This window comes from Papio anubis, chromosome 16 (assembly GCF_008728515.1).
Source record: "Papio anubis isolate 15944 chromosome 16, Panubis1.0, whole genome shotgun sequence".
Taxonomy (NCBI): Eukaryota; Metazoa; Chordata; class Mammalia; order Primates; family Cercopithecidae; genus Papio; species Papio anubis.
In genome coordinates, this window is record NC_044991.1 from 13,385,702 (window position 1) to 13,456,268 (window position 70,567).

General features: G+C 51.9%; 1 protein-coding gene across 2 annotated transcripts; it reads right to left on the reverse strand.

The window, feature by feature from the left end:
- Window positions 1-5,035: 5,035 nt before the first annotated feature.
- Window positions 5,036-37,902, reverse strand: CYTH4 (cytohesin 4). Of its 2 annotated transcripts, XM_009217243.4 has the most exons (13): window positions 37,760-37,902; window positions 27,983-28,065; window positions 25,968-26,032; window positions 24,705-24,771; window positions 22,768-22,886; window positions 21,146-21,226; window positions 19,384-19,496; window positions 16,998-17,146; window positions 11,100-11,211; window positions 9,305-9,381; window positions 8,842-8,913; window positions 8,205-8,359; window positions 5,036-6,945 (listed from the first exon to the last, which is right to left on the reverse strand). In XM_009217243.4, exons 1-13 carry the CDS (start codon window positions 37,776-37,778, stop codon window positions 6,873-6,875), a joined length of 1,185 nt encoding a protein of 394 aa, XP_009215507.1. In that variant the 5' UTR covers window positions 37,779-37,902; the 3' UTR covers window positions 5,036-6,872. The 2 variants fall into 2 exon arrangements, with proteins under 2 accessions (XP_009215507.1, XP_031512180.1); XM_031656320.1 differs by lacking the exons at window positions 25,968-26,032; window positions 27,983-28,065; window positions 37,760-37,902 and adding an exon at window positions 24,865-25,035.
- Between the last annotated feature and the right edge of the window lie 32,665 nt (window positions 37,903-70,567).

A 70,567-nucleotide genomic window follows, 5' to 3' on the forward strand; every position in this document is an offset into this window, starting at 1 on the left:
CAGGTTCACCTAATCTAGCGTCAGTCCACACGGTGCCACTTTGGGGTAGGACTTGGGGAGACTCACCGTGGAGAAAAGTTCGCTGGGTGAGTTGGTAGCGGTAGAGGCTGAGCCCGATCTGCTCCGGAGGAAACAGCTGTCCTTTCCTTCTCCAGGATGAAGCAGCCACGGGGCACAGCTCTTCCAGTCCACAGGGCCACCCAGAGTGACCTCAGTTCCTTGCTGCGCTTGTACATATGTCTGATATCTAGGGTGATATCAGACATATGTCTTGGGGTGCCTGGAGCAGTCCTGGTTTGTGCCTGTTGTCCTGGCGTCCCCTGAAATCCAGATTCTAGCACTCACAGAAAGGGCCTATTATGGATGATGAGTTTGTAGCCGCCCTGACACAGGTTTCAAATCAGATGGCGCTGGTTCCATGCCGGCTCAGGTCCTTCTTGGCTGGGCCAGATCGAGCCTCAGGCCCTTCTCTGTAAAGTGAGGATAGTCACGCCTGCTTAGGGAGTGCTGGAAGGTTGGAAGACAGCACGTAGTGGGAGGTGCTGGCCTTAGTGAGTGCTCCATGGTTGGTGGCTTTAGCCATGACATATTGATGCTGGGCATGGTGGGGGTGGGCAGGGGTGTCCAGGGCAAACCTGGGTCTTTGTGAGTTACTTTTGAGGGTCACGTGCTGTTAAGAACCCACACACTTGGATTGGAACCCAGGCCTGCAGGTGGACCCCAGGACCCAGGTGCCTGCCAGTATACACCACTGAGCCAAGACTAAATGGCCAAGAAGCGGGAGGGGGTGGAATCGGGTAGACAGGGGAGGGAGGGAGGGGCAAGTGGGAGAGGTGGGAGGGGGGAGAGGAGGAGGAGATAAGAGGGTGCGGAAGAGGAGGTGGGAAGGGCTGTCTGCTGAGCCCAAGGCCCTTGTCTAACTCGCAGTTGAAGGTGTCCACGGGGAGGTCCTGCTGCCCCTCTGACACAGTGTGACCTGTTCACCTCTCCTCTTCCCAACTCCTTCCCCCGACCTGCCCTTTGCTGGGCTGTTTTGGGGAATGCTGTCACCTCCCACAAGTCTTAGTCCTGGAGGCCCGTCAAGCCTCTTTCCTTCTGTTCAGCAACCGCTCTGTTCCTCCCTCATCTTCTCCAGCCCCCTATGGCCCACCTAGCCTCCTTAACCCATCCCTTGAGTGGTCGATCTGAGGGGCTATCCCCAGACGGCCTCCAGCAGAGTCTCTCTCCTGCTTTGAACCCTTCCCTGGCTCCCGCATCGTTCTGGTAAAGTCACCCATGCAGGCTGGCCAGTGTGGCTCCGCTTCCGTTCCATTCCAAGTCCCGCTATTCCAGGCAGGCCTCCTCCAGGCCCACCAAAGAATTCACCGCTTCTCAAATGTGCCAGACTCCTGGGTGGGGGCTCCGTGCTTCGGTCTCCCCAGGCCCCACAGCCCCCCTTCCCTCATCCTTACTGTCACTCTTCACCGCAAGGTCATTTCTTCCTCCTCTCCTGGCCCTGCCTGCAGACCAGATTCGCCCACGTTTCTCCAGAGCCCAGCGCCCGGCCTGGCACTGCCACGGGAAGAGCTTGTTCTCCCCAGCGAGGCCCTGCGGAGTCTGGCTTTTCTCCTGGAGGGTGGTTGGTGGATCTCGGGCAGAGGAGGCTGTGCTGTCAGGAAGAAGCCGAAATGGATGGGACAATATTGCCAGACAGGGAGGGAGGTGGAGCTGACTCGTGGGGACGGTCCAGAGAGGGTCCGCCACTGGGCCAGGATCACGTGGCAGTTGGGGACAAGGTCAGGATTTTGACCCAGATGTGTCTCACTCTCCGGCTTCATTCTTCAGCCATTCTGGGTGCAGTCTGGAGAGTTGGGGGGCATGCAGGTGTGAGTGGCTGGGTCTCTGGTACCCCTCAGAGGCCAGGCTCTCAGGACACTTGGGGTAGGAGGTGGTCCTCCCGGAAGGAGGGGCTGGAGCCTGCCAGTGTCCTGGGTGGGAGCAGGCCTGTCTTTGATGCTCACCCTTGCAGACCCCTGCGGAGGGCCTGAGTCATTGCTGAGCCAGCAAACATATTTAGCTCCTTTCATGTCTGTAATAAATCAATTTCTCCAGATCTTTCACACCTGCCACTCGACTTGGGCTGCCTGACCCCCTCTCCTGTCCCCCGGCAGCTCTGCGTGCCAGGCCTCAAGATGGAGGGGCTCCTCCTCCCCAGGTACCTGGCAGGGGCCCACTCTGCCTTCTCCAAGCCCCGCTGCCCTGGTCTATTCGAACCCACAGCCTTCTGTGCCCAGTTAGTCCTCCCTCAGGCTGGGATATCTCCGTTCAGCAGCCACATTACTGGATGTCCCGCTCAGAGCTTCATGCAGCCAGAGCTGCGGCCCCAGAGCTGCAAGGATCCTGCCCTGTGCACGCAGCTCAGTCCCGGCCGGCACCCAGCCTCCCTCAACCTTGCATTCTTTTGACCCACTGGGGCTTGTGTTTGGGGCCCAAGGGAGTTCCAGAAATACCTTGCTTTGATCTGCATCCTTGTCCTGTCTCCTACTGGCCCCACTGGCTGGAAGGCTCAGGCCTCCACTTGGCTTATCTTTCCTAAGCACACCTCTTCCAAGAAGTCTTCCCAGATCTCCCCCACGGCCCCACTGCTCACATGAATCTTTCCCCCTCCAATGGCCCCAACTCCATGTTTTTGTAGCTGCACGAATGCATGCCCATAGTCTGCCTTATGATCATAATAATAGCAGCACGTAACATCCCAGGAACTGCCCAACGCTGTTGTTAGCGTTTTACATATATTTAATTATTTCTCTTTTATAGATGGGAAACCTGAGGCTCAGAGAGCTTAGGAAACCTGTTTAAGACACAGGGGAGAGGTGAGCCTTCACTGTGGCCCTCTGGGTGGCTCTTGCCGTTGCCACCCCCACCCCTGTGCCCTCTCACAGTAATGGCTTTCATGGCACCTGCTCATCTTCCTCCCCTGCCATCCCTCCCAGGGCAGGAGCTGTGTTGCACTGGTGCCTGAGACCCTCAAGAGCCCCTTTTGCATGTGGAAGTCCCCGTTCAAAGTTTTCATCATGGAACTCACCTGGCCCAACCCCTCAGGGAGGAAAATCCCATCTAGAGAGGGTAAGCAACTCGTTCGAGGCCCCACAGCCAGAAAGCAAGAGTACGAGAGTCTCCCAGTGCCAGGTCCGATGCCAGCCCCAGTGGGGTGACCGTGACCAGCACGGGTGGCAGGGAGACCCATGCTTGTTTGTGTCCATGGGTGTCTACTGGGCTGCTCGAGCCCTTGGGTCCTGGTAGATCAGGTGCCTCCCCCTTTAGGATGTCCAGGCCAGGCCTCTACTCTGGACAGAGATCCCATCCCTGCAAGGGATAGCCGGTCAGTCCTGGGACCCAGTCTGGCTGCAGCGTTGAAACCTCTTATCCACGTGTGGTGGGAGCCCCCTGCTGACCAGAGCAAGGAGCGGCAGAATGGCAGGAAGGTGAGCAGAGACGCCCTGGAGAGACTCAGGGGGCCAGCGAATCAGAGCCCAGCTCTTCACGCTCCTGGCTTGTGATGTGGCCTCTCCAGGTACTCCTGCATCTCCTGGAGACACCAACGTTCTCATAGCCCTCGAGGCCTCTGGACATTTGCACCTGCTGATGCTGAGACCCAGAGGGCCTTTTATCAGTTAACTTCAGGTGAACTAGCAGTTATTATGCATCTATTGTGTGCTGGGCACTGAGCAGGTGCATAGTCTGGCCCACAAAGAGCTCGCAGTTCTGTATGGGGCAGACATGAAGTGAGCTCACTGCATTATCAGGTGTGTGTCCTGTTCCCGGCCTGGCTACCAACACTCGAGCACCCTCCTCAGAGAAGCCCCCCCGGATTGCCCTCTGCCCAGCCCAGCCCAGCCCTCCACTGCCTGCTCTGCCCCCTCTGGAAGAGCGTGTGTTCAGGACTGCAGGGATGTGAGTCCTATGCAGGCAAGGATTCTGCCTTGTTGCACCAGTGTCTGGGACAGTGCCTGGCACACAGTAGGTGCTCCACAAACATTTGTGGGATGTACAAATAAATGAAGGTTATTGAATTCAAACTCCTCTATTACCCGCCAAGTGATCCTTGGAGCAGCAGTGCTTGCACTCCTCCAGCAACAGGGAACGCACTACTCACCTCCCATGGCAGCAGGCTCTTTTTCTCTTTCTTTTTCCTTCTCTTCTCTTCTCTTCTCTTCTTTTGAGTGTCACTCTGTTGCCCAGGCTGGAGTGCAGTGGCATGACCTCGGCTCACTGCAACTTCTGCCTCCCAGGTTCAAGCTATTTTCCTGCCTTGGCCTCCCAAGTAGCTGGGATTACAGGCGTGCACCACCACACCTGGCTAATTTTTTGTATTTTTAGAGTAGGTCTCCCCAGGTTGGCCAGCCTGGTCTCGAACTCCTGACTTCAGGTGATCCACCCACCTCAGCCTCCTAAAGTGCTGGGATTACATGCGTGAGCCACCAAGCCCGGCTCTTTTTTTTTTCTTTTGAGATGGAGTCTTGCTCTGTCACCCAGGCTGGAGTACAGTGGCACCATCTGGGCTCAATGACACCTCCGCCTCCTAGGTTCAAGCAATTCTCCTGCCTCAGCCTCCTGAGTAGCTGGGATTACAGGCACCCACCACCACACCCTGCTAATTTTTGTATTTTTAGTAGAGACGGGGTTTCACCACGTTGGCCAGGCTGGTCTCGAGCTCCTGATCTCAAGTGATCCTCCCACCTCGGCCTTCCCGAGGTGTTGGGATAACAGGCGTGAGCCACCACGCGTGGCCGGCAGCGGCTCTTTCTATCTTTAGACAGCATTGCCTGCTGGAAAGTTCTTTTGCCTTTCCATGGGCTTGTCAGAACCAGCTTGCCTACCCCTGCTTTGTGGAAGCCCCATTGGCTATCCAGCCCCTGGTGATGGCATCCTAGGGCCCTCTGAGTGACCAGCTTCCCTGCCTGGCCCTCCTTTCCTCCACTGGGACAGGGACGGAGGTGGAGGGCCCAGGTGGGGTCAAGGTGGCAGCCGCAGTCACAGAGAGGACAGAGCCCACTCACGAGTTGGATCATGAGTTTTATTCTCTCTTTGGAGTGACTCTCAGAACAGCCATTTACGCCCAGAAAATCCATGATGCCATCCCCTCCATGATGGAGGAAGCTGAGGACCAGAGAGGGGAAGGGAGTCGACTAAGGGAGTAGCCAGTGTATCCCTGGGGCAGGACAGAATCTCTGACCCCTGACCCCTAGCCCAGTGCTCCTTCCACCACCCCTGGCTGCTCCTTCATGGACCAATGAGGTGACAGCGGCAGGGTTTAGTTCCCAGGCTGACAAGAATCTGTGGATGTCCTCAAATGTCCCACAAGGTCTCCTCCTGCAGACGCCCAACCCAGACCTTGTCTGGTGCAATATCACTACCGGGTGCTTGCAGACCTCCAGAGACAGGAGTCTCACCACCTCGCAAGGCAGTTACTCCATCCTGACCCTGCGGAAGGTGTGCACATGTGGGGGTGGGTGGGGACGAGGAGAGGTGCCTCGCGAGCTGCGGTTCCTTCTGGGGGAGCCCCCTGCTTCCTCGCCTACTCAGGCTGGCAGTGGGGCAGAGGCGACATTTCCTGCTCCCCTGCCAAGGAATTTCCCTCTAGGGGCTCCCCTGCGCCTGTGTGAGGGGGTGAGAAGTGTTTCCTGTTAGTGGACTCCTCCTCCAGGCAGGCCTCCCTGGAGACAGAGCTGGCTGCTCGGGTACTAGAAGTCAGCTCTACTCTGACGATACTGCTGCAGAGGGTCTCGAGATGCTGGGACCTGCCGGTCTGCCCCTTATCACCATGGAACTGCTGGTCAGTGGTCTCAAAGGAAAGCCATGGCCAAAACTCTGCCTCTCCAAGCATGAGTTAGTTCTGTGTTACTTGCTGGCTCAGCCACTGCCTCCAGGCAGCCCTCCTGGTAACCACAGTGCACAAAACTCTCTCTTCTTGGCTTCTTGGATATAGCACCCATCCTGCTTGAGTCCCATCTGTCTGGGATGTTCTCCGTCATTTTCTTGAGAGTCCCACCTGCTCCTCTCCTCAAAATGAACATCCTTGATGGTAGAGTCTATACTGCTCTTCTCTCCCCAGCAACCTTGAATCCAGGGTCTGCCCCGGCTCCGTAAACAAGGGCTGCCATCTCCAGCTGAAAGCTGGGGCACAGGGCTAGCAGGGGCCAAGAGATTTCTAGTCCAAACACTGCAATTTTGCAAGAACTAGAGACTGGGCATGACTTGGCAGAGGGCACACAGCGAGTCAGAGGTGGAGCTGGGACTGAGCTCGTGGGGTCCGGGCTCCTAGGGCAGTGCTCCCGGAGTTCTGTCCTGCGGTCCTGTCCGTGGGTTTGAGCTGTGTGTGTGCTGAGCTCTGCTTAGGCAGAGAGGGTCAAGCCCAACCTGAGGGCAGGGGAGGGGCTGGCAGAGATACCCCTGAAAAGGAAGAGCCTTGCCAGGGAGAAGAAGCACTTAGGGACCCCACGGCTCCTCCTACGTTGAGGGCTGACAGCATCTGAGTGCAGAGAGCTCCTTCAGAGCCGAGGACACGGAAGTCCAGAGAGAAGAGAAGATCCAGCATTCTGGGGCTGGCTTTCCTCTGGCTGCTCTCATCACCCCTTCCTGTAGTGCATATAGGGCAGGGGCTTGCAGCTGGGTGCCCAGGCCAGGGGGCCTCATTGCTGGACTCAGCCCGCTGCAGCTCCCACCCACCCTCCTGAGCTCTGCCTTCCCCACTAGAGTCAGCTCAAGGTAACGGGGAAGAGCAGTGATGTCTGTGGCCCAAAAGAGTGTGCTGGGGTGGGAGGTGGGCCTCCAGGCACTGCAGGCGATGGGACTCTCAGGATGACCAGACCCCAGTGCCACCTCCAGGAATCTCACTGCTTGCTGGCAATCTTCTTCTTCCGAGTAGAGACCAGGTCATAGAAGGGGACACGGGTGATGCTGGCTCTAGAATGAGAGTGGGAGGAAAGATTTTAGGGCTGGACTGGCCGTCAAGGGGGTCTGGTCTCTCAGGGCTTGTATCAGGGGCATGAGACTCCCAGGGAGGCGTCAGCCTGCTCTGCCACAGGGGAAAGGCCAGATGGCCCCAGCAAGGGCTGTGCCAGCCTTACTAGCCTAGCTCAGGGTCCCATGGGCAGGGCGAAAGTGGGTGAGCCCTCTGATCAGGAGCTGAGAGCCTTGGGAATTCTATCCCCAAATGTCTCTGGGCCCCTCGCCAGGCTCCCATTGTAGACCTTCGGAAGGTAATGGGAAGAGCTTGGGGTGGAGCTGGCAGACCTGCCTGTTGGACCCTGCTCTGTCCCTGGTTCTGTGGCCTGGGCGGGTCCCTCCCATCTCTGGGCCTCAGTTTCCTCATCTGTAAGAGGGAGGTGAGAATGGGTCTGCCTGGCAGCCTCACAGGCTGTTCTACTACAAGGCCCAGGTGAAAAGACCCTGCAAGTCCCCGGGACACGGCCCCTGCCCAGCAACCACTTCTGCCTTCCTCTGGCCACCAGGCCTCACCCTCGCCAATGTCTTGGGCTGGCTCAGAGTCAAGCCTTGAGCAGGTTTGCCATCTTGCCCTTTACCAGGTGCATCTTCCTCGTGTCTCTCCTGTTGGTGGCACCACAGAACCAGTCCCTACACTTTGGCTTTCCTCACCCAGCCACCCCTCCCTATTTATCAGTCTATGGCTCCCCAGTGCCCCAGGAGAAACCGAAGCTCTTCACCACAGTGGCTGTGGCTTTGCCATGCTCAGCAGTTTCAGCTCCCACACTGCTTAGCCTCATTTGGACTCCGGGATGCTGTGCAGGTGGCCTGCCTGCTGATTGCCCACACGGGTCCTTTTACCTGGAAGTTTATCTGGAAAGCCCGTCCCTCTACCTCCACCAGGTCCTTCCCAGGCCACTTTGGATAGTGAAGCCAACAAGAGCACTCACCATGTACCAGGCAAGGGCGGGGCAAGAGTTTTATGTGCAACTCTGCTCTATTCTCCCACCAACCCCATGCAGTGGGTCTCTCCCTTCCCTGTGTCCTGGGGCCTGGCCTGGTGCCAGGCACACAGAAAGTGCCCATGGAATACGGGTGGAAGGAAGGGGTTTGCTGGCCAGAAACAGGAGGGAGAGACTGGAGTTAGCCCCCTTTACAGAAAAGGAAGCAAGACCCAGAAGAAGCAGGGCCTTCTAGAAGGTGATGGAAAGCCATCCCCAGACCTGGGCACCCCTTACCGGATAGCCTCGATCCACTGATCACGCTCCTCGGCACTGGTGGCTGAGATCCGGTACGACTCGTGCTTGCCCTCCACCACCCTGCCGTCGCCATCGGTCTTGCAGGCCTTGATTTTCTGGCCTCGGCAGCTGGGGTTGTAGAGCTCCAGGCAGAACTGTGGAGAGGTGGCCAGGCAGGGGTGGGAAGAGAGGGAGGCTGGGTGAGCTCTCCAGGAGGCTCAGATGCTGGTGTCCCTGATCAGTGTGACAGCCCTATGACAGGCGAAGGGGCAGGAGCTGCTCCTCCCACACTGAGCACTCTCTCTGTGCCAGGCTCCTGAATCTACCATCCTCCCTAACGTCTCTATGTGACACGTGGGCTCACTGAGGTTCTGAATGGCGTGGTGCTTACGCAGGGCCATCCAGCCAGTCGGGTTGTGTGGGACAACAGGGGACAACCACGTCCTTGGACCGACATTGATCTTTTCCCACTGTCCATGGGCCCAGGAGGGAGAGAAGGCAGCCCTGAGCCATAGGGAAGGTGTGAGGGACACAGCCTGGCTTCCTGGAGAGCCCAGCCTCAGGCCCTCTCCCCACATTCTGTTTAGGAAATTTCCCAGTGACTCCGGCCTCTGAGCCCCCCAGCCTGAACACCTACTGGCTTCTTGGGGTCATCCACCTTCTGCACGGAGAGGTTCTCAAGGGGTATGATTCCCCGTGGCTCCTTGTCCTACAGGGAAAGGGGAAGGAAGGTCAGGGTCAGGAAGTGGAACCCTGAGGCCCAAGGTAGGGCGTGAATGTGTGGGGTTCCCCAAACTCAAAGAGGAGCGTGCTCGTCTTCCGAGACTGTCCAGCCATGGGGGGATGGAAGTTAGAAGCAGCATGTGAAGAGCTCTGGCTGGAAGTTAGGAGGCCCAGCTTTAAGCCTGGGCTCTGCCTAGGACCTTGGCCCGTCCCTCCTCAGTGTACCCGTTTTCCCCATCTGTAAAATGGGCGTGGAGGGGAACTGAGTGATCTCAAAGGATCCAAAGCCGTGTTAGTCGACTGCTCAGTGGGCGTTGGGAAGGGAGTTGTGCGGGGAGAGGCGGGGGCAGGGGAAGGCCCAGGGGACCCCTGCTCACAGCGGTGAACTCGAAGTAGTAGAGGCAGTTGTCAGTCAGGATGAACCAGCGCCGTTTCCACGTCTTCACGCGGCCCCCTGCGCAAGGCCAATGTAGCAAGCTAGTCAGTCCTCGTCCTGGGTCACTGACACCTCCCCCAGGGAAGGGCAGGGCCTCGGATGCTTCCCCCTGGACCCCCAGCTGAGTGCCCTAACCCTCGTCCACCACACCTTCCCCCACATCTATCCCTTTCTCAGACAAGAACCTTAGTGGCTCCTGTCACCCCCAGGCTTCCCTGGAGCTGCTTGAGCTGGCGTTTGGGTGGCCTCCGTGATCAGGTCCTAGGAATGATCTTCCTGGCTACCATGTTCCATTGCTTCATTCCTTAGCTTGATCCCTGCCTGGCACTGTGCTAGTGCTAAGCATTTCATCCTTCATTTGCCAGGCACTGCTCTAGAGGTTTTAAAAAATATTACTTATTAATCCTCATAACCATGTATGAAGAGAGGACCGTTGTTAACGCCATTTTACAGACGAGGAAACAGTCATGGAGAGGTAAAATTGCCTGCCCACGGTTCAGCAGCAGAGCTGGGATTCGAACCCCAATGTCCTAGTACCAGAGCCCAACTCTTGGCCATTTTGCTGCACATTTAACTCTCCCAAAGATCATTCTTCCCATCTTACAGCTACAGAAACTGAGGCTGAAGAACCTGCCCATCAGCACTTGGGTGAAGGAGCTGGGATTTGGGCCCAGGGCTGTGTGACTCTGAGACCCCCTCTCCCATCTGAGTTGGGATTTATGACATAGAGCTTCTCAGGGGCAGACAGCACGTGGCTGGGGCAGGACAGGAGGCCAAGTGCTCTGGAGGAGGATGGACTGGGGTGTGGTGTGGAGAGTCAGAGGACTCGGGGGCTCCTGGGGGCACTGGGCAGGACTGGCACAGGGCTTGGTAGACAGAAGGTTCTGGAGGCTCAACGTTGCTGGAGGTGAGCCAGGTTGAGACCTCTGCTTCAACGTGAGGCATCTGTCCTCACCTGCCCTGGAGGTGCTGTCCCCGGCTGGGCTGTCCCTGCTGGAGAGGCTTCAGGAAGTGTGTGTGGGAGGAAGGGGCAGATAGCCGGGCACTGGGGTTCCCCTGCTGGACTGTGCAGCCACTGTTACTGCAGCACCCACCCCAGCTGCCCTCTGCAGGGTGCAGGTTCTCCCTGCCCCCAGTCAGCTTGAAAGGAGCCTCCCTCTAAGCCACATCCTGTCATCCTTCCTCCCCTCCTTAGGGACACCTAACCCTCTGCCCCCTCAAATCTGCCCCTGGCTGGCTGTGTGGCCTCAGGCAGATCCCTGACTTTACTGTTCGGCTGTAGGGGGGACCAGCACCTTGCCTGAGCTCAGTAGGTTTTGAACAAATGGTACTTCTTGCTATGACTTCTCTCCCCATTCCTTTGGGGAGAGAGAAACAGAACTGCAGCTGAAGCGTTTGTCAGTGAGTCTGTCTGCCTCTTGCCCGGCTTACAGCTCAGCCCCCTCCACTGGCTCCCTTCATTCTCAGGACAGACAGATGGATGGGGCAGGCAGACGGCTGCACTGGGGGCCAGGAGACCTGGAGGCTGTCCAACTCCATCCCCCAGGATGCATGTGAGCCTCGTGTCAGTCGTGTGTCTGTGCGTGCATAAGTGTGCATGCAACGACGTGTGCTCACGCGTGTATCAGTGTGCGTGTGACGATGTGTGCCCACGCGTGCACGAGTGTGTGTGTGACAATGTGTGCCCGTGCGTGCGTGAATGTGCGTGCGATGACGTGTGTCTGTTGGCCTCTCACCCAGCTTGAGCAGCCAGCCCTCCCGGTCTGGGTTGAAGAAGGTGTGAGTGAGGTCATTGCCGTCGTCCTCAGGGATGGAGAAGGGCTCACTCTTGATGCTGTCGAAGAGGTTCTGCCCCAAGAGAATGGAGAGAAAGACCTGGCTGTGAGTCCGCCCGAGTCCAAGGTCTAGGCCTGGCCTGGCCTGTGTGGCCTTGAGCAGGTCACTCACCTGCAGGCATACTCTTTCCTCACCTGTTAGTTTATTGTGGCCCCTAGGCTTTTCTTGGTGAGCCCCTCTCTGGTTCCCTTCATTCAGCCCGGGCCTGGCCTTGCCTCCCCGCCACCCCCGTCATGCTTCCCTCTGTGCTACTGCAGGGCAGGTGAGCAGGGCTCAGCCCCTCAAACACATACATATACAAACATGCATGCTTACACACACACACACGTGCACACTCACACACATGCACATGCGGGCACATTCACACACATGCATGCACACTTATATAAATGTATGCTCACACATACATGCACACTCACACATGCACACACATACATGCTTACACACATGCACACTTGTATGCATGCACACACATGCGCACACATGCATGCATACTCACACACAAGTGCACACTCACATGCATGCATATTCACACGCAAGTGCACACACACGCATGCTCACACATATACATGCATACTTACACGTGCGTGCATGCTCTCACACATATATGCACACATATACATGCATGCTCACACATATACATGCATGGTTATGCACACACACACATACATACACACTCACACATACATGTACACACATGCACACTTACACACATACATGCACACTTATATACATGCATGCTCACACACATGCGTGCTTGCGCACACATACATGCACTCTTACACATACATGCACGCACACTCACAATATACATGCACACATATATACATGCATGCTCACGCACACATGCATGCTTACACACACAGACACAGACACACACAAACACACGTATTCTCTCTCTGTCTCTCTGTCTCTGGGGCACAGCAACCTTGGCAAAAGCCATGGGAGGAGGGTCCTCTCTTGCTTAGGTGTAGCAGCAGGGACGTCCCTGAGTTGAGGGGCCACTGAGGAGCCACCAGGGAGGAGGATATAGGCCACTTCATGTTGAGAGGCCCAGCTGAGGGAGAGCCCAGGGTGGGATGCTGGCTGTGACTCTCAGAAACCCCTCTCCTAGGCAGACCTATTCTGGATGGGCCAGGGTAGGGTCTGGGGAGCTCCCAGAAAGCAGAGTGCAGTTCTCCGTGGAAGCCTTTCAGGCAGTAAGAGCTGGTGACATGTGCGGGAGCAGCCTTGTAGAGTAATGAGCTCTTTGTCACTGGAAGTAAGTAAGCCAGGTCTGCAAGGTCCCTGTGGGCAAGGTGTGGCTGCTGGCGCCAGATCGCCCCGTGTGCTTTGAATCTCCTGCCATGAGATACTGCGTTCTATGAGCAACCTGCCTAGATTTCCAAGTGTTTGGAGAACCAGTCTAAACTGTCCATTTCTGCATATTAAAAGCAAGCGCAGTGTTGTCTCAGAGGATGAAATCATTTCCTTTCGCTGCGTTTGTGTGTGCTGCTGCTCAGATGTTTCTATTCAGATGCTTTCTCTGAGATTTTAAATGAAAATTCTCCCAAATACCGTCTGATTCTCTCAAAGTTTTAGAAATGGGGCTTGCTGGTTCTTTAAGGTCTTTTCTGACCTCAGAGCTCAGGGGTCCAGAGTCAGGGCTGGGGCTGGGAGTGGCTTCCCTGGGCTCAGTCTGGCTGTGGGGCTATGGGGGTGGGGAAGAGCGGGCACCAGTTTCTCTCTGGGGATCCCCTACATGCATCCCCGGGAATTCCCAGGTGGCACTGGCTGGTTGAACAAGGGCCTGAAACAGGAAGGCCCCATCAACAAAGCTGTCAGCACAGACAGATATTTGCAAGCCCAAGGAGCTATGCAGGGGGGTACACAGGGGGTCTTGACCGCCACAAAACCCACAGGGGGACCCAGCAGCTTCTGCGGTCACTGTATCAGCCTGTGCATTCTGCCCCCGCAAAGAAAATGGCTGAGTCCACCCACATTTCCTGTCCCCTGTAAACACCAACCTCTTCCGCAAGAAAACGCCCTGCACGCACTGCCGCCAAACCCCTGGGCCCAGCTGTTTTCTCCCAGCTGGGTGGATGTGCAGAAATGCAAGGGCCTCCTCCTTCCAGTGGCCCCGCTGACTCAGTGTCCCTCCACCCCCACCTCCCCAGTTTCCCTCTGGGGTGTCTCTGCTCCTCTCTGTTCTGTTCAGGTCACTCGGCAGTGTTGACACCCACAGGTCCCCAGCCCCAGGCTCCAGGAGGGGGTGAATGACTCACATCTGGCTGATTAGAGCATTTCATTCTGCTAGCCGCGGTTCAGGGAGTTCAGTTCAGGCCCAAGCCAGCCAATAAGCATTAATCCTGGGACTTTAGCTGAAACCGCTGAGGAGGAGGACTGTGAGGGCACAGGAAGGCCGGGCCATCTCTGCCACTCCTGGGCAGAGCTGGTTTAAGAGAGAAATTACACAGAGGAGGGGGTTATTGAGAGATGGGGCAACTGGATCAGGCCCTGATGTCACTGGGCACCTGGATCTAGCTGAGCCTGAAGCCAACATTTCTGAAGGCAGATCGATCTCTGATCTTTTCAGTGACATGAATTAAGATTCCCCTAGCTAGGAAGTAACTGGTAGCTGGAAAGCACAGCCAAGTCCTCCATCCCCAAGTCTTGCCTTATGGCCTCTGCAGAAGGATAGGCTCTGAAGTCAGTCATGGGTTCCAATCAGGACTCCAACTATGAGACCTCTGGCCAGCTACCTCTCATGGAGCTCAGTGTCCTCTACTGTAAACTGGGGATGGGATGACTTAATACGAACATAAAGTACTTAGCACTGTGCCCAGTCCACAGTCCATTCTGACCGAGGGGTCTGGGCAAGGACCCAGGAGGTGCAGGGCTACCTATGTCAGAAGATGCCCAAAACTGGGAGACTGTTACCCTGTCTGGGCCTCAGTTTCTCCAACTTTGACATCAGAGAGTGGAGTTCTTTGTCCCCTCATCCCCTGTGCCTCCTCCACCATAGCTCCCCCTCCCACAGCCCTCAGGGTGGGTGGTTCCTCTCCTAGCTTTTCTCAAGGCCTGCCAAGTGCCAGGCGCCTGACAGCTTCTCAGAAAACGATATGAAGCCAGCATCATCAGCCCACTTTGCAGATGAGGAAACTGAGGCTCACGTCCAAGGTCACACAGACATAAGGGCAGAGCTGGGATTTGACCTCCCATCCCTGTGAGTCTGAACACTGTGCCTTTGCCCTGAGCTTCTTGGGAACTCTGCCCCCTGCCCCATCTGGATGGCTAGAGCAAGGTTGGTTCAACCCTCCTGTCCCCCGACTACCACTGTGCACCTCTCCACAGCCTTTCCCAGCTGTGCATCCTTGTGGTCTGTGTACCCTTGGAGTGACCTCTCTTTGGGTCATATCTATGTAGACTTAATTTTGCAAATTGGGTCACTTAAAAGCATTATGTGTCCTCCTCACTTAATGGGCCCAAATTGGAGAATCCTTCTGCCAAGTGGTGACCTTGGACTGTCTGAAGGTACTTAAAACTGAATCCTTGCTTCATATATGGGGAAAATGAGGCCCAGGCAGAAGGCAAGAGGATCCCCAAATCCACGCAGCTGCCTGTGTGGGAAGCTTCAGGATTGATTAGCCACTCCGACTACACCAGGCACTTGGCTGAACACCTCACGCTTCTGCACTAATCCTATGAACTGGGGCTCACAGAGGTCAAGCCACTTTCCCAAGGTCACACAACCAGAAAGTGGGGTAGCCGGGGCTGGAGGTGGTTCTGACTCCGGTGCTCTGTTCTTTCCCCTAGTCTGTGTCTGCCTCTCTGGGCTGCCAAAGAGGATAATAAGGGCTTCCTAGGCCTCCTGGGCAGATTTTGTAGCTAAATTGAGATAATAGACCCCAAAGCCTGGTGAGAAGAAACTTACAAGTTCCATACAAATGTGGTGCATTGTTATTAACAAAAGGCTGGAATTGGGAAAAACAGCTAAGGAGGGAGATGCTGAAGAGGGCTCACTGGGAGCTGGAGGCAATAATGTGGCACCTGGGAGAGCGGCAGGACCAGTGCTGGGAGGTAATTAACTCATTCCCTGCCAGACAAGGTGTGCCCGCATAGCACCATGAGGACCCCAGATGAAATGAGTCACCAATGTTCAAATGCCTTTTAAAATGTTTCAGGCATTTTACCAAGTGCTGGGGCTTTTTTCATTATTAATTATTTTTCATAGTGACATAAGCCACAGGCCCTACTTTAGCTGGGGAGCCCTGCAGGGGGCAGGTATTATAGACCTGGCACAGGCTCTGCCCGTAACATTTAAAACAGTTACTCCCCGTGGCAGGTATTATTATTATTATCCCCACTCTCCTGGCAGAGGGGATAGTGGCTTCGACTCCAGTGAGTCATTGCCCAAGGTCACCTAGCAGGCAAATGGGGAAGACGGGTGTAGACCTGAGCTCCAACCAGCTTTCACGCTCTCATGCTGTGCAGTGGCTCCTCTCTGATGCCCTTTCTCCTCTTGGGACCAAGCAAGAGGTGGGTTAAGGGTGAGGCAGTTCTCAAACACCGAGGGGGCACCGGAATCATTCCAGATCCAGGATCCACCCCAGCCTTGGAGGCAGGAGGTATAGGTATACTCGGTGCCGAGCTGGGACGTGGTGTTCGTGCCCCCTCCGCCCCTCCCCTGCTGGACTCTGACCATGGAGGAGATTGAAGCTCATGGGACTCTGGAGCATCTCCAGTCCTTGAAGTGAACTTGTCCGTTCATGTTTCCTAAGCCAGGCTCTGAATCTCTCCTTCCTGTTCTTGTAAATTCCCCCTGGCTCCCTGTGGCCCGGAGGAAACAGGCAAACTCCTGAGGCTGTCATTGGAAGCCCTGGACACTCTGGCCCCACCCTGTCACCCACTACTGTGCATATATACCACACCTCGGCCACACTGGACACCTCTCCTTCCCCAACCAGGACACGGCTCCATTCTGGCCACTTCTTCTTTATGAAATCTCATTTCCCAGCTTCTTTGGGAAGCTCCCATGTAACCTTCAAGGCCCAGTTCAGAAGTCACCTCCTCTGTGGAGACTTCCAGGATGGCACCCTTCCCTGCCCCCAGAGCAATGACAGCTGCAGTGACAGCAGATCTGTGTCTCCAGAGCTCCATCCCCACAGCCAGCACGGCATGAATCATGCAGCCTTGTAATTCACATGTGTATGGTCCTCCCACCAGACCCTGAACTTGGTCAGAGCAGCATATGTGGTTGATTCATCCCTGTGGCCCCCGTGCTGGGCGCGGAGCCTGGCATGGTGTGGCAGGGGTGCAGGCTATTTGAGGAAGCAACTGGAGGTTTGGTGCCTGCTGGGCTCCCCAGCTCAAGTAGGGCCTTGTGGGAGACCTCAGTTTCCTCCTCTCTAAAGGACAGAGGGCTTAGAGCAGAGACTGAGGGTTTCCAGGCCTGACACGCTGAACGTCTAAGAATCTCTATTCTAATAAGTAGACCTGGGCTGTGTGAGGTACCCTTTTGGGAAGATGTGAACAATGGCTGCCCAGAGTCCCCCAAAGGCTTAAATCTGGGTGGACCTCCTGGGTGGTCTATCTCGGACATCCTTCTCAAAATGGAGGCCTCTCTTGGGCAGGTGGGTTTCAGCACCAACGTGCTTTGTGACGGTGCCTCTCAAGAGTGTAATAGCCTGGGTGGGCCACATCAGCAGAGTCCCCACTGGAGGCTGTCTGTCTCAGAGGAGCCCCTCCCAGGCCGTCCACTAAGGACAGGTCCCTCCTGGATTCCCTGGGCCGGGCTGGGTGGGCTGTGCCTCTCTCACCCGCAGTTGGTCCTCAGGCAGGTCACTACCATTGTTGATGCCGCGGTTCATGGACACAAAGCGCTCAAAAGGCGGCCTGTCCCGGACGTTGGGGTTGTGGAGGCTGGTGTTGAGCATGATGATGGAGAAGGACAGCACGTAGCAGGTGTCTGCGGAGGGGAGAGCGGTCACAGTTCTGGCCTTGGCCACTCTCCCTGCCTCTGCCCCAGCCCCTTCTAGGGCCCAGAATCTGCCATGGCAAGTCCCCGAAGGTCCACCTTGTCCCCCTGACTTAGGCTTTGAGGCCCAGCCTCCCCTCCCCTCCCACTCTTGCTGGTCCCCACCCCCTCTTAAACTATCCTCAGCCTCTCTTTCTGAGTCCCTTCCCACCTCCACGCTTCGGCTCCTGCTGGACCCCCTGCCAGGCCTGCCCTTCCTTCCCTCCTCTCCACTTCAATCCTCCTTCTCGTTCAGCTCGGGGCTTCCTCCCCGCAGAGCCCTTTCAGCCCCCTTCCCACTCTATTCTCTGCCTCTCGGAACCCAGAGAACACTCATTATTAGCAGCGCTGTTCAGGGCTGAGCCACTGCTGCTCTGTAATCTTGCTGGCCTTCCTCCTGAGCCTCAGCGCCTCTCCCATTATTCAGACTTTCAAGTGCTCAGGAGGGAGGGCTGGGCTGTTGGCTGGGGAGGGAGGTGATTGCTACTCTGGCGGGGTCTTTTGTCAAGTATTTGGGCCCTGGATCCAGAGCCAGGGAAGTTCAGCTGCGTCTCCAACTCTCTGGTTGACCTTGGGAAGTACTTGACCTCCCTGACCTTCAGCTTCCCCATCCTTGACATTCAGAGGTTAATCTTTGAAGTAACTGCCTGTTCTGGAACATCAATGATTCTATCTCTGATGGCAGTGGCACCGAGCATTGTTGGTGCTTGCCCTGTGCTAAGCTCTCACATCCCCATGCCCAACCTATGAGGCAAGTCCTGTTGTTACTTCCACTCTACAGATGAGGAAACCGAGGTACAGGAGGTTAAGCTATATGCCCAACAAAATTAAGAAGTAATTGGACCGTGATTCAAATCTGGTGCTTTAAGATGCCTTCTTTCCTACCTACAACTATTTATTGAGTACATACTCTGTGCTGTGGGCCTGGGAGTCATTGATGATGAGTCTGATAGGGTCCCTGCCCTTGCAGGATGTTTAGACTTGTGATAGATAATAAACAAGCAAACACTAAATTAAGATCTAACCACAAAGTAGAGCAAATGTGCTGGAGGGTTTGTCCATGGACACAGCCAGGAGGCGGCATGCTCGCAGACAAGTCATTTCATCTCTCTGAAGCTATATTCCATACGTCAGGGAGGGATGAGAAGACTACTGACCTCAAACGGTGGATGTATGAATTGAGTGACTTTGGCCGGGTGTGGTGGCTCATGCCTGTAATCCCAACACTTTGGGAGGCCGGGGTGGGCGGATCACCTGAGGTCAGGAGTTCCAGACCAACCTGTCCAACATGGTGAAACCCCGTCTCTACTAAAAATACAAAAAATTAGCCAGGCATGGTGGTGGGCACCTATAATCCCAGCTACTTGGGAGGCTGAGGCAGGAGAATTGCATGAACCTGGGAGGTGCAGGTTGCAGTGAGCTGAGATCATGCCATTGCACTCCAGCCTGGGTAAAAGAGAGAGACTCTGTCTCTCAAAATAAAATAAAATAAAATAAATAAAAAATAAAAAAATGATTGAGTGATTTTGCCTGTGTAAAGCACTCAGTGCATAGGGATTACTCAATACACAGGGTTGGTTATTGTTGTTATGATAACTAGATCCAGAGAAGAGGCCAGGACAAGTTGGCCTTGATGGTCCCTCACCCACCCTGCCCTCTGGATGTCTTCACATGGGCATTGGGTTAGCCCTGGGAGAGAGGGCTATGGAGGACTGACCTTTGTGGATCTCCTTCTATGCCCCTTTTTGCCCCTACACCCTGCCCAGGCTGTTTCATGCTTCTGGGCCTTTGTTCCTACTGCAACTCCTGCCAAAAAGGCCCTTTCTCCTCTTAACCTCCTGGAAAACTCCTATTCATCCTTCAAAACCCCATTCAGACCTCACTGTCTCTGAGAAGCCATCTTGGACATGCTGATTGCCCTACTCCTGCCCTCAGACAGGGGTGCTGCTGCCTTAGCCTTACATCCTGTGCTATCATCTCCTGCCTCCTCTCCTAAGAACTGTGTCTCAAGGCAGCTCTGTCAGACAAGCACCCAGCAGCAATGAAGTTGGTGCTCAGCGAGGGATCATGAAGGGGTCTGGGCTGCCAGGATCTGGGTACTTGGGGGAAGCTTGAGGGGGTCTGTGAAATCTATGCCTGGCAATGATGAAGAGGTCCTAGAGCCCTGGGTCCCACTCCCCTCCTGGCACCTGTGGACTGGAAGACGCCGGGGTTGCAGAGGCAGTATCGAGTGGCAAAGGCCTCCATCATCCGGTCTATCTTCTGGGCCTCGCCCGGCAGCCGGAAGCTCCACAGGAACTGCCTGGGGGAGAAACGGGGCCACAGGCAGTGGAGTGGGTGGGGGGCTCTCAGGGGCCCCAGACAAGCTGCCCTGTCTCTCTCAGGTTTAGTCTCTGTATCCTGTAAATGGGGGAATCTGCAACTGTCATCTGGGCTCACAGGGAAGTGGGATTGGCACCAGGGAGTCCCAAGCACGCGGGCGGTAGCCAAGAAATGCCTTTTCTTGCAGAATACGGAACTAAGCACACGCCCCGCTCTGCACATCTGAATCCCAGCACTGACGGCAGCCCAGTCTGCCTCAGCTGGAAAGGCGGCCTTTGCCTGGCCCGGGGTCTGTGGTTCCCCACACCTGGCCTTTGGGCTCTGAGATCTGGCTGTGGGACACAGTTGAGGAGGGGTGAGGCGGGGTTTCCCCTTGCTAGGGCTCCCTTTCTTGGAACCTCGACTTCCCTCTAGCTCTGGAAGTTTGTGGTTTCCACAGCTTCAAGCTAAGTTCTCTGAGGGTGGGAACTGGGCCTGTATCTCTCACTTTCCTGGTGGGCTTCACACAGTCCTGGGCCCCTAGCAACGGCTCAGTAAATAAGTGAATGAATGAATGAATATGTGAATGAATGAATGAATATGTGAATGAATGAATGAATGAAAGAATGAATATGGGAGACTCCCAAGTCACCCACGCCTCTCCCTTAAAGAGCTGGGAGTTAGAGAACACTGGATGGTGGTGGCTTCTTCCTTCTCTGTATTGTAAACTCCTACTCACCCTCCAAAGCCCAGATCAGATGCCCCTTCTCGGAATCTGAGTTTTCGAGCAGCATCAAGACTTACTAAGCACTTACTGTGGACCAATTCTAAACCCTTGCTCATTTAGTCTTCACAACCCTATGAAGTTGGTACTATTATTATCCCCATTCTACGGATGAGGAAACTGAGGCACAGGGAGGTTTACTTTTTATTTTTTGTGAGACAGAGCCTCACTCTGTTGCCCAGGCTGGAGTGCAGTGGCGTGATCTCGGCTCACTGCAACCTCCACCTCCCGGGTTCTGGTGATTCTCCTGCCTCAGCCTCCTGAGTAGCTGGGATTACAGGCACCTCAGCCTCCCGAGCAGCTGGGATTACAGGTGCCTGCCACCATGCCTGGCTAATTTTTGTATTTTGTGCGTGTGTATGGCTTACTCAACGTCACATGGGGGTGAGCAGCAGAGCTGGCATTTAAATTGTATAATCTGGCTCAAGAGTTTGTGCTTCAAACTGATAATTGTACTGCCTCTGTAGTTGTAAAAATGAGTACCAACAACGGTACCCTAATTAGAAGCTAATAAGTAATAATACATGGAATACCTACCAAGCAGTCTTATAAAATAAATAAAACATGCACTAATCCAAAAAGTAGGAGAATGACCGTCATAAAGTAATAATGATTAGAATGATTAAATACGGGCGTGATAGAATTCTAACGTAGCAAGAAGGCAGCATTTGCAAGGAACTAGGCCCTTTCCCAGGCGGTCCACCTCAGCTCTGTGAGGCAATACTATCATTCTTGTCATTCTTGTTCCTCGCCTCCTCTTCTTTGCTCCCAACCCTTTGTGCTGTTAGCTGTGTGGATCGCGACACCCCCAGCCACTGGGGCTGTGCCACTCTTGAGGGCCGGGACCCTGCTCCAGGACTACTCACCTGAGGGCCTGGACGAGGTTGAGGTTGGCGAACTCATGGCAGTCCACGAAGGCCTGGAGGACCTGCAGGTTGACGGGGTCCCTGGGGAGGGGGCGGAAGGGAGGGTGAGACACACTCGGATACTGGCTGGCCCCCACCTCCTGGAGGGGGTTGAAGTAGGGGAGGGAGAGGAGAGAGACATCTGTTCTTCTGGGGTCCAGCTGCCATCTGGTGTGTTCACATCTGTCCCACCCGTATCACACCCCGAGGGCACACCCTTGTCCTCCCACGCAGAAACACACACCTTCACTGTTCACCAGCGCTGGTCTGGCCCGGGAGGGGAGCCCTGGCTTTGCAGCGGCCTGCCCTCAGTCCAGGCCTTCCTCATTTCCTATAACTTCCCACCTGGCGACCTCGCAGAAGCCACTTGACCTTCCCAGTCCCAGCTTCCTCATCTGTACAAGGGAGAGAAACTGACCTCCCCCATCTCCTCCCTCTCCTCAGCTCCTGAAGCAGGAAGTTGCCCTTCTCACCATCTGCATGCCCTGCTCACCCCAGGAGGGAGGGGTGTCCTTGGGAGCTGGGGAGAGGGCTGTTGACTCCCTGGTCCAGCTTCACCCCTATCCCCTTGCCCGCCCCTCAGACCAGTCCTTTGCCCAGAGCCCTCTCACAGATCCTCACCTCCTCATCCACTATATCCTCCCTCTCTCCTCCCATCCAGTCTAGATTCTTGAGCCTGTTTCTGACCCCAGGGCCTTTGCCCTTGCTGCTCCTGGACTGCTCCTCCCCCACTTGTCTGTACTGATTTGGTCAAATGTCACCTTCTCCATGAGACGCTTCCTGCCCACATTATTCTAAATCACGGCCCCCAACCTATGGTCCCCAGAGTGTCTTCTTTCCTCCCTCCGTCTCTCCCTCCCTCTCTCTCTCTCTCTCTCTTTCTTTCTTTTCCGAGATGGAGTCTCAGTCTCCATCTGTTGCCCAGGCTGGAGTGCAATGGCACGATCTTAGTTCACTGCAACCTCTGACTCCCAGGTTCAAGCGATTCCCCTACTTCAGCCTCCTGAGTAACTGGGACTTCAGGCACCCGCCACCACATCTGGCTAATTTTTGTATTCTTAGTAGAGACGGGGGTTTCACCATGTTGGCCAGGCTGGTCTCCAACTCCTGACCTCGTGATCCACCCACCTCGGCCTCCCAAAGTGCTGGGATTACAGGTGTGAGCCACCATGCCTGGCCGGTCCCCGGCATTTCTGACTTCCCTTCCATGCTTGATTTGTATTCCACAGAGCTTATCATTCTCTAACATATTTTGCACCTATTGAGACCTGTCTCTCCCATTAGTGTGGACCTCTGAGGACGAGAGTTTTGTCTGTCTTATTCACTGGTGTACACCCAGGGCTTAGGATGGTGCCTGGAACACAGTAGACCCTAAGCAACATGTATTTGTTGAATACATTACTAAATGAATGAAGGCAGTCAGGCTTTGACTCAGAATCTGGAGGGGATGATCCCTGAGCCCCTCAAGCCCTAGGAGTAATGACTTTCCTAACATAATTCATCCTCTCACCTGTACATTCACACACCTGTACACACCTGCACACCTTCATTTCCTGCCTCCCTTAGGCTCCACTCCTTCTTACCTCTCCCCCAGGTAGGTACCAATGGCTGTCTTGTTGAGGCCCTCGCCTTTATACAGGAACCGTGCGATGTCCTGGATGTCGGGGGTCAGCAGCTTGTGCTCAATGAAATACTGGATACCCTGGAGGGGGTACAGAGAAGCTGCTGCACGGAAGCAGGCCTGGGAGGGGGAAGGGAGGAAGGAGCTCCCGTGGCCAGAGCTCTGGAGCCTGGCATTCTGGTGTTGGCACAGTCTGTTCTGGGAAGTTGTGATCTCCTCCTTCACAGGGGCTGCCTTTGTGAGGTGGTGAGTTCCCCATCCCTGGAGGCGTGCAAAGAAATTCAGGCCGGGCGCGGTGGCTCAAGCCTGTAATCCCAGCACTTTGGGAGGCCGAGATGGGCGGATCACGAGGTCAGGAGATCGAGATCATCCTGGCTAACACGGTGAAACCCCGTCTCTATTAAAAAAAAATACAAAAAACTAGCCGGGCGAGGTGCCGGGCGCCTGTAGTCCCAGCTACTCGGGAGGCTGAGGCAGGAGAATGGCGTGAACCCGGGAGGCGGAGCTTGCAGTGAGCTGAGATCCGGCCACTACACTCCAGCCTGGAGGACAGAGCGAGACTCCGCCTCAAAAAAAAAAAAGTCACCCTTCCTGCCATGAACCAGGTTCATGCCAGGTACTCCCCAGGGTCCCCTTCAGTCTGACATTCTTTGATTATATGCTTCAGTGATTCTAGGAATTTGTAATTCTGAGATTCAATGATTCAGCCATTTCTTTTGTTCCCCTAAAACTCATATTATTTAAAAATAGCATTTCATTCTTTCACACAAGTAATCTATGTCTATTGTATAAAACTTAGAAAAAAACCATCTCAATCCAAAGGGGAGGAAATTGCCCGGGCCTTACCGCTCGGAGGCAGACAGCTTCCATTGTGGTGACCTTCCTCCCCTTTCTGTATGAAAATGGGCTCAGACCATGCCTGTTGCATTTAAATCTGCTTTTCGGATTTGACAATATCACAAACATGTCTCCTCACCACCGAGGCACTCAGAGTTTGTCATCCTAGTTTTAGGAGTTGGAGGTTAGGGTCTCTGGCTCTCCATGAAGATTCCTCTGTGTTCCACTGCTGGAAGGTGGGCACGGGCCACGAGGGCCGAGTGACAGGCAGAGGATGCAGAGGACACCCCGGGTGCTGGGTGGGGTGAGAGTGTGAGCCTGCAGGGGTCTCTGTGGATGGGAGCAGGAGTCCAAAGGTCTATGGCCATGAGAGGTGAATGGTTATAACACTTTGGGCCTGTGATGCTGACAGGCAGCCTTCTAAGCCAGAGCGAGAAATTTCTAGGGACCCCAGCTTGGTGCTCTCTGCTGGCTGCCCTGACTCCACCTCGGTGTATCTGCCTGCGGTTTCCTTCTGTCTCTGTCCTTTCAGAAAAGGAAGCCCAGCTGCTACCTGGCGGGGTGAGGGGTGGGGCTGGGGTTGCTCTGAGGCCAGGGGGCTTGGGAGTGGTGTGGGGGAGTGAGGGAACCCAGCCCTGAGCTGCTGCTCCTGCTAGCAGAGGGGTGGGTGGTGGGACCGCAGGACTGGCCTTCCCTGAGCCCAGGGCTGAAAGTTGCTTCTGGAGCCTGAGCCCCAGATCCAAGGGCTCCACTGTCCCAAGCCACATTCATGGAGAAGGAAATGGAGGCCCGGAGTGAGGAAGGGACTAGGCCAAGTGCACGGATATCATGGCCTCCTCCATGCTCCTGGCTCCTCCTGCTCCGGGGCGCTTATGCCTCAGAGTAGACGGGGCCCCCAGCCACAGCTGGCCATGGGGCACTGGACAAGATGCTCAGCTCTGCTGGGCCCAGCTTCCTCCTCTGGAAAGGGGTCTTGTCAGCTGAGGGGAGTGAGAGGACACCGGCCAGGTGCTCCCATGCAGTCCCCATACCCTGTGGCCCGGGCCCTCCACAGCCGCCTACCTTTGCAGGGTCCATGTTGAACTTCTTGCGTCCAGTGCACAGCTCCTTCTCCTTCTGGGCCATCCGGCTGTGGACATGAGGACGTCAGCTTAGGCTGCACCAGGACCCTGAATTACCCTCTCCACTCCCCAAGGACCCTTGCCTCAGCAGGAGCCCATACCCGCTAGGGACCTCCAAGTGGGGCCCCCAGGTCCTGCCTGGGAACCATCTGTGGGGGAGAGAGAAGTGCAAGGCTGGCTCCTCCCAGAACTCTGCAGCTGACTCCTCTGATGGGCCCAGCACGGGCATTTAGCAGCTCTCAGGACCCCGGAGCTGCCGCGGAGGAGGGGCCCTGTGCAAGAAACCGGGGGAGGAGGCAAGGGCTGAGCATGCAGGCGCCAGAGCCAGGCTCCTGGATGCGAATCCGAGATGGGCTGCTTTGGGCAAGTCACTTCCTCTCTCTGGGCCTCAGTTTCCTCATCTATAAAATGGAGGTGACACCACCTGCCTCCCAGCGTTGTTGAGAGGTTAAAGCACCTAAAACAGTGAGGTGTAGTTGTATTATTTGTTATTGTTGTGGCTGGAACAGGGGAGCTGGAGAAATGGCCACTTGTGTGTGTGTGTGTGCATGTGTGTGTGTGTGTGTCTGTGTGCATGTGTTGCTGGGGGGAGGGGAGGAGGCTGGACAGGTGGAGACCTAACGGGTGGCAGGCGGAGGAGGGGAAATTCCTAGGCCCTGGGACCCTAGGAGACCGTGTAGCAACCAACCTTCTTGTTGCACAAGTGGGGAAACTGAGACCCAGAGAGGGACAGGATCTGTCCCAGGTCACAAAACAGTGAGAATTTTCCATAGAGGCGGTGGGAGTGGCCGGCTCCGGGTTAGTGGTGAGAGGGTTGGGGTGGGGCCAGGCTCCTGTCCTCGTGGGGCCCTGGGCTTCCTTGTCCTTGCCCTTGGGGCTGAGCTTCCCTTCTCCTTGCCCATCCCAGGATGGATGTGGCCAGTGATCATCCGGGGCTGGACCACAGTGGGTCAGGAGAGACTTTGGGTTGGGGGAGGGGAGGACGCAGTGTCTCTCAAGAGAGGGTCAGCCTGGAAGCAGGGACCCAGGCTGGGATGGGGCCTGGGTCACCATGTTCTGGTCTCGTTGCTGCCTCCTACTCCTGGGCCAATCCCTGATTTCACCAGGCCCAGGGATCGGGGGTGTCCCCTGCTCATTCAAGGTGTATGACATCCTTGGGAAGCAACCCTGGCAGTTTCTGGGGGTCCCCACCCACGCCCCTCACCTCTCCTCCGCGCTCTCGAAGCAGTCGATTTGGGCAAACACATCTGCGATCTCATCCTTCAGCTTCTGTGGGGTGGCAGGGGCAGGACAGGGAGAGTCAGGGGTGGAGGCCAGAATCCCGGGGGTTTAAGACCCTAGTGACCACTCCTGGCCCTGGGCGTGACTCTCAAACCTGGCCCCTCTCCCTGACCTCTGTCCTGAATCCCCAGTCTGAGGGGCCCTCCATGGACAGGTCCCCTCCCTCGATGTCTCATAATTTCAAAGTCCCATGCTAAACTATCACTTCTGTCTGCACCCATGCCTCCACTTGCCTTGGGGAGGGGGAACCCCCAAGCCCCCACCCCTTGCCCATCCTATTTCCAACCTTCCCATCTCTCCACTCTGCAGCCATGAAGTCTGCTCTCCAGCTGAGCCTACCCGACAAGCCAGCCTCCCCGCTGCCCCCCTCCCCCCTGCCCACCTCCACCCTGCCCGCCTCCACCCTGCCCGCCTCCACCCTGCCCGCCTCCACCCTGCCCGCCTCCACCCTGCCTGCCTCCCCCGGCTGGTGTCTTTCTGGAGCACTGCATGGAGCCGGCCCTTCCCCTGCTCAAATCCCTCCCATGGCTCCCTACTGCTTCCTCAGCTTCTGCCCCAGCTTCTCTCTGGCTTTCCTCCACTTACTCTGTTGCTCACCCTTGACGAAGTGCCCGCTACATGCCTGCCAGGTACTATGGGGACACCACGCACAGGCAGCATAGGCCCTTTCTCCAGGGACTTTGCAATTCCCCGGGACTTTACAGAAGACACTGAGGCATAGAGAGATGACACGACATGCCCACCGTCTGACTCCAAACCTGTGCTTCCCCCAGCTCGACCCCAAGCCCATTTCATCTTGACCCTGCAGGAGGCACCCAGTGGCAGAGGGGACCCCCTAACACCTCCCCCTGTCAACCACCAGCACCCCTTGCAGGACAGCAGCATGAGCCCCTGGCAGGCACTCCCAAGAGGCACCCAGCCCTTCTCCCCAGGATCTGTGGGGTGCTGGTGAGGGGCTGGCTCCAGGGGCTTGTCCTGAGACTCAAGGCCAGCATGGGACTTGGGAGCCTGTGTCTGAGCCCTGTCAGCTCCTGTTCATGCCATCTTGGCAGAGCCACTGAGTGGTTGCCCCACAAATACAATGGGGATTTATTTGCAAGTATTAACTGAGCACCTATTAATGCTGCACCCTGCAGGCGGGGGATGCAGTGGTGGGCAAGACAGACCTCGGCTCTGTGTTCATGGAGGGCATAGTCTGGTGGGGTTGGGATCATGGGTGGTCGTAGGGCAATGACCATGCAGAGCACCATCGGAGCAAGGTAGAGAAAGCCTGGCACATAGTAGGTGCTCAATAAAACACCAGCTGAGTGAATAATTTTGTGCCTTCATTCCTCACTGAAATCCTAAGTTTATGTGCATGGGAGTGGGGGTGGGTACAGCCGCTGCAGCCCAGGCAGATGAGACTGCAAGTGCAAAGGCCCAGGGGCAGGGTTGAGCAAGGCACGTTCCAGGAACAGAACCCAGCCTGTCTCGGAATCTGCCGAAACCTAGATGAGCTGACGTCTGAGTCTGATTGGTGAAGTGGTAAGTGCCGGGCACATACTGGGAGTTATCATGACCAGGTGGTCTACACTCTGCAGGGGTGAGACCTGGCTGAAGCTTCACCACTGGGGTCAGTGCCTGTCCTGTGACAAAGCGAGTAAAGGCCGGGATGGGGCTGGGCACACAGTGGGTGCCTAATTGGATCGCTGCCTCCCTCCCCGGCTCTCCTGGTCCTCCCTGGGTCTCAGGGTGTCTGTCTGCAGTCTTGCTGTTCTCCATGCTCCTGGCACTGGGAACAAGGCTGATATGGGCCAGAGTTGGCCACACTGTCTGACCAGCAGGAGCTGGTGGGGCGTGTGCAAGCGTGCAGAAGTGTCTGCTTATGGGCGCCTGCAGCGTGGCGTGTGTGGGCATGGACACGTGTGCAAGCGTGTGTGGACACGGGTGTGCGCTCACCTGGATGTCCTCCAGGAGCTGCTTCCGGTGCCACTTGATCCTCTGCAACTCTTCTGTCTCCCCGCTGCTCAGCTCCGCGGGCTCTACAGAGAGACAACCGGCCTTCCCCATCACTTGGCTGCAGCCACACCCACTTGCCCTCACTTCTGCAGGGCCTCCTTCCCTCCAGAAACCCAGGATTTGCCCTCTTCACAGAGGCCCACCTCCTCCAGGAGGCCTCCCCTGACTGCCCTGTCTAAAGCAGCCCCTGCTCCCTCCCCTCCTGCCCTGCTTCCTGTTTCTCCCACCCCCTGGATAGACACCCCCCGAAAGGATCTTGTTTCCTTTTATCTTTTCTGTCCCTCCTGTTAGACTCTTGGCTCCGTGACAGTTCAGCTGTTCTATTCTTTTGCTCACTGCTGTGTCCCCAGCACCGAGAAAAAGTCTGACCCATCGTAAGCACTCAGTTAAACACTTGCTGAAGGCATGCATTCCTTCTCCGGAACTTGAATCCCCTCCTCCACTGACTCACGGGCTCATTATTTATTCACTTATTTATTTGAACAACCAGGAAGTGGCATTTTCCTCACATCCCATTGGCCAGAATGCAGTCATGTGGCCACACCTAGCTGCAAGGGAGGCTGGGAAATGAGCCTGTGTCAGGGTGGTCCTGATGTCCTTACTATGTAAAATGGGGAGGCTGGATTTGGGGGATATTTGGTAGTCCCTGCCCCCAGATACTGAGGCTCAGAGAGGTGAGGTGACTCAACCAAGGTCCCACAGGGAAGTGGTCACTGAGCCAGGATGGGACCTTGAATTGGGCTGACTCCAAAGCCTGTGCTCTTTCATCTCCACTTGGAAATGAATAAATTAAACAAGATTTGTATGTGCTGGCATTCTATGCAAGGTGCTATGATGATGCCCACAACTAGGTCAGCTGTCCTATCTTCATGCTTCCTGGTGGCTTCAGTTTCACCCACAACACTCTCCTTCTCTGAGTAATATGGCCTCCCTATTACTCAGAGAGTCCTCATCCTGGGCCTGGGGACTCTACAACCTCTCCAGCCTTGGCGGTGAGACTTATTCCCTGCCATTCCCAACAAGAGCCTGCCAGTCCAGCCTGCCAGCTCCTCTCTGTCCCAGAGCCATCCAGGACTCGGTCCCACTTCCCTGTGTTTGCCCAGGCAGCTCCTGTACTCTGGCATGCCTTCTCCTGTCTGCCTGCCCAAATCCTCGCTGACCTTCAAGTTCCAGTGTCGGGAAGTGCCTGGCTGCATTTCTTAAAAGTTTTACAAGGATAGACATCATTTCCCCCAAAAGAATGCAGAGGGAATGTTGAATGCTCCCTTTCCCTACTTCTCCCTCTCATGACTAAGCAGGCATTGTGGATGTTGAGATTGAAGCCCCATGTGGGGATTGCAGGACACCAGGCTAGATGGAGCCCAGGTCCCCAGGCAGTGGTGTGGAGAAGACTCATCATATTCACCTGGACCACCTATCCATCTGAACTTTTCAACGAGAGAGAAATCAGTTTTGAGAACGTTTCGGTCACTGTTATTCTGAGTCTCTTTAAGCAGCTAAACCTGACATATATCTAATACAGCATCTTCATCTGTGGAATATGAACCATAACCCTTGCCTCAGAGGGCAGCTTTCAGCAAGGAAAGAGCTAAACTTTGTCAAACACCCAGCAAGAATCCAACATATGCTGAGTCCAACATGCGTACAATGGGTGCTGTCTGCATCCACCCTCCTCTTCAGGACCAAGGCACCATCCCCCCAGCTGCTGGGAGGAAAGCCTGCTGATGGCTCCCAGCTGACTCCCTCCCCAGGAACTAGCCTCAGCCAAAGGGAGGTGCCTCACCCAGGAGTCCCCCCGACCAAGGGCAGGCCCTGCAATAAAAAGCCAAGACTGCTTGCCTGGTTTCAGGACCTGCCCCAGTTTTCAGATCCAGAACCTTGGGACTGAAGGAGAGGCTGGGTCCCAAAGGTAGAGTCCTGCAACACTGTGGCAAGTATATATGGCAATGACTCCCTGGTTCTTCCCTAAAAACACCTGTGGCCATTAACTCCAGTAACTGTATGTGGGGGAAAGGGGAATACCCAAACATTCTGAGGATTGTTGGACACAGGGTCCAAGTTGACATCAGCGCTCAAGACTGAAGTGTCTTCAAAGCCACATTTGAGTGGGGGTGCATAGAGACCAGGTGATAAATGAAGTCTTGGCCAGGTCCAGCTCACTAGGGGTCTGCTTGATTCATGGCCACTTTCCTGGTCTACAGATGTAGAATTGGAATGAACATCCTTGGTTCTTGACCCCATATTGGTACCTTGGCCCACAGGGTCAGAATCATTGTAGTGGGAATAGCTATTGGAAAATTCATGAAGCTGACCCATTGTCCCCACAGCGAAGACAGTAAACAAAAAACTATATCCTGAGGGGAATGTCAGGTGTGGATGCCACTCTTGAGACCTAATGGATGCAGGAGCAATGGCCCTCGTCACATTCCCAAGCACTTCCCCAGTTGGGAGGATGGCCTGCTTCTTCCAGCTGCTTCCTTTTAGCAGAGAATTATATACTATGCAGAAAACAGTTCCTGGAATGGCACCGGGTCCTGGTAGAGATAGAGTGCCAGCTTGCAGAACATCGTGTAACTAAGTAGCCCAGATGGCTCCATCTGACCCACTAAGTCAGAAGGTCAAGCAAGACCAATAGTAACCCTTTGTGAGTGGTACATCCAGGAGCAGGTGCGAGCAGAGACAGAGGGCTCCAGTAGGCTCCAGGGATAGGTGGCCCAGACCCTCGTGACACCCGCTGCTGGTGCACCAGGGCCTATCCCTCTGCTTACACCATGACCCACATGGGTGGGTCTCTTACGACTTTCTGACAATGGAGGAGAATGCCAAGGTTGGCTGCAGAGTGAGTTGGCTCAGAGTTTGGGCACAAGTGAAAACCGGGTAGCTACTGAATTACAGCCCTGCACAAAGGTGTCCTGGAAAGACAGTAGTGAGGGCAAGTCCTCCCAGGGGCCAGGGCTTCAGGCAGGGCACCTGGCCATCCACTTCTTGTGGAAAGAGAAATGGCTTCTTGAAGTCAGAATATCCATGCATCATGGGCGTGGTGAATGGCTTGACTGCTTTGTCGGAGGCCAGAAAGAAGGAAGATGGGAAGATCAGAAAGTCAGGAGAAGAGGCAGGTGGATGACCCCATGGGAGCAGAATGTCCACTCTGCCAGCAACAGGGATGCATGCTGAGCCCATCGTTTCTCCAGAAGACCAGGGAGCAAATTGATTCCATGAAACCCCTTCTATTCTGCAAAAGTGAACCATCCATCTTGCCTGGGGTCAACACGTGTTGGAAATGTGTTTGCCTTTCCTGCCCACAGGGCCTCAGCCAGCACCACTATCCAGAGGCTTAGGGTGTTTGACCCGCCAACACAGCACACCGCGTAACATCACAGAAGACCAAGGGATGCTCTCGACAGCAAAGGTGGTCTGAAGTGAGCATGTGGCCATGAGATCCACCGGTCCTCTCTGGCATTTCACTGGAAGGTGCTGGCCTGATGGAGTGGAGGGATGGGGCAGCCTTGAGAAGGTGTAGCGGAGGTGTCAGCCTGGAGGTGATATCCTGCTTGGATGGGGCACCATATGCCCTAAATCTACCACCACTGTGTGGTGCTCTGTCTCCAGCAGGCGGTCCACAAGGGTCCAGGAACCAAGGGGTGGGAGTGGGAGTGGCCCCACCTGCCATTCTCCTAGTGACCCACCCTGGAGTTTCCTTTTTTATTTTATTTTATTTTTTTGAGACAGTCTTGCTCTGTCACCCAGGCTGGAGTGCAGTGACATGACCTTGGCTCACTGCAACCTTTGCTTCGGGGGCTCAAGGGACTTTCCTGCCCCAGCCTCCCCAGTAGCTGGGATTATAGGCATATACCACCACACCCAGCTAATTTTTTTTTTTTTTTTTTTTTTTTAGATGGAGCCTTGCTCTGTCACCAGGCTGGAGTGCAATGGCACGACCTCGGCTCACTGCAACCTCGCCTCCTGGGCTCAAGGGACTCTCCTGTCTCAGCCTCCCAAGCAGCTGGGACCACAGACATGAGCCACCACATCCAGCCAATCTCCGTATTTTTAGTAGAGATGGGGTTTCATGGTGGCCAGGATAGTCTCGATCTCTTGATCTCACAATCTGCCCACTTCAGCCTCCCAAAGTGCTGAGATTACAGGCGAGAGTCACCGCACCCGGCCAATTTTTGTATTTTTAACAGAGACGGGGGTTTCACTATGTTGGCCAGGCTGGTCTCGAACTCCTGACCTCAGGTGATCCACCTGCCTCGGCCTCCCAAAGTGCTAGGATTACAGGTGTGAGCCACTGTGCCTGGCCCACTCTGGAGTTTTTTTCCTCTGCAGGTCTAGAGGTCCTGTTTCCAGGAGGGAGTTGGAGGGGGGAGGACACTTTATACCAGGGGACAAAGCAAGAGTCTTGTGACACTTTAAGCTCACAAACACCTACTCCATGCCAGTCTCTGTATAAGTGCTGTCATTTAATCTTGAAGTAGGTATTTTCCAGTTTGAGACACTGAAGCTTAGGAAGGTGAGGCATGGGAAGTGGCAGTGCTGGAATCCACACCCTCTTTTGCTGACCCCCACGCCTCTGCCCCAGGAGAGATGGATTCTGAAACTGTTTGGGACATGCAGGGATGGAAGGTGTAAGGGGCCACCTGTGTGGAGACGCAGAGCAGGGACAGCCGGCGAGGCAGTGCTGGAGGCTGGCTCCGGAACTCTTCCGGTAGGAGCTGGCGGGGAGGCCGTCGGTCTCATCCACAGAGAAAAACCAATCACCTCGGGTTGCCTTGGAGGTGGACAATCCGATTGTGCTTTGTTTGTTGGTTTTATACACTTTTCCTGTTGGCCTGGGGTTGTGTTTCTGCTCGGGGCGCACCTGCTGGAGGAGGCCGAGTGGATTCCAGACTGGCTGCTTGTCTGAGAGAAGCCAGCGTGGGCTCCAGCATTCCTACAGATGCTCCACGGTGCGCATGGCCAGAAGTGAGTGATGGGGTTCCTGAAGCTCCTCCAAGGCTGACCTTCCGGCTCCCTACGGGGTTTCACCAGCTCCTGGCTCCCACCTGCCCTCAGGGTCCAGGGAATCATTCACACATCCTGTGTTCCAGCCCCTCCTCTGAGCTTCAGATCCGACCATCCCCATATGTATTGGTCACCACCGCTCCTGTCATTGTGCCCCAGATTGAACTTCTAGAATGCTCCTTCCTCCCTGTCCTCTTCCTGAATTCCTGAGCCCTGAAAATGGTCCACATTTCCCCAGGAGGCACCTTGACACCCACCTGGCTTTCACCCCTTGGGTCTCCTCCATCACCAAGTCCTGCCTAATTCTTTCCCCTTCCACGGTCCCACTGTGGTCCCGGCAACTATCACTTTGCTCGAGGGGACTTCAGGGACTTCGGATGCCTCCCTGCCTCTTCTACCCATTCTGGTCCAGTTTCCCATGGCATCCCATTGTCCTGGGGACAAAGACTGCAAATCTCACCAGTCCTCCTGGTGTGTCCCCTCCACGCTCCTCTCACACTGCGCCCCTTTCCTGCCCCAGCTCCATGCTCAGCCTCCCTGGCTGCCCTTCATTCACTCCCCTGAGCTCTAGCCTTCCGAAAGCCTTTGCGCCGCCATTCCTTGCACCCAGAATGCCCTTCCTTCTCCTCTCTGCCAGCAGACCCTCCTTATCTCCTACTCCAGATCCCCTTTCAGGGGTCCTCCTGGGTTCCACTGAGGAGCCATCCCTGCCCCCACCCCTTCCCATTCCCCACAGCGTTTCTGGGATCTGCATGGCTCAATAACCAAGTCACGCCCTTGGTTAAGGAAGGCATGGTGGCTGAGCACCTATGGTGTGCCAGGCCCTGTGTGTTCCAGGCTCTTCCCATCCACTCTCTCACTGAATCCCACAACCACTCGGAAAGGAAAGGTATTTCTAAGCTCATCCTACAGGCGAGGCCCCTGAGACTCAGAGAGGTGAAGTGTCCTGCCACAGGTGACACAGCTGGAGTGTGGCAGAGCTGGGATTCACATCTGGGCCCATCTGGGGCTCGGAGGCTACAGCCCTGATGTTGATCTTCCAAAGACTGATCTCTTTTCATACAAACCATCGAACACCTGTCGGACACTAATTCTGGGTTTCTGACAGGGTTACATGTTTGAGAATAAAGGCAAGATGCAGAATGATGCCTGCAGTTGCCCCCGCCCAACCCCTGCAAAGCCAACACTGTAGAGCTGGGGAAACTGAGGCACGGTTCCCAGGGGAGTGGGATTGCATGGGAATAGTGAGCAGGTTGCTTGTGTTTTTACCGCACATAGCTCCTTTCATACTCCCTTGTGGTTGACAAGTGTGTTCGTGACTCCTCAGTCCCCTGTCCCCCTTCTGACGGGGGTCCTGTCCCCAACAGGTGGCAACTGCTCAAAGCATCTGAATCCACAGGAGGGTGGTGATGGCCCCGGGCTTGCTGTATCTTACAGGGTGCACATGGAGCCCACTGACCCTTCCTCTGTTAAAAAGAGGAGATTCCTCCCCATTTCAGAGTTTCAGGCACTGGTGTAGGCTCATGGGATATGTTTTTTTTGGTTGTTGTTTGTTTGTTTTTTTGAGATGGTCTCTCTGTCTGTTACCCAGGCTGAATTGCAGTGGCGTGATCTCGGCTCACTGCGACCTCCGCCTCCCAGGTTCAAGTGATTCTCTTGCGTCAGCCTCCCGAGGAGTAGCTGGAATTACAGGCAACTGCCACCACGCCCAGCTAAATTTTTTTTGTATTTTTAGTAGAGACGGGGTTTCACTATGTTGGCCAGGTTGATCTCGAACTCCTGACCTCTGGTGATCCTCCTGCCTTGGCCTCCCAAAGTGCTGGGATTATAGGTGTGAGCCACCATGCCTGGGCGGGAGATGTATTTTTAATACTAATAATAATGCACACAAATAATAAAATTACCACCACCACCACAGACCCCGTTTCCTTCTCACTTATCTCTGTGCTTCTCACAGCCTTACAAGGTGTGACATGAACCCCCACCCCAAACCCACAGGCTGGTGCTGCCCTTGTGCCCAGGCCTGTGAATGTGCCCGTCTCCCCGGCTCCTCCCCACTTCCTCTTTGTCCTTCCTCTTTCCCATCGTATTTTTAGAAATCTTTGAGCTTGCAGCCCTGCTTCCAGAACAGCTGGCCTCACTTCCCCTTTCCGGGGCAGGAGGAGGACCCATCTCAGGGCCCTAAATAAAGAGGCCCCTCAAAGTCTCAGTAGGAGGGACCTTGGGGCAGAGGGGGTGTGGGCGGAGCTGCTCCCCTCCCCAGCCCCACAAGCCCCACAGGCTCTGCAGAGTGTGGCTTCCTCTCCCCGAGCCGAGCTGGCTCTATTTTTAACTGCACCTGCCTGTCTTATCTGCACCAGCGCAGTGCTCATCTTTGGCCACACTGGGGCTTTGCTGTCTGGTGCTCTCATCTTCCTGGCAGGCCTTGGGGCAGGGTGCCTTACCTGCTTCCGAACACAGGCCCACCTCAGGAGAGGAGGGGAGGCAGCCCTGGGGAACCCTGTGTCACCAGCCTGTCCATAATAAAGGTAGGAAAACTGAGGCCCACAGAAGGAAGAGACCATGACCACTGGCAGGGTGGTGCAGAGCTGGAACCTGAGCGAGATCTGGCTAACTCCCAATCCCCGCTTCCCCAGGCCAGGCCAGGATGATGGCACCCACGTAGAGATGACAAATCGGAACTCAGAGAGGGGAAGTCACTGGGCCACGGAGAAGCCCGAATTAAGACCCAGTCTGGGCAACGGGGAAATGACCTTTCCTCCCTCCCGCTGGCCTCCTCCTCCAGGAGGTCTTCCCAGATCTCCTCTGCCCCAGTGGGAAAAGTTGCTTCCTCCCATCTCTAAGCCTGTGTCCATTTGCACGGCTGGGTCAGGGTCCTGCCGGATCTGACTCCTGCCTCTCCACCCCGCCCCCAACGTTCCAGACCAACACCCGTCCCCCAAGGTTAGGCCCATGGCTGGGTCACTGCTGTCCCCAGCACTCCTTAGCACACTGAAAGGTCGTTTGTAGAGTGAATGAATGAAAAGACCAACTACTCAATGGAGAACCAATTGACCCCATTAATCCATCGCTGCATTGACCCCATTTAATTCATTTCCTCCCTAGTACCGGCTGAAGCAAAGCAGATTCTCCCCTCCCATGCCCTCTCCACAGCCCCGGCCAACCTGGGGCTTTCTCCCTCAGGTTCTCATCCTTGCTGTGCTGCTGACTGGCCGTGTGACCTCAAGCAAGTCAGTCCTCGCCTCTAGTTCACCTCTGGGAGCCTCAGTTTCCTTATCTGCAATATGGGGACAGCCATCCCTGTAACCTTAGTATGTTAGGACCCCAAAGGACAAAGTGCCCTGCTGGACACACAGGCGGGGGTCTTGCATCTCAGTGGGTGCCCTCCCCGCCTCATCCCCACCCTCCTGTCTGCTGAGAGGGCTGAGTCAGGTGCTGCCTCTTGCTGGGTCTCCCTGTGCCGACCAGGTGCCCCCCAACTGTGCTCACTGAGCTGTGATTTTGGGAACCTCCAAAGCCCACAGGAGAGGCAGGGGTCAGAGAGTGAGCCCGGGACAGGGAGTCAGGGCACAGGGTTTGGTCCTGCCCCTGCCTCAGAGAGGCTGTTTTCCTCCCTTGGCCTCTTTTCTCCCTTCTGCCACTGGGGGGCTGTTGAAATGAATCAGTGGTTCTCTAACTGTGTTCCCTGGTGGGGCGGGGGGGGGGGGGGGGGGGGGTGGGGTGAAGGGGGGGGGGGGGGGGGGGGGGGGAGGGGGATGCCCAGTGGGTGGGGCCAGGCTGCTCCATGTTAGGTGCATTTGAAGCCAGGGTGCTCCTGGACAAGGCTGAGGTCGTCTGGACCTGGGGAGCAGACAGCTCCCACCAGCCTTTAGGTTCTGGAATTCCAGCAGCCGTGTTCACCAGAACCGTTGCAGCTCTGGAGAACACTGACATCCAGGGTACAGAAACTTGGCCCCTCTTCTGGGCCTTCGATTTACCTCCCCAAACACAATCCTGATGTTCTTTTCCTCACCATCTTTGCAACCTCCTTTCTCCTCTTTCTCCCCAGACACATGGTCCTAGTCGCTGGGGAGGGTTTCAATCAGAGTCTCTGTTGCTCACTCCTGGCCCTCCCCCGGCTCTAGGCTGCGTCCTCAGCCTCCCCAAAGACCACCCCAACCCCCGGCCAGAAAGGGACCTCAAGTCCCTTGTATCACCCAGACAAGCATCGCCGTCACCAACATCACATCATCATCTTAATCACAAGTCACTTTTCTCAGTTCACCTCTGAGCCTTTGGACTGGCCGTTCCTTCTGGCTGAAATGTTTGTTCCTTAGAAGGCCCCTTAGCTGATACCGTCCTCAGGTCCCTCATTAGACAGCATCTTGGGGCCTTTTCCACCATGCACTCCCCTCTTCCTTATCCTGCTTTACTGTTCTTCATCCTACCTGCCACCAACTGACGTAGGGCATCACATTAGAGTCACTGCCTGTTTCTCCCTCTAGAGGACAAGCCCGTGAAGGGGGGAACAGCGTCTGCTTTGCTCACTGCTGTGTGCCCAGCCCCCAGAACACAACTGGACACCTAGGCTGAGCCCACAAATGTTTGCTTCGCGCAGCTGCATTTTCCGCCTGTGCTGTATTCCTTTATCTAGGACCCTGTGAGGCAGGGGCTGCCGTCCCATTCTAAAAGAGAGCACCCTGAGGCCCAGAGAGGTGGACTGCAGTTGCTTACCTGGGTGGCACAGGTCCATTCCGACGCCCCTGGGGAAAAGATGACCCGTGTTCCTGTCGCTTGTCAACCCAGCTGCGGCTCGGGCTGACCCGGCAAGGATGCGTCACCTTGACTGTAACGGGCCCCTTCCTGCTTGCCCCGCCCAGCCCTGTGTGGGGAGGAAGTCAGTCCTGGCCCACTGGGGTCTCGTGTGCAGGCTTTTGACACAACAGCACTTCCTAAAAACTGGCAGAGTTTTGAGCAGCAGGGACCTTTGCCAGGGAGGGACAGAGGTGGAAACAAACAAACAAATAAACAGATGAAGTGAGGGGAGGGCCACATAAAAAAGAGAAAGACAGTGAGACAGAAAGAAACACACGGACGCATATGTACACACGCACGTACATACGCACAGACACCGAGGGTGATGTTCACTGAGGACGAACATTTTCCAGGGAACCATGGGCATTTACCTGGCAACCTCCTCACATGAATGCCATAGGAGCACCCAACTTGGACAGTGTTAGCATGGCCCCCTCTGTTCCACCCCACAAGCTCTCTTCCAACTCCCACTTAAGAAAAGACAAATGAATTCAGTGCTAGGAAGGACTTTCCTTCCCTTCAAAGAAATATCTGGCTTTTTCTTGTCTAGTGAACAATCGGGTAATATGCTCCATTTTCCTTCTCCCCCAGGCTGCTGGGAAACTCATCGTCAAATCCAAAGCTCATCGACAGCTTTTCTATGATGTTGTGTGAACTTTGGGGACTGACTCAGCTGTCTGACTCTCAGCTAGGGCTAGTCAGCCTCGCTTTGCTTATCTGTGAAAGGGGAATAACACTAACTCGGGGATATGGAAATGATGGAGTGAGAGGATGTGTCAGAGATGCTTGGGACATAGTAGGTGCTCAATAAACACTTTCTCCTTTGATTCTAATTTTCTTCTTTGGTTAAAATGTATCACGTTATTGCTTGTGTCTTTTCTGGCAGGTTGGCTCAAATCCTTTCTGGAAAAAGCTGTGCTGTAAAGAAACAGGTATAAATTAAATGCAAATTCCCTATAACTTCAGGACACATGCAGATTTGTTCATCTGCTTCCCCATTACTCTCCAGGTCCCATGAGGGCAAGGTTACCTTTTGTGCTCTGGTGTGTGGTAAAGTGCTGGGGACATAGAGGGTATGCAAGCGTGGAATGAATGAATAAAAGAATGAATGAATGAATGAATGAATGGAACATGGTGGAGATCACAGTGAGTGTGAAAGCCAGCTACAAGTTCACCTCCTTTTCACTATGCCGCCACTCCTGCCGTCAAGGGGCGAAGTCTATTTCTCCTTCCTTGGAAGCTGAGCTGGCCTTGGGCATGTCTTTGACCAAAAGCACGTGGCAGAAATGATATTCCGTGATGTTTGAGGCTGAGCTTTGAAAGGCCTTGCAGCTCCTGCTCTTGCTCTCAGTCCCCTTCCCGGCTGCCATGAGAACAAGCCTGGGCTAGCTTGTTGGAAGACCACAAGGAGATAGGCCGGGCTGTCCTGACTGTCCCCTGGTTGCTGCCTCATCAGTGAGGCCAGGGGACACCAGAAGAAGAACGATTAAGTGGAGTCCCACCCAAACTGCTGACCCATAGCACTGTGGGAAATAACACACTTTTGTGGTTTAAGCCACCAACTTTTGGGACGCTTTGTTATGCAGCCAAAGCTTGCTGATACAGAAGAAATCCAATGCTATCATTTCCTTGGAGAGAAAACTGAGGCTTAATTCCAGGAAACATTTGACCAAGTCAGAACTTGAGTGAGTGCCAATTCAGGCCCAGAAGCCAGGCCTACTAAGTCTCCGTCTAGTGTGCTCAGGACTTTTGAACCCCACACCCCCGCTGCTTCTCCCCTGCCCTGCCCCCACCTGGGTTCTTGTATAACTCATGGTTATTTTCTGGAAAACTTGTTACAATTATTTCCATGGTAAACTAGGTTTTTCTCAACTGCTTTGGGCCTGAGGAACCACAAACCATGACCCTGGCCATTTTAAAACTAGAAATTTGGGCTGGGCGTGGTGGCTCACGTCTGTAATTCCAGCACTTTAGGAGGCTGAGGCGGGTAGATCACGAGGTCAGGAGATCGAGACCATCCTGGCCAACATGGTGAAACCCCGTCTCCACTAAAAATACAAAAATTAGCTGGGCATGGTGGTGGGTGCTACTCAGGAGGCTGAAGCGGGAGAATTGCTTGAACCAGGGAGTCGGAGGTTGGAGTGAGTCGAGATCACGCCACTGCACTCCAGCCTGGCAACAGAGTGAGACTCTGTCTCAAAAAACAAAACAAACAAACAAAAAAACCCCTAGAAATGTGGAGAAAGGTATAATTCCCTATGCAGAAAGACTTTACACTGCAGGCCGGAGACTGCTATCTTTAGAAAGTCATGCTTGCAAAGTTGACCCTTGGCTGGCACCTGGGAGCTTGGATTTGGGGAGGGCTCCCACCACCCTAACTGATGAGAGTGTCTTACTGAGCCTACCCTATTTGCCTAGCATCCCTGGTAGCATCCCATCTCACAGGTGTTTTCACGACTTGTTGCTGGAGCAATTGAGTGTGTCCCGTGTGACTCCATTGGGAAAGGACTCTTGGAAGCTGCACCTGGTTTCCTCTGGACTTTGCCACTGCGCCTTTGCTGATTTTGCTTTGAGTCCTTTCGCTGCCATAGATCATAGCCGTTAAGTATGACCATGCGCTGAGTCCTGGGAGTCCACCTAGTAAACCACCGAACCTGGGATGGCCTTGGGGAACGCTGACCCATCTTGTGGCTGACCCAGTAAATGCTCCTTGCCCCGGGCCACGGTTTGGCATCCGGCACTTCCCTTTCGTCTGATGGATGGTCACGGTCATGTGGTTCAGTTATTGTTACTGTCTTATTCTCTAAGACATACCTCAAATACCACCTCCTCTGTGAAGCCTGTTGCGATAACACCTCCCCTCCCTCTCTCCCACAACCCTGGTCGTGCTTAACAGCTTAGATGCAGTCAGCCTGGGAGGGAGGGGCTTCTTCACTGTGGGCAGCAAAAAGTTTGGCAGAACTGACTTCATCATTTTCGCTGTCACTCCCTGTCTAGGTTTGGCTGCAAGATTAGCTGGGAACCAATAGCACAGGCAATGGGAGAGAAGGAAGCTGGACCCAGGGGAGCCACGGAGAACTGGATGCGAATCCTGACTCAGCTCTTGTGAGCTGTGTGATCTTCTTCCTTCCCCTCTGAGCCTCATTTTTAATCATTTTAAATCATCTACAAAATGAAGACAGTTCAGGTTAGGTTTGCCTACCTGAAACAGAAAACCCACATAATAATAATGGTTTAAAGAAACTAGAGGTTTATTAATCTCTTACAAGAAAAAAGCCTGAAGTGGACAACATAGGGCTGCCCCGGTAGCAGCCTGGGCATGGATCCAGGATCCTTCTAACTTTCTGCTGCTGTCCTCAAGTTCTCCTCATGGTCCAAAGTGGCTGCTTGATCTCCAGCAATCATGCCTACATTCCAGGTAGGAGGAAGGATGAAAATGGGAAGGAATCCCCTTAAAACTCTTTCTGGCCTGAGATCGGCCCTTCTGCAGTACATTGGGCTTTGGTTCCCACCTGTGTACCTGGGACAACAAATGAGAGTCTCCAAACATGGGATCTGGGAGGTCCTAAAACGACCACCACTGCTGTTTCTGGAGTGCCTGCTATGGAGTGCCAGACACTGTGCTAAGTACTTGTCATCTCATTTAACCTTTTCCACCATCCAACAAATAACATTATTACAATCCCTCTTTTATAGATGAGGGAACTGAGTTCAGAGAGGTTAAGTCAGTTGCCCAAGGTCACACAGTCAGGAGGAGGCAAAGTTCACATTCAAGCCCTGAACTGTCTGACTTCAGATCCCCACACTCAGCTTGTACAAGCATCACTTTAAACATTTCAGAAGTTCACCGGCCTGCCCTCCTCCCTCCCTGCTCTTCCCTCCAGGGAGAGATAGGAAGGGCCTAGCACCTTAATCAAATCATAGCAAAACCATCTGGGTAACACTTTCTGTTTGTCCAAAAGCTCAGAATTCCTCACGTGATGCCAATGGCCCAAGGGTGAGAGAGATGGAAGAAGCTTAGAGGAGGTCTAATTCCATGGCTTCATCTTACAGATGGGAAACTGAGGCTGGGAGAGGGAAGGGACTTAATAGAGTGAGTTAGAAGCAAGCAGAATCTGCCCTTGAGCCCATTTTGGCTGCACAGTCAGAGTGCCTATCCATCCATCAGTCTATCCATCCGTCCGTCCGTCCGTCTGTCCATCCATCCGTCCATTCATTCATTTATTTATTCCTTTGATGTTTATTGAAGGCCTGCTATGAGCCATGCACTGTTCCTGGTGTTGGCACAGACAAACGTCCTGCCCTCATGGAGCACATGGTTGAGTCACTAGGCCAGGTGGGAGGTGGCAGGTGGCGGGCAAGGTGTGTGTTGGGGGAGTGAATCCTCTCTGCGGTCTTTCCCCTGCCTCATTTTCTCTGATTTCCGATTTTTTTTTTCTCAAGGACTCAGAACTGGAGGCAGCATCCTGGAGGCTCGCAGAGTGGAGCATCCCAGCATCTTGAGGCTGCTGAAGGTCTGCCTGTGAGCCCAAGCTGTGGGTAGGGTTTCCAGAGCACAGACCAGATGTGCCTGATTTCCACCAGACCTGTCACTCCCCGTCCAGTGACCAAGAGCATGGGCAATGGGAGAGAAGGAAGCTGGATCCAGGAGGGAGGGCCTGAGACCCAGTAAGCCATAGGCAGGGATGGGGGTCAAGGGCAGTGGGGCACACGCTGATGTTCAAGTTCTAGGACGTGCCCCTAACACAGAAGCTCCTCCTAGCACCACTGATAACCAGAGAATTTGGGGAAGAGCCCAAATGCTCATCGGAGAGCGAATGGTTAATAAATTGTACTGTGTCTGGATGATGGGTCACTGTGAGTCATGAAAGAGGAATGATGATGTAGGATTCAAGCATCTACTTCCAGTTGTATGTAACAGTAACTCAGACCGATTTAAATGGGTATTTAGCAGCTCAGTCTCTGAACAGTCTGGAACAGGGTTGGCCTTGGGGGTAGAGATACCAGAGACCTTTTTTTTTTTTTTTAATGGAGTCTCACTCTGTTGCCCAGGTGGGAGTGCAGTGGCGCAGTCTCAGCTCACTGCAACCTCCGCCTCATAGGTTCAAGCCATTCTCCTGCCTCAGCCTCCCAAGTAGCTGGGATTACAAGTGCCTACGACCACGCCTGGCTAATTTTTTTTGTATTTTTAGTAGAGACCGGCTTTCACCATATTGGCCAGGCTGGTCTCGAACTCCTGACCTCGTGATCTGCCCTCCTTGGCCTCCCAAAGTGCTGGGATTACAGGCGTGAGCCACTGCACATGGCCTACCAGAGACTCTTCAGTGTCCTTGTTAGTTCTCTCCTTCCCTCTCTGTCCCTCAGTTCCAGGCTCACATCAAATCATCCTTGATTTCAGAGCGCCTACCAAAAAGAAATTTCCCAGGGAAAGGCTGTGATTGGCTAGACCTGGGTCATGTGCCCAGCTGTGTAGCCAGAAGGAGGTGAAAGGGGATGGACAGGCCCACCAGAGCCACAAGGTAAGGCGCATTTCTCTAAAAAAAGGAAAGCTAGGCAGGTTAAAAAAACGAAAAACAAAAAACGGACATTCATTCTTGCTATGTATTTATTTACTGAGACAGAGTCTCTCTCTGTCTCCCAGGCTGGAGTGCAGTGGTGCGATCTCAGCTCACTGCAACCTCTGATTCCCAGTCTCAAGTGATTCTCATGCCTCAGCCTCCCGAGTAGCCGGGACTATAGGCATGCACCCCCATGCTTGGATACTTTTTTGTATTTTTTTTTGGTAGAGACAGGGTTTCACCATGTTGGCTGGGCTGGTCTCGAACTCCTGGCCTCAAGTAATCAGCCCACTTCAGCCTGAGGATAACATGGAAAGTTATCTTCAGCATGGAACTGTGAATTTGTGTGTTTCCGTGGAGCATGGGGATCGGGAGCCCAGACTCGGCAGCCAGATGGCCCGGGCTCAAATCCTAGCCCTGCTACTTTCTTACCATCGTCTTAGGTGATTGACTTCACCTCCTTGAGCCTCAATTTCTTCATCTGTAAAATAGGCATAATAATGGTGCTTGCCTCATATCATTGGTGATGGGTTCACTAAGTCAAGCCATGTCAAGCGTGTTGGAGTGGCACTTGGTGTGCAGTTGGTTTTTGATCAATGTTAGCGGTTGGAGAGGCCTAGAGCAGGGGTCGCCAGCTGGAATGCCCTGAAGGGCCAGACAATAAGCGAATGAGGGGAGTGGGCCCACTTAGGCACACAGCGGGGAATGGCGGGGACTGTAGCAAAATGGAGTGGCTTGTCCCATATGAAGTGGGCAACTGGTCCCGGCCTTCGCTGACTGCCACCATGAAGGGACAAGAGTACAGGATGGCTGGTTTCTCTGTTTTCCAAGGATAGCTGCATTCATCTGCTTTTGTGTGAGATTAATCATCAAGTAGTTTGACAAAGTGGCAAAATGCTGAGCTGGAGAACATGGTGGAGGCTAATGCCATGGGCTGGATGTGGTTCATGGCTCGCCCACTCACTGCCTTCCAGGTAAGCAGATGATGTAAGGTGTTATCTGGAAAGGATGATCACCAATGTGGTGACAGTCACTGTCCCTGTGTTGTAGGTTTTACGGTGATTTGAATCTTCTTGGTATTTGGACGTTCATCACCACCACCAACAAGAGAGAGGGTAGGAGCTGTGGGGAAAGGGGTTGGGAGGAGCGTGGGGAGAGAAGGTGGAGAGGGTGGTGGCCACATTCAGGGTGCTCGAGGGAGCCCAGAACATCAGTCTCCACCTATTAACAGGCACCAGCCTTAATGACTAGCAGAGGCTGAGCAGGGTGGGGGCCAAAGCCACCTTCTCTGTTTCTCTGTAATGGTGTCCCATGTAGGTGACCTCCCTCTTGCCTGAGAACCCCTGGACTTGGGTTCATATCCCAACATTACCGGTGTGGGATTTGCGACTTTACCTCTGCGTCTGTGTCCCTGTCTGTAAAGGGAAGGTAGTCATGCCTCCTTTCCTGTGTAGACGAAGGGATTGCAAAAACAAGCCAGGCAGAACATAGCCCAGCCTTGAGCAACAGGTGTGCCCCACACGCGGATGTCTGAGCACCAGGTCCTGCCGTCTGGAGATGGTGTGCGTTCCGGATCTGTGGGCACTTCAACCCAGGCGTGGGACTCAAGTGCCAGGATTTCAAATGGAGGGACAATTTTAGGTGAGAACCACCATCTCACACCTCGTCGATGGCTACGAGTTCTGAGCATAGACTCTGAGCCAGGCTGACAGCTGAGTGCTGGGGACAGAAAGTTAAACAGCCAGCACCCATGCTCTGCAATAAGCCCAGGGCACAGAGGGGCTCTTAACCCATTCAGTGAGCATGGATGCCCATCCGGAGTCTTGGCTGTTTGGTCTGAGGATTGAAGTCAGTAGTTTGACACTATCGAAGGTCAAACAGGATTCTTTGAGGGAGAAGGTGAGGAGAGGGTGTCCCTGGCTGTAGGAACAGCCAAGTGCAAGGGCTGGGCGGCTTGAGAGGGAAGGGAGAGGCACTTGGCGCGAGCCTGGTCTAGTTCTGTTTTGGGTCTCTCCCTCTCCCCCACGCCCCTGGGCCTCTACCCTCGACTCAGCTGCTCCCTGACTCCCACTTCCCCTTTCCAACCAGGCGGCTGTAGTTTTGGGACTGAGCCCTTTTCTGCTAGGGACAGGAAGACACACCTCCAGGTCCAGTGCCTGCGTGCGTATCATATGCATGAAGAGGGGTCCTGGGTTCTGCCCCGCGCCAAAGTCACTGCAGTAGGGGCCTGGAGGAAGCCCAAGGTCTCCTGCAGGCCCAGGAGGTGTGTCATGGGGTGGGATGGTTGGAGGTTCCGAACAAACCAGGGGCAGCCTCTCCCTGTGTCGCTCCTCCCTGAGGTCACAGATGGCTGCTGCAGTCTCAGGTGTCACATCCTGACTTGACCATTGCTCACCCTGGCTGTGCTCAGCCCCTGTGGCCAGGGCGGGTCCATGCTCACATCTGGATGCAAGGGATCCTGGGAATATAGCCCCTGGCATTGGCAGCATCGAGGTGGGAGGTGGGGAGGAGAGGGCTGCTGGAATGAAGGGACCAGCCTGTGAGATCCTGCAGGGGCCACCATGGGGATAAGGGGGAGCAGCAGAGGGATGGGAAGGAACCCAGGTGTGGCCAGAGGCTCCCAGATGAGGGCCTTCCAGGAAGTGACTGGCTGTATCCCTGGCTGCTGAGAGGTCGAGGTCTCCAATATCCATGGGGTCAGCAGCAAGGGGCTGGCGGTGAGCAGTGGGGAGGAAAGTGGGGGAGGAAGTGGAAGGTGTGAGGTAGGGCAGGGAGAGGGCTCTGAGGTGGGATCCGCTGCAGCCTGAGGGGGTGGGTTGAAGAGGGTGTTTTCAAGGAGGAAGAAACTTGACTAGAGTTAAGCTGCAAGAGGCTCAAGGCGTTTCTGGGTAGAGAGGAGGAGGAGGAGAGCAGGGCAGGGGAGGGGACGGCAGGTTGAGAGGAAAGTCTGGAGGACCCCCCTCCCTGTCGGGAGGGTAAGGCTGGAACCGGCAATCCTGCAATCCTGTTCCCGATTTGACAGAGCAGGAAACTGAGGTTCAGGGAGTCCTCGCTGACAGGCCAGGGCTCCAGGCCAGAGTTTGGTTGTGACTTCTGAGTGGTCATGGTTCAGACTGACTCATCTTTCTGGGATGTGAGTTCTAGCTCTTTCAGAGCCCACTCCTTCAGTGTTTGTGGGGAGTCCTTTAAAAGATTGAAACCAGTAGTTAAACCCATGTCCACTTCAGTCTCCCATGCAGCCTCACTTTTTTGCCCAAAAGTATAATTGTAGAGCTCCAACCAAATGTATTTACACATGATCTCCGGTTACGCATGCTTGCTGGGTCCCTCTGTCCCCGTTTCTACATTGCATTCTTGTCTCTTTGGCTTCTACGTCCACATTCACGGGCCCTGGCGCATGGGGGAGGCCAGGGCTACTCGCTGGACACCCTCCAGAACCAACCCCACCCCAGGGCAGCGCTGGGGCTCCCCGGGTCCTCCTGCTTTGAAAATCGAGTGCCCAAAACCACTTCTGTGGGCTCTGAGGGCAGGGCTGGGTGATTTTGTGTTTTGTGTTTCTTTGAGACAAGGTCTAGCTCCCAGGCCGTAGTGCAGTGGAGCAAATGCAGCTCGCTGCACCCTTGACCTCCCAGGTTCAAGTGATCCTCCCACCTCAGCCTTCCAAGTAGCAGGACTACAGTCACATGCCACCATGCCCGGTCACACGCCACCATGCCCGGTCACATGCCACTATGCCTGACCAATTTTTTGTGTGTGTGTGTGGAGATAGGGGGCTTGCCATGTTGTCTAGGCTGGTCTCTAAACCCTGGGCTCAAGGGATCCTCCTGCTTCGGTCTCCGAAAGTGCTGGCATTATAGGCATGAGCCACTGTGCCGGGGCCAGGGCTGGGTGTTTTAAAACACACTCAGGGCCGGGTGTGGTGGCTGACGCCTGTAATCCCAGCATTTCAGGAGGCCAAGGTGGGCAGATTGCCTGTGGTCAGGAGATCGAGACCAACCTGGCCAATATGGTGAAACCCATCTCTACTAAAAATACAAACAAATTAGCTGTGCGTGGTGGTGCGTGACTGTAATCACGCACTCGTGAGGCCGAGACGGGGAATCACTTGAACCTGGGAGGCAGAGATCTCAGTGAGCTGAGATTTCACCACTGCACTCCAGCCTCAGCAACAGAATGAAAACAAAAACAAAAACAAAAAACAAGATACTCAGGATTTTGCCTTCTAGAGCGTAAAGCCAGACAGGGGCACCTCAGAATTGGTTGCTTTGCACATGAAAGTCATTTGCTCTCTCTAGGAATTAGCTAACCCTAGGAGAGGTGCTAATTCTTAGTCACGAGGTCCCAGATGCCGGAGCATCAAGAATATAGAAAGTAAGAAAATACAGTCAATATATGACATCTAGTTAGTACACTGGGCCGCTTTGGCTTCCTGCTGCATCTCCAGCACTTAGAACAACCTGGCACACAATAGGTGGTCAATACTTGCTTCTTGAAGGAATGAGGCTGGGGTTGTGTTTGTGAAGGGCTGATGTGTGTCACATGAGGTGCCCCTGTCTGCCTTTACACTCTAGAAGGCAAAACCCTGAGTATCTTTTTTTTTTTTTTTCTTTCTGTCACCAAGTGGTGAAGTCTTGGTTCAATGCAACGTCCACCTCCCAGGTTCAAGTGATTCCCTTGCCTTGGCCTCCCAGGTAGCTGGGATTACAGGCACGTGCCACCATGCACGGCTAATTTTTTTTTTTTTTTGTATTTTTAGTAGAGGTGGGGTTTCACCATGTTGGCCAGGCTGGTCTCGAACTCTTGACCTCAGGCAATCTGTCCGCCTCGGCCTCCCAAAGTGCTGGGAGGAATGGATTCTCTCTGGTGTCAGCCAGCAGCTCCTTGGATTCCGATGAGTCACCCTGGCTTTGAACCTCAGTGCCTCCACCCGTGAGCTGCAGCAGCATCAGTCAGGCTCAGCATCCCCATCTGTAAAATGGGGACACCGTGGAATGTCTCAGCAGCTTAGGAAGATCAGAGAGAGCCAGGTCAGAAGACAGGGGCTTGCTGTGTTTTCTTGAGATTTAGGAAAGATGATCTTAGGGAGGGAAACTCAAACCTGGATACACACCAGCCTCACCTGGGGCATCTGTTAAGCTACAGACTCCCGAGTTCTGAGTCTGTCTCTCCAATGGAGGGACCTGGAATCATTATTTCAAACATGCTCTCAGATGCCTGTGACCCCAGTAAGTGCCATGCTGTCCTCCAGGTCCTGTAAAGATATCAGGACATGCTCTGGGCTTTGGCCTTCAGTGAAGTTCTTTTAAGTAACACAGAAACCACTTCTTTGCTTGCTATTGAAGGCATGATGTCACCCAGTGACTCTTACACCAGAGCACGTAAGAGCTTTCGTCTGGCACAGTGTTAAGAAAACCTATTTCACTAAGAAACTGACATGCTTCTCCTTTTCCAGTAAGGAGAACTGAGTAATGTATCCTGTTTCCCTTTTTGCCCCAGCTGCCAGGAAGCTCAGGCAAATCCAAATCTTATCAGCAACAACTCATCACTTGGCATATTTCCCTCTGCTTTTCTCCTTGATCTTGATCTTCCACTTTCGTATTCCTAGCTTTTTGTGTATGTGGGAGATGGAGATTCTCAGTATAAAAGGAAAGGAGGAGGGAAGGAAGAAAGGCAGAATAAAGATCTCCATCATGGAAGACCACACTTAAAATTTTGGCCACCAGCCCTCTGTGTGCCCTCAGGTCACTCACTCTCACTCTCTGATTCCCTCTACCCTTCTCACCCCCACCAGTCTCCCCTGCAGCCTCCCCTTTCTCTGTCTTCCCTGAAATGTTTATTCCCTTATTCATTCAACACATATTTATGGAGTACCTATCTGTTCTGCTCCATAACAAACGACTTTGAAACGTCTTAGTGGATTTAAACAGCATTGATTTTGCTCACGAATCTGCAGTCTAGGCAGGTCCCCCTGGGAGAGCCGGTCTCTGCTCTTCTCGAGGTCGGCTGGGGTGTTAATATCTGAAGGCTCCAACATGCGTCATTTCTTGGTGTTGGGGGAACACTATTTTCAAAATCTTCCCATCTAACTATTTTGAAATATACAAAAATCGCCCGCTATAGACTTCCTGCTGTGTTATAGAACAATAGAGATGATTCCTCCTATCTGGCTGTCATTTTGTACTTGTTAACCAATCTCTCCCTCCCCTCTGCTGCCTGATCCCCTTTCTATCCTCTGGTGACCACCATCCTACTCTCTGCCTCTGTGAGATCGACTTTTTAGCTCCTACATGTGAGAGACAATATGCAGTATTTGTCTTCCTGCGCCTGACTTAATTCACTAACATAATGTCCTCCAGACTCATCCGTGTTGTCGCAAATGATGATATTTCATTATTGTTTATGGCTGAATAATATTCCACTGTGTATATATACCACACTTTCTTTATCCATTCATCCACTGATAGACACTTAGGTTGCTCCCATATCTTGGCTATTGTGAATAATGACACAATAAACATGGGAGTACAGACATCTCTTCATTTTCTTTCCTCTGGACATATGCCCAAGAGTGGGATTGCAGGATCACGTGGTAGCGCTAGTTGTAGTTGTTTGAGGAACCTCCGGGCTGTTTTCCATAACAGCTGTACTGATTTACATCCCCACCAACAGTGGCCGAGTTCCCCTTTCTCTGCATTCTTGCCAACATTTGCCATGTTCTGTCTTTTTGATTATAGCAATTTTCACTGGGGTGAGATAATATCTTACTGTGGTTTTATTGCATTTCCCTGATGATTGGCAATGTTGAGCATTTGTTTTTCACATATCTGTGGGCTATCTGTATGTCTTCTTTTGAGAAATGTCTATCCAAGTCTTTTGCTCATTTAAAAACTGTATTTTTTTTTCCTGTTGAGTTGTTGGAGCTCCTTCTGTGTTCTGGATATTGATCCTTTGTTGGGTGGATAGTTTGCAAATATTCTCTCCCATTCTGTAGGTTGCCTCTTCTCTCTGTTGTTTCCTTTGCTAAGCAGATGTTTTTGGTTTGTTGCTTTGTCCATTTGTCTATTTTTGCTTTTTGTTACCTGTGCTTTCGAGGTCTTATAAAACAAAACAAAACAAACAAACAAAAAAACACTTTGTCCAGACCAATGTCCTGAAGCATTTTCTCTATGCTTTCTTCTAGTTTCATAGTTTCGAGTCTTACATTTGTGTATTTAATCCATTTTGAGCTGAGTTTTGTGTGTGGTGGGAGATAGGGGTCTAGGTTCATTCTTCCGCATGCTGATATCCAATTTTTCTGGCACCACTTACTGAAGAGACTGTCCTTTCCCCAATGTATATTCTTGGTGCCTTTGTAAACAATCATTTGGCTGTAAATACCTAGATTTATATCTGGGTTTTCTCTTCTGTTCCATTGGCCTATGTGTCCATTTTGTTTTTGCTTTTGTTTTCTGAGACAGAGTCTTACTCTCTTGCCCAGGCTGGAGTGCAGTGGCGCGATCTCGGCTCACTGCAACCTCCACCTCCCAGGTTCAAGCAATCCTCTCACCTCAGCCTCCCGAGTAGCTAGGAATACAGGCATGAGCCACTATGCTTGGCTGATTTTTGTATTTTTAGTAGAGACGGGGTTTCACCTTGTTGGCCAGGCTGGTCTTGAACTCCTGACCTCAGGTGAACTCTTGCCTCGGCCTCCCAAAGTGCTGGGAATACGGGTGCGAGCCACTGCACCTGGCCTATGTGTCTATTTTTATGCCAGTACCATGCTGTTTTGGTTACTATAACCTGGTGGTATATTTTGAAGTCAGGTAGTGTGATGCCTCCAGCTTTCTTGCTTTTGCTCAAAGGCCCTGAATGCTTTGTCCATACAGATTGCATACAGATTTTAGGAGTTTTTTTTTTTTCTATTTCTGTGATGAATGTCATTGATATTTTGGTAGAGATTATATAGAATCTGTAGATCCCTTTCGGTGGTATGGACATTTTAACAATTTAATTCTTCCAATTGATGAACATGGGTTATTTTTCCATGATTTGGTGTCCTCTTGAGTTTCTCTCAGCAGGGTTTTATAATTTTCATCATAGAGCTCTTTTACCTCTTAGGTTAAATTTATTCATGGCCAGGCGTGGTGGTTCACGCCTGTAATCCCAGCACTTTGGGAAGCCGAGGTGGGCAGATCACGAGGTCGGGAGATCGAGACCATACTGGCTAACATGGTGAAACCCTGTCTGTACTAAAATAATAATAATAATAAAAATAATAATAAAAATTAGCCAGGCATGGTGGCGGGCACCTGTAGTCCCAGTTACTTGGGAGGCTGAGGCAGGAGAATGGCGTGAACCTGGGAGGCGGAGCTTGCAGTGAGCAGAGATCGCACCACTGCACTCCAGCCTGGGCAACAGAGCGAGACTCTGTCTCAAAAAAAAGAAAAAAATTATTCATAAGTGTTTTATTATTATTTTTTCAGCTATTATAAATGGGATTCCTTTCTTCTTTTTCAAATTGCTTCTTACCAGGAAAGAAACATTTCCGATTTTTGTATGTTGATTTTGTATCTTGCAACTTCACTGAATTTATTAGTTCTAACCATTTTTGAATGGAGTGTTTGGGTTTTTGTAAATATAAGATCATGTCATCTGCAAAAAGGGACCATTTTACTTCCTCCTTTCCAATGTGGATGCCAGTTTTTTCTTTCTCTTGCCCAACTGCTCTGGGTAGGACTAGAGTTTCAATTTTGCAAACTTAAGAAAGTTGCACATTGTGAATGTACTTAATGTCACTGAACTTTACACTTCAAATGGTAAAAATGGCGCATTTTCTGTTATGTATATTTCACTACAATTAAAACAACACAAATGAAGCCCTATAGAAAAGTTTTTTAAAAGACCACCAAAACCTCTAGAAAGTTCTGGGAGGCACCCAGAGTGAGACCCACGCAGAGGGGCTAAGGCCTGAGATCAGGCCACCAAGCCGGGCAGACACGGCCAGCTCCTCCTCGTTACTGCTGGCTGCCCCACTGTAGTGAGCGTCCCTCTCTGGGCGTCAGTTTCCTTTTCTGTAAAAATGGGGTTAGTGGCCTGGCGCGGTGGCTCATGCCTGTAATTCCAGCACTTTGGGAGGCCGAGGTGGGTGGATCACCTGAGGTCAGGAGTTCGAGACCAGCCTGACCAATATGGAGAAACGCCATCTCTACTAAAAATACAAAATCTGTACTAAAAATTCTGGTTAACAAGGCGAAACCCCGTCTGTACTAAAACCACAAAAATTAGCTGGGCGTGGTGGCGGGCGCCTGTAGTCCCAGTTACTCAGGAGGCTGAGACAGGAGAATCGCTTGAACTCGGGAGGTGGAGGTTGCAGTGAGCAGAGAGCGCACCACTGCACTCCAGCCTGAGTGATGGAGCGAGACTCCGTCTCAAAAAAACCACAAAAACACAAAAACAAAAAAACGGGTTAGTGACGATGCCTCCCTCAAGGGAAAGTTGTTTTTGTTTCATTTTTTCAAACAAGGGAAGTTTTGCAGAATGTGATGAAATAATCCATGTAAGGCAGGCAGCACAAAGCGCGGCCACCGAGGGGAGTGGGCCTGAGGTCTCTCAGCTCTCCAGAGCCGGGGCCACAGGAGGAGCCAGACCGAGAGACCCGGCGGGGTCTGGCCCTCCTGCCCCACCCCTCGTCGGTTTCCTCGGTGACCAAAGCCAGCCCGCGGGCTCCCCTGCGTGGTCGCCGCGGGGATGGCACTCAGAGAACCCATCGCCTGGGGCTCCCCTGTGAACCAGGGGAACCTCTGAGGGTCCTTCAGCCCCAACACCCAGGGATCCGTGGGGCTGGATTCTGGCTGGGGACAGGGCTGGACCCCTAGGAGCCCGTCACATGGGGCAGGCACTCCAATCCAGGATGATTCCGCTGACACGTAACGAGTTCTTGAAGCAGTATGAACCGGAGCCCTAAGGATGGATTCCACATGGGGAGAACTGGGGAACGGGTTGTCAGGTGTGGGGGTTGGGTTAGGAGAGCTGGCTTGGAAGTGGGAAGGGCACCAGCTGGTGGAGACTGGGCGACCTCTGTGTACAGTGGTGGGCAGGAGCACACGCTTAATGCTGAGTGAGTGTATGTGTGTGGCTTTAGCAGAAAGCAGGGGGGATGAACCTCAAAAGAGAAATGGGCCAGGTGCCCACACCTGTAATCCCAGCACTTTGAGAGGCTGAGGTCAGCGGATCATCTGAGGTCAAGAGTTTGAGACCAACCTGGCCAACATGGTGAAACCCCGTCTCTACTAAACACAGAAAAATTAGCTGGGTGTGGTGGCGCGCCCCTGTAATCCCAGCTACTTGGGAGTTCCAGGCAGGAGAATCGCTTGAACCTCGGAGGCGGAGGTTGCCGTGAGCTGAGATCTCACCACCGCACTCCAGCCGGGCCATAGAGTAAGACTGTTTCAAAAAAAAAGAAAAAAAAAAAAAGAGAAATGGGAGCCAGGTGGTGAGAGGCTCTGAATGCCAGAACACCATTTACTCTTCTTATTTTTTTTGGATTGGCAATAGGTAAGAAGAAACCCTCCTTGGTGGGAAATGTCTCTTGTGCCAGATGCCACCGAGGGGTCTTTCAATGCCTTGTCCCAAGTGCTCCTCAGTGCAGCCCATCTGGGTCACACGCCAGATGGTGGGGAGCTGAGAACCAGGAACCAAGGTGAGCCCTGATTTGCAGTTTAGAAAGGTCAGTCTGGCTGTCATGTGAAGGAAGGACTTGATGGACAGATTAAATGCAGACAGGCCTGTTAGGAGGATGTTACAGAGGCCCCGGACAGGGATGCTGATGGTTGAGGGTAGGCTCACTCAACAGCTATTCTCAACTCCCTCTCCTTCCTCTACTGACTACAGAGTCTGTAAAAGCTAAATTGTTATTTCCCAGCCTCCTTTGCGGCCAAGGATGGCCATGTGACCTTTCTGGCCAACCAGGATGCCTGTAGAGGGTGGCCCTTCCTGAATAAAAGGAAATTCTCATGAGGAGAAGTCAGTGTTTGGCCTCCTTCCCTGCTGCTTGGAAAGTGGGTGTGAGGCTGGCAGGTGCAGCCAACTTGTAGCTCTCAACAGTAAGCATGAGGGGCAGAGCAAGTGCTGAGGGTGATGGAACCAAAACACAGAAGGGCCCAGGTTTCTGACAGTACTGCTGGGCTGCAGCTCCAGTCCCGGGTTGCCTCCTGACACCCTACTGAGTGAGATCAACTAACCCCTGCCCATGCAAGCCCTGCTGCTTGTCTGCAGTGGTGTATGAGTGTGCTGACACATGGAGTGAGGCAGAGGAGCCCAAACCAGTGCAAGGAGAGGACTGGAAAAGTATTGAAAAGGGGAGGGAGTGGCCCTAGCCAAGTGATGCAGAGAGGTAGGGTAGGAGTGGGCTAGAGCCCATGGTTGACTCACTCACCTTCCATTCTACCCCTGCTCCACCCTCCTATACTGCAGAGGCTAGCAAGCTAAAGCCACCCTTTCTCCCGGATCCCTTGCAGCTATGATTCTGGATGTGAATTAGATCCTACCAATGGGATTTGCTCCTGTGAGATTTGGAAAGCAACTGTCTTCTTGCTGCTCTTGGCAGTCATTGCTGGCGAGTGATCTTGTGGGTGTCAAGAAGCAGTTGTATTAGAGGAGGCAGTGCTGGACCCTGTGTCATAGTGTCTGGACTCCCACTTCCTGAGGCTCAAGATTCAGGTACAGCAGTGGTGGTAGCATCCTAACCCCTGGGTGGCAGCCACAGTGGAGGGTTTGGGGGTGACCCCTGACTCCTCACCTTCCTGTCTGTGGCCTCGGTGGAAGTCCCTCTTGGTCAGTTCTGCGGTGTTCTGGGAGTCATTTCTGGAAACCTGCTCTGGAGCACACTCCCTGAGTACATCTTATGATGTTGTAGGCACTGAATTTCCTATGTTCAATTTCTTTCTGCTTAAGATACCTAAGGCTTCTAGTCCTTACACTGAAACATGACTGATACAAGGACCAAGAAGTGACCTTTGGATTTAGAAATCTGGGTGTCATACATAGGTGAGCCTTGAGGGAGCATTTTCACTGGAGTGGTGGTGTACGGCCATCCATTGTGGGAGCCCTGTTAACACCTGTATTAATTTGCCAGGGCTGCCATGTCAAAGGACCACAGATCAGGAGGCTTCAACAACAGGAATGTACTTTCTCACAGCTCTGGAGTCTGGAAGTCCAACATCAAGGTATCAGCAGGGTTGTTTCTTCTGAGGGCTCCCCTTGGCTGATAGTGGCTGTCTTCTCCCTGTGTCCCCACGTGGGCTTCCCTCTGTGTGTGTCTGTGTCCTAATCTCCTCTTCTTATGTGGACACCAGGCATACTGGGTGAGGGTCCACTTTCATGAACTCACTCTACCTGAATCATCTCTTTTTTCTTTTCTTTTCTTTTTTTTTTTTTGTTTTTTGAGACTGAGTCTTGCTCTGTCTCCCAGGCTGGAGTGCAATGGCGCGATCTCGGCTCACTGTAGTTTCTGCCTCCTGGGTTCAAGCAATTCTCCTGCCTCAGCCTCCTGAGTGGCTGGAATTATAGGCATGCACCACCATGCCTGGCTAATTTTTGTATTGTTAGTAGAGAAGGGGTTTCACCATATTGGCCAGGCTGGTATTGAATTCCTCACTTCATGATCCACCCGCCTTGGCCTCCCAAAGTGCTGGGATGAATTACCTCTTTTAAGACCCTGTCTCCAAATACAGTCACAGGTGGAGGTACTGGGGCTTCAACATATGAATTTTAGGGGAACACAATTCAGTCTGCAGTTCCCCTAAAAACACGCTCTAATCCACAGAAGTGGGTCAAACCCCAGCAGGACACTGCTGTGGCAGAGGATGGAGATTTAGCTTCCAAGGTTTTGGCTCCCTGGGGTTCCTGGTCCCCAGCCCTCCTTGGCCCAGTCTCCAGATTCCCCATCTTTGTGTGCCAATACTGGTGTCCAGTCTCACTCTCACCAACCATGGAGGAAACCAGACTGCAGTGGGCACTTCCTGGAGGCGAGGGCAGGGAGGAGAGGTAGGGCGGGTGGATGGCAGCTGGAGGGGTCCCAAAGACAAAACCCCTGGGCTGCTTCTTTGTCAGATGGGAGAGACCGGATGTGAGATGAAGCAGTCAGTAGAACGAGGTTGAGGACATTGGAGAAGGAGCAGAGTAATACCCTAGAAGTGGGGAGAGGAAGGAGATAAGCCAGACCCACCACACTCACGCTGACATTTATCCAGTGTCTGCTATGTGCCAGTTTCCTTCTAGGTACATGACACATATACTTGTACCCCATGCTCGTGGCTATCCAGAGAGGGAGGTGCCCCCATCAGCAATGGGAGAGCAGTTTGCAGAGGTGAAGCCACTTACTGGGGACACATGGCCAGTTAGCAGAGGAGGCGGGTGGAGACACAGCCTGACCCCAGAGCCCATGAGTAGGAGAGGTAGGAAATTGGAGGAAGAGGACACAGTCATCTTGAGATGGGCTTGAGCAGAGTGGAGACTGAGGTCACCTCTGGAAGGAGTGGTTGGTGTTTGAGAATGGGGTTGGTGGGAGGTGGGGAGTAGGGGTGAGAGAGAACCCCCTAGCATTCAGCGAGGGTCCTTGCTGAGGCTGAAAGTGGAGTTTGCCCCCTAGACTTTCTCCCACTACTATCTGCTGCTGCTGGGCGGATGGGGTGTTAAGCTGCATTCCTTCCCTGGGTGGCCTCCTGCTGCTTTAAATACTGCCTTAGTCTCTGGAGTCATAAAAGAAATGGAAGAAAACACAAATAAGCGAAATGACATCTTGTGTTCATGGAATGGAAGAATCAGTATTGTTAAAATGTTTGTAGCACCCAAAGAGAGCTACAGATTCAGTGCAATCCTTATCAAAATCCCAATGTCATTTTTCACAGAAAAAAATACCCTAAAATTTGTATGGAACTACAAAAGGCCCTGAGTAGCCAAAGCAATCTAGAACAAAAAGAACAAAGCTGGAGGCATCACACTACCTGATTGCAAAATATACTATGAAGCTATAGTAATCAAAGCAGCATGGTGCTGGCTTAAAATCAGACACATAGACCAAATGGAGCACAATAGAGAGTCCATAAACAAGTTCATGCATTTCCAGTCAATTGATTTTCAACAAAGGTGCCAAGAACACACAACGGAGAAAGGATGGTCTCTTCAATAAATTTTGCTGGGAAAACTGGATATCCACATGCAGAAGAATGAAACTGGACCCTTACCTCACATCATATACAATATCAACACAAAGCTTAAACATAAGACTTGAAACTGTAAAACTACTAGAAGAAAATAGGAAAAAAGCTGCTTGGCATTGGGAGCCATAATTTTTTTGGCTATAACCCCAAAACACAGGCAACAAAAGCAAAAATAAGCAAGTGGTATTGCATCACAATAAAAAGCTGCACAGCAAAAGAAACAATCAGCATAGTGAAGAAACAACCTGTGGAATGGTTGAAAATATTTGCAAATCATAATCTGATAAGGGTTTAATATCCAGAATATATAAGAAACTCAAACAACTTAATAGCAAGAAAACAAATAACCTGATTAAAAAATGAGCAGATGACATGAAGAGACATTTCTACAAAGAAGACATACAAACGTCCAACAGATATATGAAAAATGTTCAACATCACTAATCATCAGGGAAATGCAAATTAAAACCAGAATGAGATATGACCTTGCCTATTAGAATGACTGTTATCAAAAAGGCAAAAGATAACAAGTGTTGCCTAGGACACAGAGAAAAGGGAATCCTTGTATACTGTTGGTGGGAATGTCACTTAGTACAGCCATTATGAAAAACAGTATGGAGTTTCCTCAAAAAACTAAAAATAAAACTACCATATGATCTAGCTATCCCACTTCTGGGTATATATCCAAAGGAAATAAAATATTGAAGAGATATCTGCATGCTCGTGCTCATTGCAGCATTATTCATAATAGCCAAGCTATGGGAGCAACCTGAGCTTCTATCAGTGGATGAATGGATAGAGAAAATGTGGTACATATACACAGTGGAATATTATTCAGCCATAAACAATAATGAAATAAGGCCAGGCACGGTGGCTGAGAGGTAGAGGCAGGTGGATTGCCTGAGGTCAGGAGTTCGAGACCAGCCTGGCCAAGATGGTGAAACCTCAACGCTACTAAAAAATACAAAAATTAGCCCAATGTGGTGGTGCGTGCCTGTAATCCCAGCTACTTGGGAGGCTGAGGCTGAAGAATTGCTTGAACCCAGGAGGTGGAGGTTGCAGTGAGCCAAGATCGTGCCACTGCATTCCAGCCTAGGTGACAGAGGAAGACTCCATCTAAAAAAAATAAAAAATAAAAAAATAAATAAAGAAATATCATTATTTGTGACAACATGGATGAGGCTGGAGGACATTATGCTAAGTAAAGTAAGCCAAGCAAAAAACGACAAATACCGCATGACTTCTTTTATATGCAGAATCTAAAAAAAATTGAACTCAGAGAAGCAGAGAGTAGAATGGTGGTTGGCAGTGGTGGGGTGGAGGGTGGAAATGGAGAGAAGTTGGTCAAAGGATACAGAGTTTCCTCTAGACAGGGTTAATAGGTCCTGGTGATTTCTTGTACATCATGGGACTATAATGAAAAATAATGGGCTATATAAGTGAAAATTGCTAAGGGAATCTATCTTATATGTTATCATCACGAAAAAATTATGTGAATTAATAAGCATGTTAATTAGCTTGATAGAATCACTTCACGATGTATACATATATCAAAAGATCACATTGTACTCCCTAAACAGATGCATTATTTATTTATTTATTTAGCTATTTATTTTTAAGATGGAGTCTTTCTTTTGTTGCCCAGGCTGGAGTGCAATGGTGCGATTTCGGCTCACTGCAACCTCCACCTCTTGGGTTCAAGTGATTCTCCTGCCTCAGCCTACTGCGTAGCTGGGATTACAGATGCCCGCTACCATGCCCAGCTAATTTTTGTATTTTTAGTGGAGATAGGGTTTCACCATGTTGGACAGGCTGGTCTTGAACTCCTGACCTCAGGTGATCCACCTGTCTCAGCCTCCCAAAGTATTGGGATTACAGGCGTGAGCCACTGCACCCGGCCAATAGATGCGTTTTTTATTTGCCAACTATACCTTAATAAAGGTGCAGTTGGGAGAAAAAGTAAATCCCAAACATCATAGCATTTCACACAAACAGACAGAAATAAATACTGTCTTAGTCTGTTCTGGCTGCTATAACTGGGTGCCATAGACTGGGTGGTTTATAAACAACAGAAACAGCCAGGTGCTGGTGGCTCGTGCCTGTAATCCCAGCACTATTGGGAGGCTGAGGCAGGCAGATCACCTGAGGTCAGGAGTTTGAGACCAGCCTGGCCAACACAGTGAAACCCCGTCTCTACCAAAAAAATTAGCAAGGCAGGTTGGTGTAGTGCACGCCTGTAATCCCAGCTACTGGGGAGGCTGAAGTGAAGAATCACTTGAACCCGGGAGGCGGAGGATGCAGTGAGCTGAGATCTTGCCACTGCACTCCAGCCTGGGCAACAGAGTGAGACAGTGTCTCAAAAAACAAAACAAAACAACCCCAAAAACTCATTTCTCAGAGTTCTGGAACCTGGGGAGTCCAAGACCACGGTGCTGGCAGATTCAATGTCCGGTGAGACCTGCTTTCTGGTTCATAGATGGCGATCTTGTCACTGCATCCTCACGTGGTGGAAGGGGCTAGTTAGCTCTAGGGACCTGTATTATAAAGGTGATAAGCCCACTTACGAGGGCTCTTCCATAATGACCTAATCATCTCCCAAAGGCTTCTCCTCCAAATGCCAACATGCTGGAATTAGTTTTCAACATATGAATTCAATATATAAATTCTCAGGGATGTAGACACTCGGTCAATAGCAAATGCCATCTACATTGGGACAAGTCCAGGCTCATGCCTCCAGCCTGGACCCTTCCCCTTTCCCAGAATCTTCTATCCAAACACTCAACAGCTCCATGTCCAGCAGGCTTCTCACCCAAAATGTCCAGGACAGAAGCTTGATTCCTGGATGCTGCAAGCCTGCTCCTCCCGCGACCGCCCCCTCCTAGTTAAATGGTGCCTCCATCTGCCAAGGTGCTAAGAATGAAACCCAGCATCACTCTTGACTCCCTCAGCAAGTTCTAAAGGCTCTACAGTACCAACTCTCCGTCCAGCCGCTTCTTACACTTCCCACCGTCACCTCCCTGGCCCAAGCCTCCCTCCCCTTGCCTAGACACTGCCATGGCCCCGCCAGGTCTCCCGGCTTCCCCGCTGGTGTCACTGTGGACTATTCCCCACATGGCCACCAGAGGGTGCCTTCTTGACCTGGATTTGCCGGTTTTTCTGCTCACACCCAGAAGAAATCCAAAGTGTGTGAGTGAAGGCTACTTGGTTATTTTTTCTTTTTTTTTTTTTTGAGACGGAGTCTCGTCTGTCACCCAGGCGGAAGTGCAGTGGCCGGATCTCAGCTTACTGCAAGCTCCGCTTCCCGGGTTTATGCCATTCTCCTGCCTCAGCCTTCCGAGTAGCTGGGACTACAAGCGCCCGCCACCTCGCCTGGCTAGTTTTTTGTATTTTTTCATGACGCTTTCACCACCTGTCATTATGATTATACTTGTTGCTAGCTTGTTTATTGTCTGTCTCCCAACTGGAATGTGAGCTCTCTGGGGGCAGGGACTTCTATTTGTACGCTGCCATTTACCCAGAGAAACGGACCCAGAACGAGCTTGTTAACGATGGCGTGCTGGCCTGACAGGGGACTTGCTGGCGGGAGCCACTCTTCTCCACCCTTCTCCCCGACTATTCAAGGAGCCTTTTCCTCCAACCTCTATGTCCAGATGCCCAGCATCAGAAGCCCCTGGCCCACCCAGGGCTGGAGGATGGACACCTGTGGCCAGAGCTGGAGGATGGACACCTGTGGCCAGGGCTGGAGGATGAACACCTGTGGCCAGGGCTGGAGGAGAAAGGCAGGAGCTGCAGGGCCATAGGGAAGGGAGGGTGATTTTTTGAGTGAGAATCAAGCCCTGCTCAAGACCTGTCCAAGACCTGCCCATGGGAGATGAGATGAAATGGGGACCGAAGGGTGCATTGTTTGGAGAGGAGAAGCCTCCCCACGTCTCCCTGCCTCTGTGGACTAGTGTAGAGGTCCCCAGCGAAGCTTCATCTGTATTTACAGCTGCTCCCCGTTGCTCGCATTATTGCCTGAGCTCCTTCTCCTGTCAGATCAGCGGTGGCATAAGATTCTCATAGGAGCACGAACCCCATTGTGAACTGCGCATACGAGGGATCTGGGTTGCAGGCTCCTGATGAGAATCTAATGCCTGATGATGATCTGTCACTGTCTCCCGTCACCCCCAGATGGGACTGTCTAGTTGGAGGAAAACAAGCTCAGGGCTCCCACCGATTCTACATGATGGTGAGTTGTGTAATATTTTCATTATGTATTATAATGAAATAATAATAGAAATAAAGTGCACAATAAATGTGCTTGAATCATCCCAAAAGTATCCCCCAAATCCATGGAAAAATGGTCTTCCACGAAACCAGTCCCTAGTGCCTAAAAGGCTGGGGACCGCTGGCCTAGAGCAATGGCGGGTGCAGACCTCGGGGTGTTTGGTACCTGAAGGTGGACAGGCAAGCTGGGGCTGGGACTCTGTTCCTACCCTTCCACGATAAGGTTGGGGTAGGCTAAGAAAGGGAGGGGGTGAGTGGTGACTGCTGAGGGCCTAAAGGGGTGCACCCCAATGCCCAGTCTTGGAGGAGGAAGAGGATTTGGTTGGGTAGGAAAGTGAGGGGGCTTTGTTCCAGGGCAACGGGGAAAACAGGATGCCACGTGCAATCTGGAAATCTCGCAGCGCCCTCTCCCGGCACTAACGCATCTCTACATTCCCAGGGAGAAACGCGAAGTTCTGAAAACACCTTCAAGGTGGAAGGCCAGAGAAGGTGGACGATCATGAAATGTTTCAGAGAGAGGAGTCACGGGGCCCTGAGAGTGGCAGAGGCTGCCGAGAGGAAAAGCACCAAGAGCACCGCCCAGCCCGGAACTAGCTTTAAATCCATGCCCAGGTTTTGTATGAGCCTTGCTGGAGGAATATACATCCAGGTAAATTGTGTTGGTCAATAGGTACTATTAACTGAAAAAAACAAAACAAACAAACAAAACCCCACAATTTATATATTTAGAAAGGAGATTTTATTTCTTTAAAGAGTTACAGCCTGCAAGGTGGCCATCCTGCACATGGCATGTGGCAGGGCCGGACACAGGCACTTCAAAAGAGGAGGGGTTGGGGCAGGAGCTTTATGCTAAAGGAGTTGTCTAAACATACATATTCAACAGGCTACAGGAGGAGCTATGCATATTCATAAAGGTGGCCCTGACGGATGCATATTGAACAAACATGCATGAAATATATGACCCATGTTCACTTTGGGGTGGAAACTTAACATTTAAATGCATTACACTGTGGTCCTATACCACTAAAGGTCTTCAGAACACAGGTGAGGAACTTCTGTAAACTGGCCAGAACTGGTCCATGGTCTGTGGTCTTCTGATCTGGAGAAAGTTACTGATATCAGTCTCTTCTCCAATGAAGGCTGGAATTAGGGCCTGGAGCAGGGGCTCAGTTGCTCAGCGTAGGGGCCCTGGATGAGCTGGGATTGTTTTCATCTGGCTTATCTCGAGGCAGTGCTTGTTTAACTGCTAGCGCAGAAGAAACACCTTGTGGCAGGCGGAACAGAGTTTATGGTTTAAGTGTGGGGTGTGTGACCTCACCTTTGCCTGGCAGGGCTTGAGGTCCTGGTTATAATCTGGTATTGTGATGCCACAAAGTCTGTTCTGTCCATCTGATGGTTCTTTTTTAAATTTATGATTCTGTTTTAACATTACTGTGGTCAGTTGTGTCTAAACTGCGAAAGGGAGGTGTATAATGAGGCGTGTCTGACCTCCCCTTTCATCACGGCTGGGATCTCAGTTTTAAAAGTTTTCCTGTGCCAGGTGCAGTGGCTCATGCCTGTAATTCCAGCACTTTGGGAGGCAGAGGCAGGGGCGTCACTTGAGGTCAGGAGTCCGAGACCAGCCTGGCCAACATGGTGAAACCCCGTCTCTACTAAAATGCAAAATTAGCTGGGCGTGGTGGTGGTGGGTGCCTGTAATCCCAGCTACTCAGGAGGCTGAGGCAGGAGAATCATTTGAACCTGGGAGTCAGAGGTTATAGTGAGTCGAGATAGTGCCACTGCAGCCTGGGTGACAGAACGAGACTCCGTCTCAAAAAATTTAAAAAAATAAGAAATAAAATAAAAGTTATTCTGAGTCCCTTTGGCCAAGAAATGGTCCGTTTAGTCCGTTGGGGGGCTTATAATTGTATTTTTAGTTTACAGTTGCCATCTGGAAAACTGTAAAGTTGAATCTACCTTACATTGTGCAACGGGATAATGAGTCATGTCAAATAATTCAGTGTAACAAATGAAACCACAAAACTGTAAGAAGAAACGATAGTGAACTGTTTGAAAAATGTAATTTCAGAGCGGCAAAGACCTTTCCAAAAATCACAAAGAACCCAGAAACCATAAGAGAGAAGATTGATTAACCAAACTATTTAAATATGCAGAATTCCACGTGACTCAAGTCACCATCCGTTAAGCCAAAGTGCCAGTGGCCATCTGGGAACACACGGCTGTAACTTGTGTGACAGACCAGAAGTGAGTTCCCCTAACGTGGAAATCAATGAAAAAGACCAACACCTATTAAGAAAATAGGCAAAAGGTAGGAAAACACAGTTTACAGGAAAAGAAAATACAAATGGTTTTTGTTGTTGTTGTTGTTTTTTGAGGTGGAGTTTCTCTCTGTCGCCCAGGCTGGAGTGCAGTGGCGCGATCTCCACTCACTGCAACCTCCACCTCCCAGGTTCAAGCGATTCTCCTCCCTCAGCCTCCCAAGTAGCTAGGATTACAGGCGCCCACCACCATGCCTGGCTAATTTTTGTATTTTTAGTAGAGATGGGGTTTCCCCATGTTGGCCAGCCAAGTCTCAAACTCCTGGTCTCAAGCGATCCAAAGTGCTGGGATTACAGACATGAGCCACGGCGCCTGGCCACAGATGGCTTTTAACCTTCCAAAAAAAGATGCCTATCCTACGAAAAGAAATGCACATCAAAACTCCAGTGCAATGTCATTTATTGCCTACTGGGGTGTCATAAATAAGAACGTTGCCCAAAACACCGTATTCGTGGGGAAGCCAGTTTTCCTACACACCGCTGGCGGGAGGATGGATGGATAGAACCCCAGTGGAGGGCAATTTGACACTGATGCACGCATTCTGTCACCCAGCAAACCCCCTGTTGGGGAAGGCTGCTTTCAGATACTTGCGTCTAGGCAAAATGGCGTGTGTACACTGTTATTCGTGGCAGCTTTGCCATGTTAGGAGAAGGCGGGGAATCCTATCCTTCCTTCAACAGGAACTAATCAAATTAATTCTAGCAAGTCTACACAATGGACTCCTGTTCATATAGAGGAAGTTCTTTGTCAACTAATGTGGGACAAACTTCAAAGTAAATAGTTAATGGAAACCAACAAGGTACAGGACAGCTTGGGATGAGAGACAGGAAGTGGAGAATGCTTGCTTCCGCTGGAACAGCTCTGGAGGGACATAGATACATCAGTGACAGAGGTGGCCTCTGGAAGGGGAATTGAGTGCTGGGCAGATGGGCTGCAAGGTGGACCTGTGCCTTCTGAATTTTGGACCATGGGATGCATTACCCATTCAAAAGCAGTATGAATGGGTAATGCATATGAAACATATGAAAATATGTAAATGTAACAAAAAAAACTTTAACAACTTTGAAAATGTTTGCCGTCTAGGTTCCAGTTTAGGGGGCTGGGATGATTGTATTGTACTGGGATAGGAGAGACTGTTGGATTCAAGAGGACGATGGGGTGTCCCAGGTAGGGGTAGGAGGCATCTCCAGTAGGCAGTGGAGAGAGATCTAGGAACCAGCCTGACTGAGGCGACCTCAGAGGGTGTACAGAGAAGGGACTGAGACCGAGGCCTGAGGCACAGGTATAGGAAGCAAGGGTGGTGGTGGTGGGGTGCACCTGCTCAGGGATGGGAGGGGCAGCTCTCATCAGCCCGTCAGTCAGAGAGTGGCCTGTGGGGCCTGCTGGGAGGGCCTCCTGGGACCTGAGGTGTGGGGCAATGGGAACTTGGTTCTGTTCAGTATCTGGGTGTGTCTGGGGCACAGAACCTGGCTTTGGGGGCAGAATCCTGGTTTTCTCATCAGGAAAGTCCCTGATGGAGACAGGGACCTGCATTCTTCATGGGGGATCTTCTAGGAGAAAATCCCCTCCCAGAGGTAGGGAGGTGACTGGAACTGAAGAGCGGCCTGGCGCGGTCAACTCAGGGAGCTGGTTTGGGGATTGGGTAGGGGTAATCAGGGGGAGTTCCATTAGCTCCTAGGAATTTGACCTCAGAGCCCAGTCACTCTGGGAAAACCCTGTCAGGCTGGGGACTCAACTCCAGCCCCTGGGGACTTCCCAGAGCTGGCCAGCCCTCTCTGTCACCTCTCTTGGTTGTGACACTGAATATAGGATGACCCCCAAGGCAGAGTGGACCTGGATGCAAATATTTCCCAGCTCTGACTCCAGGGTGCCAGCCAAAGACATCCTGGGCACCCCCTCAATCAATCCTTCCTTCCTTCCTTCCTTCCTTCCTTCCTTCCTTCCTTCCTTCCTTCCTTCCTTCCTTCCTTCTCTCTTTCTCTCTTTTGCTTTCTCTCTTTCTTTCTTTTTCTTTCTGTCTGTCTTTCTTTCTCTTTCTTTCTTTCTTTCTTTCTTTCTTTCTTTCTTTCTTTCTTTCTTTCTTTCTTTCTTTCTTTCTCTCTTTCTCTCTTTCTCTCTTTCTCTCTTTCTCTCTCTCTTTTTGTTCATTCTCTCTCTTTCTTTCTTTCTTTTTCTATTTCTACCACATTTTACTGAGTGCTAGCTCTGTGTCAGATCTTGGAATATAGTAAAGGTTTTTCAAATGTTGGCTGCTATTTCAATAAAAGGTTAAAATCTTAGCATGATCTAATAATTCCAAAGCTGCATGCATTTGATGACATAACCTAAGGGTTTAAAAACAAAAATAAAAAGTGACAGAATGACAAGGAGAACTGACAAATTCACCTCCATAGAGGGAGGTTTAACCTCCTCTTCTCAAGAGCAGATACATAAAAGCAAGGTACATATAAATTCATTTGTAATGATACGAAAGATCTAAACAATGCAATGAACACCTTTGATTTATTAAACATATAGGAAATACTGACTATAGACACATTTATGACAATAACACTCACCATAGGTCATAAAGCAAGTCTCAGCACATTAAAAGGAGTCAGTGTGACACCGTCCGTATTCTTTGTCTGCAGTACCACGAGGTAAGAAAATGAAATAACAGCCTTTTCCCCCAACTCTTGGAAATTAACAACACACTTTCCAATGACTCATTGAGCGGAATGGAAATCGTAACGAAAGTTTAGAAGTAAAACATAATAAAATATTACGTATCAAAATTGTGGGTTGTGGTACATTTTATGTTATGCCTATTTTACCGCAATTAAAAGAAAAGCAACTGCAGGTTGCAGCTTAAGTCGTATTGCCTTAAGAACTTGTATTAGGAACAAAATGAGACTAAAAAAATTCATGAACTAAGCATTCAAAATCAAGAAGTAAAGTAAGAACATCAGAACAAAGCAAAAGAAAGAAACAATAAAGAATAGAAATTAATTAAATGGGAAACAAATGTATAGTAAAAAGGATTAACAAGGCCAAAATTGGGTTCTTTGAAAAGATGAGTAAAATTAATGAACTTGGGGAGCAATTGATTAAGAACAAAGTTTGAAGGCATAAATAATCAATATAGGATGAAAAGAAGGGAGATAACAGAAATTAGGAGAGATTTAAAAGATATAAAATAGTACTATGAACAGGTTTATACTAATGAATTTGAAAACCCAAGCAAAATGGGCAACTTTCCAGAAAAATATGTAAAGGATGACTCAAGAAGTAATAGTGGCCAGGCACGGTGGCTCATGCCTGTAATCCCAGCACTTTGGGAGGCCATGGCGGGTGGATTGCTTGAGCTCAGGAGACCATCCTGGCCAACATAGTGAAACCCCGTCTCTACTAAAAACACAAAAATTAGCCGGGCCTGGTGGCGCATGCCTGTAGTACCAGCTACTTGTGAGGCTGAGGCAGGAGAATTGCTGGAATCCAGGAGGTGGAGGTGGCAGAGAGCTGAGGTCCTGCCACTGCACTCCAGCCTGGGTGACAGAGTGAGACTCTGTCTCAAAAAAAAAAAAAAAAAAAAAAAAAGAAATTGAATTAGTAGTTTAAAATCTACCCCTGTCCCTACCAACCCCCATAATTCTGAAACTAGGTCCAAATACAGATGGCTTTATAAATTTTATAAAATATTTAAGGGAGACATAATGTAATATTATCCAAACTTCTCTAAAAATAGAAAAAGATAATATTACCCACTCTCATAATGAAACTAGTATAACCTTGGCAACAATGACAACAACAAAAAAGTCAAAGACAATATAAGAAAGGAAAATTACTGGCCAATCTCCCCACCCTACATGCAAATATTGGCAATTTCAAGCCAGCAATACACAAAAGGCAATGCGTCGTGACTGAGCGAGTGAGGGTATGATTGAAGCTGCTGTAACAAAAAGGCCTGAAAACACAGTGGCTGAAAGAAGCAAAAGTGGGTTTCTCTCTCAGGTCTCGAGCTGAGTGGTCCAGCTCTACGCTGTCCCCACATGGTTCTAGGATCGCTCTGGCGTTTTTATTTCCTACTCCGTGGGGAGAGGGAAAATGCTGTACAGGATAAATGGTTTAGCTTCTGGGGAGATGATGCAGGAGTTGCTGACATCACTTCTATTTGCACCTTTTTCCCCCAGACGTGATCACAGGGCCAACCCTGCTGCAAAGGAGACTGACAAATGTCTTTAACTGGGTGAGCGTGTGGCTTGGCCCAATTCTGGGATCTCTGTTATTAAAAAGAAGCAGAGAATGGTTGCTTAGGGATAATCAGCAATAGTCCCCGGGTTAACTAAATTCGGCTTATCTGGGAATGCAAGAAGAATTGGACATCAGAAGATGTATTAATATAATTGACAACATTTCCATGGATACAGAAAAAGACATTCAATCGAATTAAACCCTTAATAATGATAAAACAAAACTGCTGTTTCTAAGAATAGTAGGGAAACTTCTTTTACTGACAATAATATTTGCCAAAAGCCTGCAGTAGACATCAGGTTCAATGGGGAAATATTAGAAACAGTCTCTTTAAAATCAGAAATAAGACAAGGATGCCTGCCAGCACTGATTCCCTTCAGCCCTGTAATAAAAGATCTAGACAAGCCAAGGAATTAATGTTATAAAAATTGGGAAGGAAGAAATAAAACTGTCACTTTCCATAAATGATAAGATTGTCTCTAAAGACAGCCATAGACTTGTTAGTAGCAAAATCTTTACATGAATTAGAATGAGAATTTCCATCCAGATTTCTATATAAGTATGCAAAATGTGACATTTTCCCTACATATGGGCAACAAATAGAAAATTCAATTTAAAAAATATTAGTTATAATGGCACTGAAAGTAATAAGGTATCGAGGAATGAATCTTTTGAAAAATGTGCATGACATTTCCGGGGAGAAATTATAAAACCTTATTGAAAGTTATAAAGAAGGAATATACCATGTTAATGGGCAGGAAGACTCAATATTATAAAGATGTCAATTCTCCCCAAATTGCTCTAGAAATTGAATGCAGTTCTAATCAGAATCCTCACACAGTTTTTTTTTGGAACTTGACAAGCTTATTGTAAACTTTATATGAAAGAGCAAAGAGTCAGTAGTAATGATAACGGTTTTGAAAAAGTTCAAGAGTGGATGATTTGCCCTGCTGGGTCTAAAGACCTGATATAGAACTTCAGTAGTTGGCCGGGTGCGGTGGTTCACGCCTGTAAGTAATCCCAGCACTTTGGGAGGCCAAGGCGGGCAGATCACCTGAGGTCAGGAGTTCGAGACCCGCCTGGCCAACATAGTGAAACCCCGTCTCTACTAAAAATACAAAATTAGCTGCCTATGGTGGCAGGCGCCTGTAATCCCAGCTATTTGGGATGCTGAGGCAGGAGAATCACTTGAACCTGGGAGGTGGAGTTGCCTAGACCCAAGATGGTGCCATTGCACTCCAGCCTGGGCAATAGGAGTGAAACTCCGTCTCAAAAAGAAAAAGAAAATTGCTGTAGTAATTGAGGCAGTGTTTTACTGACTTGAGGGTGGACCAAGAGGCCAATACACGGAGAGGCTAGGAAAAGACTCATGCAGTTATAGACTCTTGGCATGTGATATGGTTTGGATCTGTGTTCCCATCTAAATCTCATGTCAAATTGTAATCTCCAACATTGGAAGTAGGGCCTGGTGGGAGGTGATTGGATCATGGGGGCGGAGTTTGCATGAATGGTTTAGCACCATCCCCCTTGGGTACTGTATAGTGAGTAAGTTGTGAGATCTGGTTGTTTGAAAGTGTGGGGCACCTCTCGCCCGCTTGGTCCTGTCCCTGCCATGTAAGATGCCTGTTCCCACTTTGCATTCCACCACGAGGCCTCCCCAGAAGCAGATGCCACCACGCTTCCTGTGTGGCCTGTGATACCGTGGGCCAATTCAACCTCTTTTCTTAGTAAATTACCCATTCCCAGATATTTATAGCAATGCAAGAACTGTGAGATGCGAGATGGCTCAACCACAGCTTACTGGGCAAAAAGCAGGCAGAGCTACTCAATAAATGATTCTGGAACAATTGGTCATGGAGATAATGATGTTAAATACATATCACACAGGTTGGGTGCGGTGGCTCGTGCCTGTAATCCTAGCACTTTGGGAGGCTGAGGCGGGCAGATCACCAGAGCTTGGGAGTTTGAGATCAGCCTGGCTAACATGGTGAAGCCCCATCTCTACTAAATATACAAAAGTAGCCGGGTGTGGTGGCAGGTGCCTGCAATCCCAGCTACTCGGAGGCTGAGGCAGGAGAATCGCTTGAACCTGGGAGGCAGAGGTTGCAGTGAGCTGGGATCACGCCACTGCACTCCAGCCTGGGCGACAGAGTGAG

Coding starts and splice junctions, on each gene's coding strand:
- CYTH4 (XM_009217243.4), bottom strand. Junction 22,887..24,704: donor TCAACATGGACCCTGCAAAG/GTAGGCGGCTGT, acceptor TACCCCCTCCAG/GGTATCCAGTATTTCATTGA. Junction 9,382..11,099: donor GGGCTGGCTGCTCAAGCTGG/GTGAGAGGCCAA, acceptor GGCCTTGCGCAG/GGGGCCGCGTGAAGACGTGG.